This window comes from Pelodiscus sinensis, chromosome 12 (genome assembly GCF_049634645.1).
Source record: "Pelodiscus sinensis isolate JC-2024 chromosome 12, ASM4963464v1, whole genome shotgun sequence".
Lineage (NCBI taxonomy): Eukaryota > Metazoa > Chordata > Testudines > Trionychidae > Pelodiscus > Pelodiscus sinensis.
Genome location: NC_134722.1, coordinates 15,068,027 through 15,140,115, shown reverse-complemented (window position 1 = coordinate 15,140,115; position 72,089 = coordinate 15,068,027).

Sequence of the window (72,089 nt, the reverse complement as noted above, 5' to 3'; positions counted from 1 at the left end):
GTCTTTGCGTGTGCCTCAGAGGCTTGCGGTATCCCTACCTGACAATCTGAAACCTGGACTGCTGAGAAGGCAAGGGTACCCTGCTTCAAGAGCCCTTTTCATCATCAGACAGTCCAGGGTTTTGGAGGCCAGTCTCTCCAATAGGCCTCAGGGTCTCCCCTTTTTCCTTACTGGCAGTCCACTAGCTAGGAGGATGGTTGGGAGGAACCCAGTCCCACCCACTTGCTCTGGGTTCCAACCCAGGGTCCTATGCAGGGATGCTGTAAGGCTTGGCCCTCATCTGTCTCTGCAGTTTTATCTGGTAAAGCAAATGATTAGAGGTCTTGTGGCCAAAGTGGGAGGTTGATTTAGTTGGGATTGGTCCTGCCAAGAGCAGGGGGCTGGACTTGATGACCTCCTGAGGTCTCTTTCAGCTCTATGGTTCTATGATTCTATGAGGCTTGGCCCTTGCTCCACTGAGTAGTGTCCCTTTCCTGGGCCACTTCCCCAACCCTTCTTGGGTACCTCCTCCCTGAAGCAACAGGCTCTGTTGCTGGTTGCCCTGGGATCTTTCTCCTGTGCAGTGTAGCTCAGTCTCTCTTCTTTTCTCCTCCCCCATCCCTTGCCTGAGTGAAGGGTTTAATTGTGTGCCCATAGCCTTAACTGGAGGCAGGTGCTCTAATCAGTCTGCCCTCCAGGCTGACTCCAGATGGGCTTCAGTTGTCCTAATGGCTGGGTTGCAGTCTCTGGAAGCCTACTCTGGGAACATAAACCCACATACCCAACTCCCTGTGTAAGTGCCTTCCACCAAGCTTCTGCAGCCCCCTCCTCTCAGACTGCCACCAAGCTCAATTTAAATCTATGCCCCGCATTAAAACACAGTAAGAGAATAAAAACGTGCCACTGTGGCTTAACAGCCAAGTAAAAGAAGCAGTGAGAGATAAAAAGGCACCATTAAAAATGTGGAAGTTAAATCCTAGTGAGGAAAATAGAAAGGAACATAAACTCTGTCAAATTAAATATAAAAATATAATAAAAAAAAGCCAAGAAGGACAGCTACCCAAAAACTCAAAAAGTAATAGCAAAATGTTTTTAAGTATATCAGAATCAAGAAGCTGGCTAAACAACCTGTGAGGCCCTAGGATGATTGAGATGCCAAAGGAGCACTCAGAGACAAAAAGGTCATTGCAGAGAAAATAAATGATTTTTTTGCTTCAGTCTTCATGGCTGAGAATGTTAGGATGCTTCCCAAATCTGAGCCATTCTTTTTAGGTGACAAATCTGAGGAATTGTCCCAGATTGAGGTGTCACTGGAGAAGATTTTGGAACAAATTGATAAACTTAACAGTAACAAGTCACTGGGACCAGATGGCATTTACCAAAGATTCTGAAAGAAAATGTGAAATTGCTGAACTATTAACTATGGTTTGTAACCTATTCTTTAAATCAGCTTCTGTTCATAATGACTGGAAGATAGGAAATGTGATGCCAATACAAAGGGCTCTAGAGGTGATCCTGGCAATTAAAGACCAGTAAGTCTAACATCAGTACCAGTGAATTTTGTTGAAACTAATAAAAATTGTCAGACACACAGATGAAAATAATTTGTTGTGGAAAAATCAACATGGTTCCTTGTAAAGGGAAATCATGCTTAACTAGTCTACTAGAAGAGTGGCAAGGAGTCCTGTGGCACCTTATAGACCCATGGTCACCAACCAGTAGATCGTGATCTACCAGTAGATCTCAGGGGCTCTAAGAGTAGCTCTTGAGCCCTCTCTGAACTGCGCGCCTGCGCAGTACATTTACATTAGATTTCCTCATTTGAGGAGCAGCTACTCACTGAGCAACAACACAGGTGAGTGGCTGTGAGGAATGGTAGGAGCTGGGAGGTAGGGAGGGCTGAAACACCCCAGCCAGCTGACTGTGGCTTTCAGCTGAAAGAGGCTGCCCCGCGCTCCAGGTGATCGGCGACTTCTCCTCTGCGCCTGCCCACGTGGAGCTTGGTGATTGCTGGCTGAGCGCCATGGCCAGCTGGCCGGGCAGCCGCTTCTCTTCCCTCCAGCCCAGGGAGGCTGCGTCTAGCTCCAGCTGTGCTGGAGCAAGCTTCCCGGGCTGAGTGCAGGGCAGCTGGGCAGGAGCGATGAGAAGTGGCTTCCCTGCCAGCTGGCCATGGTGCTCAGCCAGCGTGCACCAAGCTCCACGTGGGCAGGCGCAGAGGGGAAGCTGCCCGATGAGCTGGAGCGCGGTTCAGCCTCCTCCGGGCTGAAGGCCACAGCCAGCTGGTCAGGCAGCTTCTTCTCTGCACCAGCCCACATGGAGCGTGGTGCAGCCTGGCTGAGCACCACTTCCAAATGTTGAAAAACCTCTTCCAAATGTTGGAAAACCCTTTTTAAAAAAAGCAGCAGTATAAGGATTGGGGATAGCAAGTGAAGGAAAGGAGGAGAATAGAGAGGATGGGGCTTCAAGGAAGGGGCGGGGCTTCAAGGAAGGGGCGGGGCTTCAAGGAAGGGGCGGGGTGGTAGATCTTGGCTTGGTCTGTCATTTAAAAAGTGATCTTGGGTGTAAAAAGGTTGGAGACCACTGGCATAGACTAACGGAAGTGTTGGAGCATAAGCTTTCATGGGCAAAAACCCACTTCATCAGATCTGACAAAGTGTGTCTTTGCCCACGAAAGCTTATGCTCCAACTCTTCTGTTATTCTATAAGGTGCCACAGGACTCCTCACTGCTTTTGCAGATTCTCACTAACATGGCTACCCCTCTGATATTCAACTAGAGTTTTGAGAGGGTGAACAAACATGTGGACAAGGGGGATCCAGAAGATACAGTGTACTTAGATTTCCAGAAAACCTTTGACAATGTTCCTCACCAAAGATTCTTGAGTAAAGTTAGTTGTCATGGGATAAGAGGGAAAGTCCTCTCATGGATTGATAACTAGTTAAAAGACAGGAAACAAAGGGTAGGAATAAATGGTAAGTTTTCAGAAAGGAGAGAGATAACATGTGGTATCCTCCAATGGTCCATCCTCGGACCAATCCTATTCAACCTATTTATAAATGAGCTGGAGAAAATGGCAAACAGTGAGGTAGCAAAATTTGCAGGTGATACTAAATTGCTCAAGATAGTTAAGACCAAAGCAGATTGTGAAGAGCATCAAAAAGATCCCACCAAACTAAGTGACTGGGCAACAAAATGACAAATGAAATGTAATGTTGATAAAGGTAAAGTAATGCACATTGGAAAAAATAATCCCAACTATACATACAATATGATGGGGACTAATTGAGCTGTAACTACTCGAGAGATAGATCTTGGAGTCATTCTGGATAGTTCTCTGAAAACAGCCACTCAATGTGCAGCAACAGACCAAAAAGTAAACAGAATATTAGGAATCAGTAAAAAAGGGATAGGGAATAAGACAGAGAATATCTTATTGCCTCTATATAGATCAATCACATGCCTACATCTTGAATACTGCGCACAGATGTGGTCACCTCATCTCAAAAAAGATATATTGGCATTGGAAAAGGTTCAGAAAAGGGAAACAATAAGAAGAAAGATTAAAAAGACTGGAAGAGTGAACAATAATAAGAACAGGTCCCATAAGAAGAGAGATTAAAAAGACTGGAACTTTTCCGCTTAGAAAAGAGGAGACTAAGGGGTGATATGACAGAGGTCTATAAAATCATGACTGGTGTGGAAAAAGTGAATAAGGAAAAGTTATTTACTTATCTCACAATATAAGAACTAGAGGTCACCAAATTAAATTAGTAGGTAGAAGATTTAAAACAGACAAAAGGAAGGGGTTTTTTTTCTACACCGTTCATGGTCTGCCTGTGGAACTCCTTGCCAAAGGATGTTGTGAATGCCATGACTTTAACTGGGTTCAAGAAAGAACTAGATACATTCTTGGAGGTTAGGTCTGTCATGGCTCCTTCCCTACTCTGGCATGATAAATACAGAAGTAGGGGCCAGCAAAAGTACCCCAAAACCTTATCTACCAGGATTTGGTATAAAACTTCCCCCCAAAATCTTAACCTAGATTTTGGGGATAAAATCTCTGCTGCCACCACCCAAATATTAGTAAAGCAAACAGGGAGAGACTGCTTGGGAAATCTCACCCCTAAAGTACAAACCAGGACACAACCATTAACCAATACCAGGTTTATAAAAAGAGAAAGAACTTTTATTATCACCACAATATTCCTGTTGCAAGCATGATGACTAGATGGAAAAGTAACAAAATAATATTCTCATGGAGGAGAAATCTACCATGGGCCAGGAACTTAGTTACAAAGGAGAGCAAAACCCATTTTTAAATGCACAGACCAGATCTCATTTCCCAGACCATAAAACAATAAAACCTAATGGGTTTATCTAAACTTTATACTACTTACAGACTGTGAAGAGTATTTTCTGTCCACTTCAATAGCTGGAGAGAAACCACCCAGGGACAAAGGATGGAAAAACCCCAAAATTCCTTTGTCCCAGTTTGAAATTCCTACCTGCATTTCTATTGGCTGAATCCACCTGGTTAAGTAAGGGACCTGGTTAACCCCTTAGTCCCCAGGCTGCTGGTTAACCCTCATGAGCATGACAAGGTCCATCAGTGGTTATTAGGCAGGATGGGTAGGAATGGTGTCTCTAGACTCTGTCAGAGACTGGGAATGGGAGATGGGAGAGGGATTGCTTGGTGATTCCCTGTTCTGTTCACTCCCTCTGGGGCACCTGGCATTGGCCACTGTCAGAAGACAGGATACTGGGCTAGACGGACCTTTAGTCTGACCCAGTATGGCCTTTCTTATGTTCTACATAACGTTAAAAGCAATGAGTAGACCTGTAGCACTTTAGAGTACGTCTATACTAGCCCCCTAGATCGATCTAGGGAGGCTAATGAGGGCAACTGGAATTGCAAATCAAGCCCGGGATTTAAATATCCCATGCTTGATTTTCATGTTCCTGGCTGGTCGCCATTTTAGAAATTGACTAGCCCGAAGTAACTGCCCACATCTACACGCGGCAGTGAAACAGGATTCCAGAATAAAGCCCTAAATAAAATTAGGTGGTATTCCTCGTGGACCACTAGGGATGTTAAATTTTGATTAATCAGTTAATTGAGTAATTGATGGAATTTCTATCGACTACTCTATTAGTCAGTAAGAGGCATGCTCGCTATCCCACTGCACTTCTGCCTTTGAAACATACGAGAGCCACCAGTGGCTCTTGTACATTTGAAAGGAAGAGGCGCAGCAGCGAACCCGCATGAGCGGGGCCCGAAGCAGTCCCCAGTCATGTGAGGTCCTGCCGGCTGCGCGTCTCCCTTTAAAATATACAGAAGTCAACTGTTTCAAAGGGAGATGAGCAGCAGTCAGGACTTTGTGCGAGCGGGGACTGAAACAGTTCCTGCTCATGAGAGGCCCTGACTTCTGCGCCTCTTCCTTTGAAATGTACCAAGAGTCATGGGAGGGAGAGGCACAACAGTCAGAAGCCTGTGTGAGCAAGGACTGCTTCAGTCTTGCTCACGCTGTTTCCCCCATTGCCTTCCCTGCCCTCTGCAGAGATGGTGCTGGGAGGAACCCACTTAACTCCCCCCAGCACCGACTCCTGCTTCTCCCCTTGGTACCTCTGATACAGAGGCAGTGGGGGGGGGGGAGGGAGGGGCTAAAGCAACTAGTCGAGTATTAACTCGACTACCCAATAAGCTTCAGCTTATCAGGTAGTTGATTAGTCGACTAGTTGCTTACATCCCTTCCGACCACTGGCCAAATACATGATTTCATTCATACATCTCCATCCTCTTCGAAACAAGGAGATGCCAGAAGGCATGACGCAGAGACAGGGATTACCAATAAACTGATATTTGCGTGAATGAATATGAATTCAATTTGAAAGCACAGGAAGCATTATGGATTAACACTGGCAGAAAAATATGCTTTTCAAGCTAACCCATAAGTCCAAAATTAGTGAAATGTTTGATCCAAGTTTCAAGGGCAGAATTAAAATCCTACTTGCAATAGATGCAGACCAGTTAGGAAGTTACTAAAATATTACAGGTCATACCCAACCACCATTACCTAGTCATTCTCCTCACTTTCAAACACTGTTGAATGCTTGTCAGGAATCCAAATATTTCCAGTTTCACTGAAAACACAAGCAAATGAGGGACCTCTAAAGATGCATCAAGACAGGGAGGAAGCTGTTACTGTGGCATTTATGGGCATCATTAAGCACAAACATTTTGCCATCGATGCAAAGCAGACCATCTCTGTCAAGGCAAAGTCAGTCTGCGTCTCTATCTTTTGAAGAGCATCTTCATAACAATCAGGGCACAAGTGAGTTCCCTTTATCTATGTACTTGGAAAGTTGCCTAGGGGCAAGTTTTATGATAAACGCTGGCTGCTGCATTTCGCGTGCACACAGAGGTATGATGACATGTGACAGACTGAATGACTATTAGTGCAGGCAATGTGCAGTGTCTCATTCCCCTCCAAATAAAAATTGCCCAGATGACCCACATCTATCCTTCTGGCTTGCAGGGAAGGGTAAAAAAATGGAAGGATAAAAAAGATTCCACTCAAACTTCAAATAGATTCCCTCTACAGGAGCAGGTGCTTTGCTTATTTGTCTGACAAACAGGCCCACTATTTCAGTGTGGGGAAGGGGCATTGCTCTTGCATCCCTAGAGAAAGATAGCATTGGTGTCATATTTGTGGGAAGGACATTTTTATATTGAACAACAGTGGTAGTATATTAGAACAGTGTGTGTGCATGTGTGCGTGGGGGGAGTTATTTGAAAAAATCTTTGAGAATCTCACACACTTTCTAGCGATCAGGTGCATCAACCCCACTGCTGTTAAGCTCCTCTGCCATGTGTGACTCGAGAGTCCTTCCTCCCTTCACACATCTCCCACAACAGAATTTCACCAGTTCTGCTTCACAGGCCGGAATAAGAAAGGGTTGGGTTTCACCCTCTGGGAATAAACACAAGGATAAGGTATAATTCATACATCATAAACTGATGATTTATTTTTTCAATTGCAGTTCACTTTTAAGTATTTATGATTATACTGCTCTTCAGAGCATACAAGTAAATGTTCTCCAAAATATTTTAGAAGAAATGATGTCATCTTAGGAAGAAAAAAAAGATTCACTTCTATCCATGTCAATACATCTTTATGCAGAGGTGGAGTTAGACAGTTTTAAAGCAGCAGTTTAGAGAAGTTCCACTGTATTACTAACTAATTAACATACAACTTTCCTTTTTAAAGATGTTAAATTCCCTCTTATACATGCAGACTTGTATGATTAGTTAATTTTCAAAAGACTGGAACTGAATAAAGAAAGATGAAATGTTGAGATAAACAATACATCTAATCTTTACATTAATCACTCAGGCGTCTGTAGTGCAACTCATATTACACCTCCCCAAACTCCATAAGGATAGGAATCTGTAATTAAAAATGATAGGTAACTGGAGAAAACAAATCTAAGCAGAGGAATTCCGAAAGCTTTGTTTTGTAGGCACTCTGGGAGCTAACTCTCTAATAGCAGCTGTGGAAACTCATTGGCTGTTGTGAAAATTATAGATTTGTGAGGAGAAATTGTACAGATAGAAGAACTGAGGAATGGCGAATGAAATAACAATAATAAAAAAAACTAAAATAACTTCCCCATGGAAACTGTGGGAAGTCCAGGCTAAGTTTAAAAGGTCAAGACTGAAGTATAGAAATTGAACTGAAGTTTAGCATGTAGCTAGTTTTTGCAAAGTGAAGATAGAGCTGTGTTTGTAGGGTCAATAATGCCATGTTTATAGGGTAATGGTATAACTTTGGTTAATGGAATAAGAAAAGCAAATGAACAGAAATACAGTAATATAGGAAAAGTTGATAATTGGGAAAAAAAGAGAACCTCAATTGTGTGGTGAATTTGGTAGATATAAGAATAAGGAAAGTTTTTATCTTTGAGAAGAATGGGATGATCCAATTAAACTCAAATGGGGTGGGAAATGTTTTTAGTTGTTTTCCCTGAGCTGAATCTGCTGAAATGTCATAAAGGGCACATCTACACAGCAGTGTTATTTTGAAAAAACTCATGTTATTTTGAAATAACAAAGACAGTGTCTACATAGCAAGCCTGTTATTTCAAAATTATTTTTGAAATAATGGGCGTCATATTCCAAATTCCATAACTCTCATTTTACAAGGAATATTTTGAAATTGAAATTGGGCATGTGTAGATGGGGCAGCTGGAGTTATTCTGAAATAAGTGGCCTCCAGGGCTTCCCACAGGTGCCCTGGTGGCCACTCTGTCCATACTCATTAGAACTCTATAGTTCCCCTTCCCACGCAGCCTCAGTCTAAGCCACAGCCTCAGGGGAAACAGTTTGTGGCACAACACAAGCCCTGTTAACACCATGCCACACAGCAGCATCAAGCTGTGACTTCCCTGCTGCCTTGGCAGACCCCAGCATGCCATGTGAGCCCCCCATGGCTGCAAACACAGTTGCAGGCAGCTCCCAAGCCCCTGTCCAGTGGGGGGTAAGGAGGCAGGCTCTGTCCTGGACTGGTGTGGAGATCCTGGATCTCACTGAGATCTGGGGAGACAAGACTAATATCCAGGATCTTCACATCAGGTGCAGGAACACTGACATCTATGGTCAGATGGCCGACAGCCTGGGCCAGAGAGGGTACATGCACACCCAGGAGCAGGTGCGCATGAAAATCAAGGAGTGCAGGCAGGCTTATACTAAGGTCAGGGAGTGCAGCTCCCTCTCAGGGGTGGCACCCCAGACCTAACCCTACTTTGACCAGCTCCACCTCATCCCGGGTGGGAGGTCAGTCCCTCCCTCCACCTTGTTGTGCACTCTGGATGAGAGACGCTCATTATCACCCTCCTGGAGGGCAGGCCTGTAGCCGAGGAGGAGGACCAGGCCAGTGAATCCACAAATGCCTGGCAGCCAGAAGCTTGGTATTACCCTCCCTGGATGTTTCATGCATCAGATGAAGCCAGAGAAGGACCGTTGAATGAGTTCTGCCACTTTCCCTTGATATGCATGGGTGGGAATGAGGCTGCTTCAGAGATGGTTTCTGCTCACAGGGTTTCTGGAGAGGCCTGCTTTACTCCTGACTCTGTGGTGGGACGCCGTCCCACCACAAGCCACCACAAGGAGGATGGGGGTCAGGGAGACACACACAGCAGTGCCAAATACAGCATATGGATATGCTCACTCTCTCGGGGCATGCCCGCTGTCTCAGGAGGTCCCTGAGCCCAGTCTCCACTTCCCCCACACACCAGGCCCAACCCCAAATTCCCCCATCCCTTGGCAGGGTTTGTGAACTGGTTCCTGATGAAGCAGTAGCTGTCTGGCATGGCGAGCTTCCACAGAGCAATGGTGATGGTGACCCACTTCTAGAAGGGGACGGTGGGTCATATGTGGGTGTCTCATCACCTGAGGGCAGGGACGAGCCACTTACACAGCTCCAGGAAAGTGTCCTTCTGCATGTGGAAATTCTGGTGCCACTGCCAATCGTCCTACTGCTCCATGAAAATCCAGCCCTACCAGTCAGAACTGTCAGAAGCAGCAGTGCACAGTACACAGGGGAGGGTGGGAGCGGCTGTGGCATAGGAGCAGCACATGGAGAGATGTGAGGAGGTGTCCCTCTGGGAGCTGCGGGTCCAGATTCTACAGTGCAACAAGAATAGCCTGCAAAAACTGCATCAGGAGGTCCAAGAGCGGGAGACTGCTTTGCAATAGGTCTGGCTCCATGGCAGACGTGCTGTGGTGTCTTCAAGGGCAACCAGACTAGGTAGTGAGAAGGCTTTGCTGTCACTCAAGGAGGTAGGCAAAGGAGAGGAGACTGAGTCACGACTATTCGGGGGAAGGGGTCCTTTAAGCACAAGACTCAGATAGCCTCAGGAAGCAGCTACAGGAAGTGACTGCTGTCCTGATGCCCTATCCAAAGTGCTTCCAGGGGGCTTTAAACAGCACTGCTGTGTAGACATACCTTAACTTTGCAACTCACAAGCAAACGGGAACATGGGAAAGAAAATGACTGAAATCAGGTTTGAGGTCTTCACATTCAGTTTTTAGATGCCATGTTAATTCAGCTTGGGTATGTCTACACTACCCCGCTAGTTCGAACTAGCGGGGTAATGTAGGCATACCGCACTTGCAAATGAAGCCCGGGATTTGAATTTCCCGGGCTTCATTTGCATAAGCGGGGCTCCGCCATTTTTAAATCCCCGCTCGTTCGAACCCTGTGCCGCACGGCTACACGCGGCACGAACTAGGTAGTTCAAACTAGGCTTCCTAGTTCGAACTACCGTTACTCCTCATGGAATGTGTGACATACCCCTTTAGATCAGATGCAAATTCTGAGAAGTACCTAAGCAATTTTCAGAAAACAAATTATGCAGTTAGGAGTAGAACTGTGTCAATAAGGGGGGGTTGCAATTTTTCAATTCTGAAAAATTGAGGAGAAATTAAACTTCAGATTGAACCATAAACAACATTTTTAGAAATTCCCAGCAGCAGATCAGAATGGAGGAAAGTGTGTCTCGAGGTTAAATGAAATGTTTTGTTCCAATGTAAACTTTTAAAAATGTTTTAAAAAGAAATGTGAAGGAAATATCAAGATAAAAATGGTTTTAAACCCCCAAATTGAGCTGAATAATTTCAACATTTTCTGAAAAAGATAAAATGTTCCATTTAGAAATTTTATGGTTTTTGGAGTTCAGCAAAAGTGACACACATTCCTGAAATGTTTCTGTGATGATGAAAAAAAGTTTTGGCCGAAAATGTTTGCCCAGCTCTATTTAGGAGCTTAAATCCAAAGATTTAGACTTGCAAGGGTCAGATTTACACAGGCATTTAGCCACCTACAGACACACAGTAAAGGTATTTAGGGACTTAATGATAGATGTAGATAGATGCCAAGTGGGATTTACAGAGTATATTAGGTACATAAATACCGCTGAAATCAATGTAAGTTGGGTACCTAATGTGCCTCGGCTCTTTTGTAAATACTGCTAGGTTTCTACCTTTATCTTTATGCACCTAAATACTTTTTAAATCTATCCCAAAGTACCTAGATTGCTTTTGAAAATTGGTCCCAGTTTCCTAAAAAGTGTTAGCAAAGATCACAGAGATAATATGTCTTAATAACTGTTCGTTTTGCAATTAAGCATCCTACTGCATTATCAAAACCTCTGGCTTAGTTTTCTGTAATATGTGACCATACTAATACTCTCAGTGGGATCCATAAGCAATGTTACTCATATTGGGTATGCTAAACAATTCAATAATCACTTGAGGGTGGGGGCAATGGGAATAGCTGCAAGATGAAGGGCACTTCAGGGTAAGATAGCATACTGGGCACGTTTTACTTATTTCCTTAATTGAGTGTGACACTGTATATAATGTCTAGGACTTTCAAAAGTGAAGTGATACAGGCATGCACTTCCCACTGAAACTCACTGGGAATTGAGTGCCTAACTCTCTTAGGCTTCAGTGAAAGTCCCAACCAGTGTAAATAAATGACAGGGATAAAATCCTGGCTCCACTGAAGTCAATGAATATTTTGCTATTGATTCAGTGGTCTCAGGATTGCAGCCCAGGAATATAACATTTTTGACTGTGCTCTTTAAGAAGCCTTAGCATGTCACAATTGCACATCCATTACAGGCATACCTGTTCTTCTCATTCACTGAAACAAACGGAACAGTTCGTGATACTATAGCCAAATCACTTCAAGTGTCTTTGAATTGTAACTTTAAGATAACAGGGAATCTGTACTGCCTGTGTTACAAGTCTGGGCATCAGTTGTCACAAGAAGATGACAACCTGAAAGGAGATGATGTTGAGAGAACTGAGGTAGAGGCCTATGACAATATGCAAGAGTGTAGTGGGACTGGATGTTGAATAAAAGTAGATCTACGTAAAGATCCTGAAAAAAATGTCTACAAATGAAAGAAGGAGGAAGGTTAATTCATCTGAGGCTATGTCTACGCTACAGAGGGGTTTTTTTTTTTTTTTTGAAAAATGGCTGCTTTTCAGGAAAAAAACTTCACTTACGTCCACACTGTAATCGCTTCTTTTGAAAAAAAAAGTTGAAAGAACAGAGGGGCTTTTCTGACATTGGTAAACCTCCTTCTATGAGGAAGAAGCCTTTTCCCAAAAGAGCTCTTTCAGAAAAAGGCATGCGTGGAAAGGGAAGAGGGAGTTCTTTCAAAAGCGGAAAGAGGAAAAAGCACAAGTGCCCTGGTGGCCACCCCATTCATAGTAACCAGAGCTTAAATGCGAGATAGCATCCATTCAGCGTGGATGCTATCTTTCAAAAAAGCAGATCGCTTTTTCGATGTGCTTTGGCAGTGTGGATGCTCTCTTTCGGAAGAAATTTTTTCAGAAGATCTCTTCCAGAAAAACTTCTTTCAAAAGAAGCCTTCTGTCTAGACGTAGCCTGAGTTATGATCCAGAAACAGCTATATACTATTCAACAGCTATATGCTATTCAACCAAATAGCCACATCACTATAAGAAGCTGAAGCATTAATCTGCCAAGTCAACTGTTTGTTACCAAAATCCCTCTAGGCTGCAAAAATGTATATATATACATATTACAAATGCATGATTGTGAATTCAGTACCCAAGTATCTATAATTCATAATTCATTTTTAGTATTTTAACCCATATCCAATTTAATTGCTCTATTTTTATAGCAAACTGCATCTTTTTTTAATGTTTTCCCAAGTTGACTCTGTCACCTGGGTACTATTTAAGGTCAGCAGAAACCTCTTCTATTTAGAGATACTTATATCTCCCAGAGCACATCTCTAATTGAATATTCTTTTTGGTATTCATGGATGAATAATGGTAGGCCCCAGGCCATTATTGCTGAACTGTAGAATTATAAATGAGGGGGTTATGGTATAGGTATTTACAGGATCAAGTTCTGTGTAGTAATCAAAATTTTGTAGGCAAAAAGGATCGTCCCCAAGAGAGATTCAGCAGAGCATATTTAATGACAATAATAGTAATGAATGATTGATTAACAGTCTGTGTAGCAAAATCATTGCAACAAACCGTGGGGACATAATGATATTGATGTGAGAGGGCAAATTTAAATAATACGGGTAAAGCTTGAAAATTATTTCACAGCACTGAAATGAACAAATCTTCAGCATTCAAAGATGGCACCGCATTCTGATAAACCCAATCAAAGCTTCAGTAAAAAGGCACTGGTAGAAGATTACAGAATACAGAGGGGATGAAGGAAATATTTGTCAACCTCTATATGTCCTTGAGGTCTCCCCCCTTTTTTATGACTGGCCCACAGACAGAGAGAACAGTTTATGAGAGAGCACTATATAATGTGTAGTTTTCCTCTGACCTGAGCAGTATTAATACCCTCTGCTTATGCCCACAATATGCCAGCTCCCTATGGTTTGTGCCTGTGAGTGTGTGCTGGAAGTGAGCAGTAGAAGCAGCATTCTGATCATTCAGGCATCAGTCAGCTCCCCAGAAGATGGGGGTTGGGGATGTGCAAGCTGTTTGGATGATCTGGCTGGGAGGGCATAAGGAGGAAATGGAAACGAGGGAGTCACCAGGGATAGCTGAGCTCAGTGTGTGCAGAGAGCTAAAGATGGGAGGCCACTATTCCTCCCCAGCCTTGGGGAAAAGGTCTAAAGAAAGAGAAGCAGTGCTTATAATATTGTTGCACAAGGACCGTATTAGAGTTGGTCCCAAGAATAAATCACACAAAGTTGCCACTAAATGGATAGAGTCTGAGAGGTTCCTGGGCCATCTGTGGGCAAAGCCAGTGGTCTCAAGGTGCATCTACACAGCACCCTTACCTCGAAATAGGTTAGGCAAATTGCATAGCTTATTTTGAGATAATTTCGAAATAAAGTGCTATTCCGATAAATCTCTTAACCCTCGTGGAAGGAGGGTTACAGGGATACCGGAATAGCATGCCCGTTATTTCAAAATATATTATGTTATGAAACAACAGGTGCATTTAAAGACGTGGAATTGCTATTTCGGGATACTTTCGGTATCCTGAAATAGTACCGCTGTCTAAACATAGCCATATAGTGCATAGAAGATAAACAGTTCCCAGCACATATTATATGCTTTACTTGTTTCTCAAGCATAGCTCAAATGTGGCTTTTCGGTTGCATTTGGGCCTCATGCAAGAATAAATGTTCCTTCTGAATTTGGCCCTTTATGCCCTTATTGTTTTGTTTCACTCTTACTTTCATACTGCCAGCTCCAGCAGATATTAAGAGAGGAAAATGTATAATAGTCTTTCTGCAGTTTGCAGCTTTCTAGAGGACCCTCCTTCAGAAGAAGGGCTCAACAAATCTAATTCTATTTGACCTTTGGATCTTGCTCAGGTGGGATATTCATATCTTTTCCCCCTTCCCCTCCATAAAAGTATATCAACGCAACTCTGTCATGCAAAAAGAATTAGCAATAAAAGAACTATCAAGGTAGATGGATAATAAGGATGTGTGCACAGAAGAATTTTAATACCTAATAACACTGGTCTACAAATCAGTTAAAGCAGCTGATTTTGATGTATTTCAATAACTAGAGCTTAGGAAAGGATTCCAAAGATATTCAGAAATGACATTATTATGGATGTATTTTACATACTTGAAAGGTTACATGGTAAGAACCCCTCCAAGAGTGCCAAGCTCTACAAATTGTTAGCCTCTGTGCCTAATTGCTTTAGTGGCATAGGATTTGCATTTTAACTGCTGCTCTATCTTGCTTGTCATATGCCACATGGACATTTTATTCTCTGATGTTTTATGCCACTGAAGGAAAAAGGAATAATTCCTGATTTACACCGGTGCCTGTGTGACGAAAAAAAATGGTCCTTTTTATTTTGAGGCCCCTAAGTAAGGACAGTTAAAGTCAAGAGTGTGTGAGATTTTCTGACTGGGCTGATGAACAGTGATCACCAACCCCCAAAATGTTGAGATATTAATTTGCAGTGTCTCCACTGATTTCAGTTTAGTTCCAGCAAATTACGTTAGCCAGGAAGCTGCTCTTTAGTGTGCATAAACACCATAGATGCTATTCCACACAAATTCTGGTCTGGTTGCTTTCTTACTTGGATGTCTGGCACTTCATAGCTCTACCTGTGCTGGAGCTACCATGAGCACATCCTTGCTGTTTGAGATCCTATCTTTGCAGACATGTAGACAATCTGTGCCTTTTGCTGTTGCAAGTTCGTTGGTGCTTACGCACTATTTTGATTGTGTTCTCTTTCTAGTAAGAATAGAAAAGAGAAGAGCAAAAAACAGCCGTGTAATGCTTTGTGCAGACTAAGGTTATGTGACAAGGTCTTTTGCTGTTGTCAGCTCACTGGTAAAATGCAGAATATGAAAATTGCGGAGGGACAAAGCTGGGGAGCCATCTAGAGACCAGAAGAAACTGCAGGCAATTTTGTAGAAAAATCTTCTCTCTCTTTACAGCATGAGTCCTAACGCAACTGCCACACTCCCACCTGCATCTGCTCTTTCTCCAGCCAACGTACAGCAGGCATGCTTAGTATGATTTATAAATAATCCTGTTAGTGTGAACTCTGGAAAATATTTAATCAAATCTAATTTCAAAACAATATTAGCTGTAATGTAGTAGCAAATTCTTAATGCTAATCCGTTTTCAAGACCAATTTTAACCAAGGCAGTGCTTAAAAAGACGCAGATTAAAAAAATCAAGCATTGCAGGAGTACTTGGGAATCTTATTTTAGTTTAGATGCCTATTTGTTCCATTTCACTGTTTTTGATTGTGAATAGAATGGTCATATAAATGCAATAAAAGGTGTATTTCATCTTGTTAAGATCAGGGAATAAGTGTGCCTCTATGTGTGTTTGAAAGACACAGAGAGAATTGTCTTTATCCCCTTAGGCTAAAGTACATACTGCGGCCCTAGCATTTATTAGGCCTTTATAATGTACTTTGCTAGATTTATTATCTCCATCTCCATCTACTTCAGCTTGAAGAGAACAGTCCTGAAATTGCCCTTAAAAGAAGACAATCATGTTTCTTAAAATAGAGAATCCTTTCACAGCAAATCAAAAGTGGAGAACAATAGCAAGGGGGCTGCCTTTCCAGCCACACTATGTGAAGTTTTCCTGCTGGAAGCTTTAAATTAAATAAAGTCAGCCTTTGACTACATTGAACCCTCACAGATAATAGCTTTGGAGGAGGACTTTGTGGGGTAACCTCTTTTCAACTTGACTAATATTATGTTAGAAATTACTGAGTATAGGAGACCCAACTCCTATCTGTGATAAGAGCTGGAACCCTCGCTGAATATCACAGCAGATGCCGGAACAGACATATTGCCTGACTTATTCTCTCAACCCCATAAAGCAAGGGTCTCCTCATCAGGTCAGGCAGGTTGACCTGGTGGTATAGGAGAGGTTGAACTCTGGCTTGTCCCTGTTGCATCCTTTCTGGACAAAGGAATATAAGGAAGAGAGGAAAAAGTGGCTGCAAAATGATTTGTCTTACTCTTTACTCTCTCTGCTATATTTTGATAGACTCTCTGCCCTTTTTCATATGCTGCATTCTGATACTCTTACACTGAATGGTACCTCACACCATGAATCATTCTATTTAAATCAATGGGGCTACTTGTGGGGCAAGTTGTTGCTCAGCATGAATCAATGTTTCGGAATCTATTGCTATTTTTATAAGACATTACTATATAAGCATTTTTGGTTAAGGAGGTGCTATAGATCCTCTGGTGAATCCCACCCAAATGCATCTTCAAGGTGATCTGCAAAATGATTAGGGTTTGATTCTAGGTCTCACCATGTGTCATCAGGACTTCCAAGCTTTGTCTTTGGGGCATCCTTAGAAAATCCAGCCTCCTTAAAGGTGTTGAAAAATGGGCAGCCAAAATCACTAGTCATTTTTTAAAAAAATCTATGCCCACAAGCAATACAACCAGCATCTCCTATATTGTCATTACTACATACATCAACATTAGTTACTCCTGTGCCACTTTTCTAATTCCAAGAAGAGCTCCACACGGGAATATTTACATCCTTTTCATTTTATTCTCAGAACAGTAAAAGAGGGGTTCTCAAAAAAGAAGAAAGATTGCTTTAGATGCTCTCTATTTTCTGTCTTTCCATTGGTGACAACATTTTAAAGAGCTGAATTTCCTTCCTTGTGATGTAATTCTATCGTAGTAATGTTAACGCCATCATTTTGAGATACTGATCTTTAAATGGTTTCTTCTGAGGCTTCTCAAAGTATCAGCTATGTCCAGTATTGTGTTCTATAAAATGCTGGACCTGTGTGAGTGTGCATGTGCGTGTGTGTGTGTGTTAGTTTTATTGGTATCACTGAGAAGTACTCGTGTTGGAGTGACTGGATCAGATTCTGATCTCACAACATGTTTGCACTGATTTAACACCAATTACTTTGGTGGATTTTTTCCCATTTTACTGGTATAGGCATCATAAGGACGAGATTAAGAAGCAGGGCTAAAATGGTGCCCCTTGACTTCAACTCCTGGGCACCCAGGGATCTGCTTCTCTTTGGGGATGCAGCAGCAGCCCCTCTGGGACCAAGTGAGTGAAGCTTCTGAGCCAGGAGAGCGGGGAGGTCTGAGCCAGGAGAGCGGAGAGGTCTGAGCCAGGAGAGCGGAGAGGTCAGGGCTTTCAGCTTCTGATGGGGGAACACAATTCAAAGGTTTCCCCCAACAACTCAAGTGTCATCCCTCCAGCCATTAGTTCAGCACCCCCCCCCCCCCCTTGCCCTCAGTTCCCTTATGGGAAAGCAGCTGTTCCTTCTTCCCCTTCTTAACCTCTCCCCGCAGAGCTGAAGATGCAGCAGCAGATCTTCCTTCCTCCCTACTACTACCAGCTATTTGTTCACTTCTCCTGTCCTGGTCCCAGGCTACCTCCAGCAAGCAGGAGAGGGCAGGGGAGAGAGCTGGGCAGGCAGACCCTGGCAGAAAATTGGGTGGGGATAATGTGACCCAGTGCAATGCATGCCCCCCTATGTGTCCCCTCTCTGCAGGGGAGGGATGGGATGGGAGCAGGCAGGATGCAGGGTTGGTCTGGTGCTGCTCACTTTGCGTTTTGCAGAGCTAAATGTGTGAAAGAGTGCACCAGTCCTGCTGGAAGAGCCAGGGGAAAGAGCAAACCCTTTCCTGGACAAGTGGGGCTCTTGAGGGGAGAAAAAGGGAGGGAGGATCTAGACTTGCTCTAAATTAACACACACACAGATAGCAGGGCTGCTCCAAACTGCCCTGAACCTAGCTGAGCTGGCTGCTGTGTTTCCCCTCCTGCTTAGCTGGCTGGCCACAGGTAAGGTCACTAGAAGGATACAAGTGCACCCCCACCAGCACATTGCCCTGAGTGGCAGCTCTCCTCACCCATGTCAAAGGCTGGCACTGCCAAGAGGCACCAGATCAACTTGGCTTTCTTCTCATAGAATACTAGAACTGGAAGGGACCTTGAGAGATCATCAAGTTCAGTCCCCTGCCCTCACAGCAGGACAAAGCACCATATAAACCATCCCTGATAGATGTCTATCCAACCTGCTCTTAAATATCTCCAGTGATGGAGATTTCGCAACCTCCCTAGGCAATTTATTCTAGTGTTTAACCACCCTGACAGTTAGGAAGTTTTTACTAATATCCAAACTAAACCTCCCTTACTGCAATTTAAGCCCATTGCTTCTTGTCCTATCATGAGAGGCAAAGGGGAACAATTTTTCTTCCTAGTCTTTGTAACACCCTTTTAGATACTTGAAAACCGCTATCATGTCCCCTCTCAGTCTTCTCTTTTCTAAAATAAACAAGCTCAGTTCTTTCAGTCTTCCCTCATAGCTCATATTTTCTAGACCTTTAATCATTTTTGTTGCTTTTCTCTGGACCCCCTCCAATTTCTCCACATCTTTCTTGAAATGTGGTGCCCAGAACTGAATATAATAATCCAAATGAGTCCTAATCAGCGTAGAGTAGAGCGGAAGAATGACTTCTTGTGTCTTGCTCACAATACTCCTATTAATGAATCCCCAAATCATGTCTGATTTTTTTGCCAAGGTGTCACGCTGTTGACTCATATTTAACTTGTGGTTCACTATAACCTCCAGATCCCTTTTTGCAGTACTCTTTCCTAGACAGTCACTTCCCATTCTGCATGTGTAAAACTGATTGTTCTTTTCTAAGTGGAGTACTTTACATTTGTCCTTATTCAACTTCATCCTATTTACCTCAGATCCTTTCTCTAGTTTGTCCAGATCATTTTGAATTATGACTCTACCCCTAAAGCACTTGCAATGCCTCCCACCTTGGTATCATCTGCAATCTTAATAAACGTACTCTCTATGCAATTATCTAAATTGTTGATGAAGGTATTGATCTTCAATACACTGGGTGGGGCCCATTAAAGAAAAGGGTGCCCTGCATTGTTGCAAAGTTCTGCTCAAACAAATCGAATTGCTACATCACAGCCTTAAATTTGCATACACAATTACCAGTGTTTTTGTTTCTGGAAAGCAAGTACTCACATGCTCACATGTGCACAATTAGTTATTTGAGTGTGCTGATACTCAGTTTGCACACACAGAAACAGTAACTGCTTGCACAGATGAGATTACAATTACATTTTCCAACAATTAGACATTCATCTCACAGTTGTCAACCTTGTTAGTTTTAGCTTAGATCCAAAGACTGAAGGGGCATGGATACATAATAATTGTCCTTCCATGTTAGGCATTGTCATTCTCTTTCTTTTCTTCATTAAGTAGATCAAGAAAAGAGTAATCACAGTTGGAAATGGAAGAAACAGTGAGGTCAAAATATAAACAGAGATGGTAACTATCACACAGCACTTCAAGTGTTAAGTATCATTATTTCTATAAAACACTTGATATGTTTTATGTAATAATACAATCTAAATGGGAAAAGAGTTATAAAGCTTTGAGTAGCATGTTGAAAAAAATACTTGTGTACTCTTGAGGTTTTTAAAAGAGTTATGTTAAATGATGTCTAGATCCATAAAAAACTGGTTGTCAGTGATTCAACTATTGGCAAATTAGCCTCTTCATAATATTAAAATTATACCACCGTTTGCCTCTTAACATCCAGATAAAGTGACAATCTGGAAACTGTTCACCTTTCTGTTCAGCAAGTCAAATGTGTTCAGTCAGGCTGAGACTGGAAGAGAATAAGATCTATAAACCAGGGAGGATTTTCTGGGTTAGGATGATAGGTGGGGAAAAAGCGAGAGGAGGACTGGATTCATCTCTTCAGAGGATCAGCCCAATTCATGCCATGCTAGCACTACTGAAATCAAAGTCAGTTTTGTCACTGACTTCAGTGTGGTAAGGATTTCACCCAGGGCCTATGTTTCACTTAAATGGCTGTTACGGTCTCAAAATGATTGAGCTTTGTCTTGGTTCTCTGAACAGGGGTGGATTCCATTCAGAAAGAGAGAGGCTGTAACAGAACAGCAATGGAGAAGGGACTTGTTTCATTACAAAAGGAAATTTCTAGGGCTTTACTGCTTGACTTCTCTCCAGTACGTTTTTCATATTTACTACAATGGCTGAATTTGCATCCCAAACAAGTCTGAATATTCTTGAATTCTCCACCCTTCTTCGGTGTCACTGTATCCCACAGGGGATTCATCTTGCTCTACAACATTTATTGCCAGATGATAATTGAAAACTAGAAGACATGGCTTGAAGAGTAAATGGAAGAGAGGCAGATAAATTTAGGATTCAATTTTCTCTGCATTTTTTACTGGTAGGCACACCATAATACTGTAATAGAATTCAATCAGAATTTTCTTCTGTGCTTTTGCTAAGCTAGCAGTGGCATGCTAAAACAGTTACAAGTCTGGAAAACTTTTGTTTGCTAGAACGCACGGTCACCTAAACTCTGGGACTGTGTCTACACTGGCATCCCTTTCTGGAAAAGGGATGCTAATGAGACACTTCAGAATTGCAAATCCACGGGGGATTTAAATATCCCCCGCGGCATTTGCATTTACATGGCTGCCGCTTTTTTCCGGCTCGAGGTTTCTGCCGGAGAAAAGCGCCAGTCTAGACGCGATTCTCCGGAAAATAAGCCCTTTTCCGGAAGATCCCTTATTCCTACTTTCAAGGGATCTTCCAGAAAAGGGCTTATTTTCCGGAGAATCGCGTCTAGACTGGCGCTTTTCTCTGGCAAAAACCCCGAGCCGGAAAAAAGTGGCAGCCATGTAAATGCAAATGCCGCGGGGGATATTTAAATCCCCCGTGGATTTGCAATTCCGAAGTGTCTCATTAGCATCCCTTTTCCGGAAAGGGATGCCAGTGTAGACACAGCCTTATAGTTAAAGAGAATATGACAAGCAATTGTTAAATAAATAAAGGATTTCATATGAATATATGCCAGCTAAATTTCCTTTTTCTCCCACACAGTATTCATAGTCTTACTGTTCGTAATTTGTTCGGGTATTGTTAAGCAAATTAAACACATTCACCTCATTTAAATTCTGACAGACTGTTGTGATGCTGTTCTTGTTTATGGTTGGTCAAGTTATTTATGGAGGATGCCTAACTCTGAATCCAATGAATCAAAGCTGAATATTTGTGACATTAAATATGGTTCATAACTACAGCTGTCCAAGTAGAAAGGGGCTCAGGTGTGGGTTTCTCTTTTTTTGGAGATCCCAGAGATGAATCTCCAACCAAACCAGTGTAGTAGGATTCATTTCCATCCCATATGAACACAGCTACAAGATTTGACTTGTGAGGCCCACCTTAATGACAAGAAGGGTGGGAAAAGGCACTGCATAGGCATGCAGAGAGCCATGTAGGATACGTACTCACAGGGTTCAGTCTCTTTATTCTATCCATCCAAGCTATGCCCCACTGACCATGCTGCTATGAATAGCCATGCTAAGGAGGCAAGCAGTGTGTGTACTATACATGACACTGGGAGGTGCATGCCATGTAAATGTACCCAAAGTGAGATTTGCTGCCAAGGAGAAGGCTTCCAGGGCTAAATTTCATCAGCATCCGTAGGCTGCCCTTTGGATCATCATGCTGCCTAGAAGTTCAATAGTGGTTCATGCTGTGATCCCATTCCCAACATTCTCCTCCCTCTCCCAGCATGTCAAGACTTGGGGAATGTCTACACTACCATACTTTGTCAATAAAACTTATGTTGGCACCCAAAACCTGACAAAACAAAAATTGCCAGAGGGTGTTCACACTTGCTCCTTCAGTCAACAAATCATGTCCACGCTGTGAGGCACCACAAGCAGCAGTATGAGCAATGTACTGTGGGCATGTATCCTGCAGTGCTGTGTTGTGGGAAGGCAGAGCTGAGCCCTGCACATTTTGGAGTTCCTTCTGAGTTCTCCTGAAAGCCTCCCCAGGTTCTGGGAGTGGCCCCTTGAGCAGCTCTGTGAGCTCTCCCTGCTGAGGAATATCAAAGCAGCAAGCATCTGTCCCCCTCCTCCGGTAGCATATGAGGAGAGGTCCCATATGAGGAGAGGTTAAAGTGTTTCCCACTTGGAATTCTTGCGGATAAGTTGCCTGAAAATAGCTCTTCAATTTGCAGTGGCAGTTCATAAATTAAAAAGCTATTAGAATAATGGAAATAATTAAGAAAGGAATAGATAATAAGACAAAATACCATATTGCCTCTATATGCCATTGTATCTTGAATATTGTATGAAGATCTGGTCACCCCATCCAATAAAAGATATGTTTATTTGGAAAAAAGGTACAGAAAGGACAACAGAAATGATTAGGAGTAAGGAACAGCTTTCATATGAGGAGAGATTAACAAGACTGGGACTTTTCAACTTGGAAAAGAAATGTCTGAAGGGTGGGAGGATATGTTAGATGTCTAGAAAATCATGAAAGGTGTGGAAAAATAAAATAAGAAAATGTTATTAATTCATTCACTAACATAACACAAGAAGCTGACCCAATTGAATTTATAGGTGGCAGATTTTAAACAAATACATTAGGCAACAGGGGATGAACCATGATGTTTGCCTCTTCTGTTTATTCCTTGTGAAGCACCTGGAATAGGTAACTGTTGGAAAACAGGATACAGGTCTAGAAGGACTCTTGATCTAACCCAGGATGGCCATTCTGATATTCTTATATAAAGCTGAAATGCATATGTCCCCGTACTGTAATCCACTAGCGTATGTCTACACCGCCACCCTAGTTCAAACTAGAGTGGCTAATGTAAGCATTCGAAGTTGCAAATGAAGCCCAGGATTTAAATATCCTGGGCTTCATTTGCATCTTGCCGGGCGCTGCCACTTTAAAATCCCCCTTAGTGCGGACTCCGTGCCCACGGCTACACGTGGCACGGAGTAGGTAGTTCGAATTAGGCTCTCTAATTCGAACTACCGGTACACTTCATTCCACGAGGTGCCTAATTCGAACTACCTACTCCGTGCCGCGTGTAGCCGTGGGCACGGAGTCCGCACTAAGGGGGATTTAAAAATGTCGGCGCCCGGCAAGATGCAAATGAAGCCCAGGATATTTAAATCCTGGGCTTCATTTGCAACTTCGAATGCCTACATTAGCCACACTAGTTCGAATTAGGGTTGGTTTCCCCCTCCCCATTTGGTGCTTGGCTTGTACTGAGTATGCTCAGTTACAGAGCTGAAGCCTCAGTCCGCCCCCCCACCTCATGCTCTCACTCTCTTCCCCTCCCAACAAGTCAGCCCCCTTACCAAAATCTGAAATGGCACCTCTGAAAGGGTACGTCTACACTACAGCGCTAATTCGAACTAACTTAGTTCGAAGTAGTTAATTCGAACACAGCTAATTCGAACTAACGCGTCTAGAACTAAAAACTAGTTTGAATTAACATTTTGCTAATTCGAACTAGCATGTCCACACTAAGTGGACCCTGAACAGGGCTTAAGGATGGCCGGAAGCAGTGCCGGCAGCGCATCAGAGGAGGACTTAGAGCGTGGAGATGCTGTCTCAGGGTAGCCGAGGGCTGTGCTTAAAGGGTCCCGACCCCCACCCTGGACAGACAGTTCTCAGGGGTGCCCCGCTTGAAAACCAGTCCTGGCTTGGAGTGCCCGGAGTGCCCACACTGGGCACATCACACCACTCAGCCATCAGCCCGGCTGCACTTGCCGCAGGCTGCCATCTGGGGAGAGGGGGCATTTGGGGGGCTGCAGGAAAGCTTCCACCCCCAGAAGCCCTCAGAGCCAGCCCAGTCCTCCCCATCGGAGGCTCGTGCCCCATTCCTCCCTCACCTCCTTCCACTTACCCTTCCCTAGCCCCTTTTCTTGATGTACAAAATAAAGGACAATTGTGTTCAAAAATGGAATCTGTCTTTATTGAACAAAACTGGGGGAGACTGGGAAAAGGAGGTGGGAGAGGGGAAGAGAGAGGCTGGGAGAGGGGAGGGCAACTACAATGATGAGGGGTTGGTAACAGGTCCCATATGAAGAGAGGCTAAAGAGACTGGGACTTCTCAGCTTAGAAAAGAGGAGATGGGAGGGGGGGACAGGATAGAGGTCTCTAAAAGCAGGAGTTGGGTGGAGAGGGTGCATTCAGAAAAGTTCTTCATGAGTTCCCATAAAGAAGGACTAGAGGACACCAAAGGAAAGGAATGGGTAGCAGGCTTCAAACTAGTAACAGAAAGTTGTTCTTCCCAAAGCAAAGAGTCAACCTGTGGAACTCCTTGCTGCAGGAGGCTGTGAAGGCTACAACTAGAACAGAGTTTAAAGGGAAGTGAGATCAAGTGAGGGAGGTTGGGTCCATGGAGTGGTATTAGCCAGGGGGTAGGAGTGGTGTCCCTGCCCAAAGTTTGTGGAAGGCTGGAGAGGGATGGCACGAGACAAATGGCTTGGTCACTGTCTCCGGTCCATCCCCTCCAGGGTCCCTAGGGTTGGCCGCTGTCAGCAGACAGGCTACTGGGCTAGATGGACCTTTGGTCTGACTCAGGACGGCCATTGTAAGCTCAGGGCTCAGGGTCGGGGGTCTCAGTGGACCACCTTGATTTTCATGCACTCCTGCTCCTGGGTGGCCAGGCTGGCAGCTCTCCTGCCTTAGACGGCCACCTTCCTGTGCCTAGTGCGGAGATCGTAGACGAGGTCCACGATGTCCGCACTAGCCCAGGCGGGTGCCCGCCTCTTGCGGTCCCGGGCAAGCTCCCGGGAGCCGCCAGCCTGGTCCCGGGAAGAGGGGGTGGGCTGGGGGGCATCGGGTGGATGGCTCGATCCGTGCCAGGTGCAGGGTCTGCTGGCTGGGTGCTGGCAGGCTTGCACCTGGCACGGGCACTGTAGCCAGCCCGTGCCCCTTTAAGAGGTCCAGGGGCCGGGAGGGGGGCATAGAGTTTCCCTGGTGTTGGCCAGAGTGGCCACCAGGGAAACCTGGGAAGCCTTAGCCTCCCACTAGTTCGAATTAAGGGTCTACACAGCCCTTAATTCGAACTAGCTAGTTCGAACTAGGCTTAATCCTCGTAAAATGAGGTTTACCTAGTTCGAACTAAGCGCTCCACTAGTGTAGCTAGTGTAGCGCCTATTAAAGTTAGTTCGAACTAACGTCCGTTAGTTCAAACTAACTCTGTAGTGTAGACATACCCAAAGTGACTAATGTTATCAGCCTGCTGTAAACCCTTTCCCCAGGCTTTGGGGAGTATGTGCGGTAGAGAATGTTAGATTGTCACTGTATCACTCAAGAATCCTGTATGTTAGTGGATCTTCTGACAGACCATGTGGCAACTACACTGCAACAGAGAATTTAACTCTCTGTTGATGTAAAACTTGCAAAGTAAAGTAGAATTATAGATTCATAGAATACTAGAAATGAAAGGGACCTTTAGAAGTCATCTAGTCCAGTCTCCTGCCCTCTCAGCAGGACCAAGCACTGTCTGGATCATCCCTGATAGATGTCTATCCAACCTGCTCTTAAATATCTCCAGTGATGAAGATTCCACAACTTCCCTTGGCAATTTATTCCAGTGCTTAAAAACCCCAACAGGTAGGAAGTTTTTCCTAATGTCCAGCCTAAACCCTCCCCTGCTGAAGTTTAAGCCCATTGCTTCTTGTCCTATCATCAAAGGCCAAGGAGAATGATTTTTCTCCCTCCTCCTTGTTGCACCCTTTTAGATACTTGAAAACCGCTATCCTGTCCCCTCTCACTCTCCTTTTTTTATAAACTAAACAAGCTCACTTCTTTCAGTCTTCCCTCATAGGTCATGTTTTCTAGACCTTTAATCATTTTTGTTGCTCTTCTCTGGACCTTTCTCCAATTTCTTCACATCTTTCTTGAAATGTGGTGCCCAGAACTGGACACAATACTCCAACTGAGGCTTAATCAACACAGAGTAGAGCAGAAGAATGACTTCTCATGAGTTGTTCACAACTCTCCTATTAATGCATCCCAGAATCATGTTGGCTTTTTTTGTCACATTGTTGACTCATATTTAGCTTGTCGTCCAATGCATGTGGCATTTAAGTACTAGAGATTTCCCAGGCTAACAGCGCTGCAACTGGTGGACTGGTCCCCATTAGACTCCAGTGACAGAAGCCATTTTCACAGATTCATTTTAGTCCTTTCTAATTTTTCCTCTTCCTTAGACTTACATGCTGCATAGTCATTAAATTTTTATATGTGCTTTTGCTCACCAAAATCATTATCAGTTATTTATTCCACACCAAAGAATTGGCTGTAAAGGAGCAGTATCTATTCCCTGAGATATTCCAAGGCATTCCAGAGACATGATGCACATGTAATACTTTAACATGCTCTGTTCCAGATTTGCCTCTTTCATGGTCAGTAGCAACTTTCTCCAGTACTTCATTTTGATACTTCTATCAGAGATGGGGGATTGGGAGAAACCAGTATACTAAACCTTTCTTCAGGAGGGACTGAATTCTAGTAGGTGCTAAGGCACTGAGCAAAACTCCAATGGACTTCAAATGGAATTGCAGGCATGTAGTCCCTGTAGGAATGCCTATGGACCTGGCATGACTGAGCCCTAGCCTCCTAGAACTGTCTATGTTTTTTCTTTGCTTAGTTTTTAAAAATAACTTTTTCTTTTCATTTCCCTTAGGCTCCAGTGGGATCACTAAAACACAATTTACAGTTACTGCAAACCCAAGGCAGTTTCTTCCACTCTTACTCGGCTGCTTTGGGATTTGCAACTTATTGCCTCTTTTTTTTTTTTTCTTTCTTACAGGAGGCAATGTGTCCCCCTAGATCACTGCCTACATAAAACATATTTTTGTTTAGACCTAAGGTCACTATGCAGCTCTATCAGAAGGTGTTTAGATTTGGATTAGCAACAGCAGTGGGTCTTTTAGTGTATACTTGATTAAAAAATAGGAAAAAATTGATCAAATTGCACTTAGAAATCAGGCCAAATCACAAACTTGTATCCAAACAGCTCTGAAAGGATGTGCTATATCTGATTTCTAATGTGCTGAACAAAGACCTTGCATCCAAACATGTATGAAACTTTTTAGCTAGTGAGCACAGAAATATAGATTCCCCCCTCCCAGAATGTTACTTACAGTTATTTATATTACAGTCAAATTATAAGAGCCTCAATTAAGATAAGATCCCCTTTTCATAAGCACTGAAAGAGACTTACAGTGTCAGTGGGCAAGACAGACTAATGGTGGGAGGTGCTACAGGAGTACAAAGAGGTGAAATGGTTTGCACAGTCATGCAGAAAGTTAGTGACGGAGCTTAAAATAAAAACAACTTAGATCTCTTTGATCCCAGACTTTTACCGTGTCCATTTGACAAACTAACTCTGATGCTGCTTTTTCCAGGAATGATTCAATAGCTTTAGCATAGCCTTAGATAGAGTTTGTAAACGGATATGGTAACATCCACATTGACTCTTCCATGAGGTGCATGGAAAGGAAGGAACGCGGCTGTATCATCACTATATCACCATCATTCTTCATGAAGTGTCCCCCGTAAGTGGGAGTGGAATTAATTGCCATTTGATAGCAATAAGAGGTGACAAACTTACTGAGATTCCAAGATGCAGGCACGTTCTATGTACCATCTGCATTAAAATATAATTATGTGCAATCATGCAAAGAGTGATGACACAGGGATAAGAGAAGTGATGCTTAGTAAAAGCCAAGTCAAGGTATATTTGACTAAGTGAGCATGACACACGCAAATTTATGGATTCAGCTGACATATCCTGTATTTTTCGTCCTTACCCAAGGAGTAACATTATTTCCTGAATGTTGCACGTTCGTTGGACGCTTTATTTTATTTATATTTGTTTATTTATTTGCTAGAGGATTTACCTGGCATTGCTTGGGTTCTTGTGGGGGCCCATGGCAGAGGGTGATGGGGGGGGGTGCAGGATTCAGCGCTGGGGGCTTGGAGGTCTGGGGGGATACCCATGGCAATGAGAATGTTGCTGCTCTGGCAAAGGTGGCTCCCCGTGGTACCCTAGGCCAGGCTGCCTGGACACCTCCTCCTCCTCCTCCTCCTCCTCCTCCTCCTCCTCAGGGATCATAGCTGCACTGCCCAGCCCTAGCTGGTGGGTCCAGGGGGAAGGGGAGCTGGGCTAGTCAGGGTGTGCATGTGTGGCCTGCATGGCTTCTCTGCAGGGGTGGGGGCCAGCCTGTGTTGCTCTTCTGTGAGCAAGGAGCCTGGAGATGACTGACCTGCCCCAACTCACATCTCCTCCAGGTGGGGGACTGAGGTTGTGCTGGTCTTTAGGGAGGAGGGAACAGGGATATGCTGCCTGGCCCCAGCCCGTGTGGCTCCTCTCCAAGTGTAGCGGGGGCAGCCTCAGAGGCTCCTCCTTGTGTTTGTGTATGGGGGGGTCACTGTTCCTTGGGGAGGGTGGTGAGCCTTGCTGGCTGGCCCCACCTGTGATGCCTGGGGGGGAGGGGCAGGCAGGACCATGCTTCTTGGCCCTGGGGTGTGGCTTGTTGAGATTGAGGATAGGGCTGCTGGCTGGTGAGGCTCCCCCCCCCCCCAGCCATCCAGTGTTATAACCAAGGACCATAGGGGAGGGGTTTCCAACAAGGGGGACATTTGCCCTTGTTCAGTGGCCATCAATATGGAGAGCCCTGGCTCCAGCTGATCACTCTCTTCCTGGTGGGGCCACCCTGCTATGGTCACTCTGCAATGTAACTGTCCCCCATGCTTGCTGTCCTCAGTGGTAATTGCAGAGCATAACTGTCCCTGCTTTCCGTGTTATGGAAAACAATTCTCTTCCAGGCACTTTCCATTTTTCTGACATAACCAAACCCTGAAGCTGAATACCAAATTTGGTGGTCCTAGCTTTTATCGTTTAGGAGGAGTTCTTGAACAGACTCACAGACAGATGGATGGATTCACAGACCAACAGATAGATTCACAAACTCTCTAAAATATATAGCTGGATTTTTATAAAAACAGCAGTGCCTGAAAGGACCAATCAACATCAGAACCTCACTGCATCAGACACTGTAGAGGCACATAGCAAGAGACAGCCTCTGCTCAGACGATATTACAGTCGAAATAGACTAGTCAGACAAAGGCTGGGGAAAAGGAGGTGCCATCATCTCCATTTTACAGACATGAAACTGAAGAACAGACAGATAAAGTGATGAGCCTAGTGCATAGCTGGGAAATGAATTCCAGATGCCTGAGTTCCAAACCACTGTCTTAATCACAAGAATATCCTTCCTCCCTGTAGCTGAGGCCTCCCTCCTTGAGTCACCGAGGCCCCGCTCCTAGTCCCACTCGAGTGTCCCTGGGGCCTTCTGCCGAAGCCCCCTTGCTCACACGCTCCACTGACCCGTCACACGGACGCTCCTCGTCGTGGCATCCGCGCCGTCACTGTTCGGGGTCTGGCCCGTCCTGGCCTTCTTGCTGCTGCGGGGTGTTCTCTGGGCTCCCTCCGAAGCGCCTTGCCGCCATCCGCACCCTCGTGCTGGGCTCCCCTGGCATCCGGTGCCCCTCCCTTGCTCCCAGCAGGGTCACCTGTGGGGGTGGAGAACACAGCCAGCTCCTGCCCTCTCCCCCCAGTCTCCTCCCTGCCTCTATCCTTATGGGTGCCCTGGTCAGCATCCTGCCCCCACATGCCCCACGTGCTGTCCGCTTTCCCCGGAGCCCTACCGCCTGCTGTTCGCAGGTCGATCCTGCCGGTGCCTGCACTGCCGGCGTGCAGCTGGCCTGCCGCAGTGGCCGCCGCCGCTTTCCTGGTGCTGCCGGCGCCTGTCGGCTCACTGGCGTTAGTGCGGGGGGTAGTCCCCACCATCACACTCCCTCACTACTTAGGACCCAGGAGAAAAATCTGGAAGGCAATCAGTTGTCAAAATGATACTCATTTTGCCTGGTCTCAGGTTTCAGCACTGAAATGTCTCTTTCATCATCATAGTTGGTTATCCTCCATGGCATATTTCACCTATCTTTGTTAGCTAATGCATGTGCTGGCCTGTGAAATGGGATAAAGAGGAAAATGCATTGTTCATCAGTGGTTTTAAGGAATATCCTTTCCATATTTCACTCAGCAATCTGATTTTGATTAGACCAAATAGTTGTAATTTATGGGATAGAACAGAATAAGAAAAGCCTGAGAATGGGAGATTGGAAAGGAGCACGAAACAATAGAGAAATACAAGAGAGGAGCTGGGAATGGACAGCAAACATGATTTCTTAATGATCCTACCATATTCATGACATCTCTTTGAACATTTAAAGAAAGACAGATTACAGCATTCTGTGGAGCGTCAACTCATACGGCATTAATCTCCTACAATAAAGACTTCTCCTCCGTTTTTTTAAATGCCAGGCCAAAGTGATTTCAAGCATTGATTTGTGATAGGAAAGCTTTCAAAGTAATAGGAAAATGAATTAGATTTAGAGCAGTGAAAGAAATGATTAGTTCCCCTTTGCCTACATTCAGAAATCCAGCTCCATCATTTCCTAAAAGATCTAAAAGCTGCCCCAACCACAAGACTTCTAGGATGCAAAGCTTATGGGATGCAAAAAGGAAAGGACTAATGATAACTAGAGCTTTGTGCATTGGCATCTGAATGCACAAAAATGAGCCATGGATCTCCACATCCACATCCACATCTGTGGATACGCACGGATATAACATAAAAACATAAGAATGGCCATACTGGGTCAGACTAAAGGTCCATCTAGCCTAGTAGCCTGTCTGCTTACAGTGGCCAGCACCAGGTGCCCCAGAGGGGGTGGACCAAAGACAATGATCAAGCAATATGTCTCCTGCCATCCTTCTCCAGCCTCTGACAAACAGAGGCCAGGGACACCATTTCTATCCCCTGGCTAATAGCCTTTTATGGACCTAACCTCCATGAAAATATCTAGCTTCTCTTTAAACTCTGTTATAGTCCTAGCCTTCACAGCCTCCTCTGGCAAGGAGTTCCACAGGTTGACTATGCACTGTGTGAAGAAGAACTTTCTTTTATTAGTTTTAAAACTGGTACCCATTAACTTCATTTGGTGTCCTCTGGTTCTTCTATTATGGGAACTAACGAATAACTTCTCTTTATTCACCCTCTCCACACCACTCATGATTTTATATACCTCTATCATATCCCCCCTAAGTTTCCTCTTTTCTAAACTGAAAAGCCCCAGTTGCTTTAACTTCTCTTCAGATGGGACCCATTCCAAACCCTTAATCATTTCAGTTGCCCTTTTCTAAACTCTTTCTAAGGCCAAAATATCTTTTTGAGGTGAGGAGACCACATCTGTACACAGTATTCAAGATGTGGGCGTACCATAGTTTTATATAGGGGCAGTAAGATATTTTGTGTCTTATTTTCTATCCCTTTCTTAATAATTCCTAACATCCTATTTGCCTTTTTGATCGCCGCTGCACACTGTGTGGAAGTTTTCAGAGAACTATCTACAATAACTCCAAGATCTCTTTCCTGATTCGTTGTAGCCAAATTAGCCCCCATCATACTGTACGTATAGTTGGGGTTATTTTTTCCAACGTGCATTACTTTACGCTTATCCACATTACATTTCATTTGCCATTTTGTTGCCCAATCACACAGTTTGGTGAGATCTTTTTGAAGTTCTTCACAGTCTGCTTCTGTCTTGACTATCTTAAACAGGTTAGTATCATCCGCACAGTTTAGTATCATCCGCAGATATAAGGCAGATATCTGCAAATTTGCAGGGTTCTAGATACAAAATTTGTATCCACATCCACATCTGCAAACATGAGCTGTGCTTATCTGCATCCATATTCACGGATGCAGATAATGATGGATATAAAGCGGATATCCACAGATTTGCAGGGCTCTCATGATAACTTCCTTGCTCCCTTTTTTTTGCAGGGGAGGGGCAAGGTGATTAGATCAGGGGAGAGGTATTTATAAGCAAGGCTCAAAAAAATCATCTTATCTACTCGCCCTTGGCGAGTAAATTTTAGCCGGTCACCCCGTTCACCGGTGGTGCGCGCATGCACAGTGCAGGTCTGGCACATATGCAGAGCAGGGCTGGTGAGTGGGTTTTTACCACGGTCATCGAGCCCTGTTTATAAGGGTACATCTATGCCACCTGCAACAGCAAGACTCCAACCCTAGGTCAATACACTGATGCTCGTGTTATCAAGCAACAGTAGTTATGTGGCTAGTGTTGTGGCTCAGACTGGGGGTAGACAGAACCCAAGTTCCAACCTTAGCCACAATTGAAAATCTCTGTCTACAAAACTGTATTTAGCACAGCCCTGGAGGCTCATGGCCACAGGCTGAGTAGATTGACATAAACAGGTCTGTATATCTACATATTTATTTTAAATGGTCTGATGCTACGTGTGCAAGGTGCTGAGTGCCCCTCAGATCAGTGGCAGTGCCCTGACTTGGAGTGGAAGCTGAAATAAGCGCTTCCAGAAGTTTGAAGAATGTTCAGTGATGATTGGGTGAATGGCTGTGCTAACTAGCAATGCTTCATAGACAATGGCTCTCAGAGTGGCCAATACATACCTGAGGAATGCGTCTGGAAATCCACAAAGTAGCCAGTGCATAATGGCTACTTGCATGTGAAACACAGACAGGTCACTTGATCATGTGACCAACTCCAATTGGGGAGACCCCAGAAATATAAAAGTGTCATGAGGCCATCTCCATCTTGTCTTCAGTCCTGCTTCTGATACCAGATGCATCCTTGCTAGGGACAGAGAGCCGGGAAGGATTTGCTGACTTGAACTGATACAGGATGTACACCAGAGACTTTTAAGCTAGCAATTTGTAACATCTCTACTAAGAGCCTGCATCAAGAACTTGGTGACTGATGTATATAATCTCACTCTCAACTCTTTCTTTCTTTTATAAATAAAGCTTTAGATTTTAGATTCTAAAGGTTTGGCCCAGCGTGCTCTTGTGGGTAACATCTGAGGCATAAATTGGCCTGGAACTACGGCTGGTCCTTTGAGATTGGAGGATCAGTTTGGAGTTGGCGAGATGGGATTTTATAACCTCCCACCTGCGTGTACGGTCTGGATCCAATTGTGGCACAGGGAAAGCTAGCGTGCCTGAGGGGTTTTGCTAATAAGGTTTTCTGCTGGCCCAATTGGCAGCTGAAGTGCTCTGTGTGACTGGTTTGTTGCCTATATGGGAAAGGTCTCCAGTCAAGGGCTGTAAGTAGCCCTGGTTTTCAGCAATTCACCCTGATCTGATGCTCTTAATGGTGCCCAGACTCAGCCTGTCCTATTACAGTTCCTCACCCACAAATCGGGGGCCAGTTTTTCAAAAGCACTCAGCACATTTGGCAATTTGCAGCACACTCTAGCTATCCTCTGGCCCACTCCCAATAGAACCCTGGTGCTGAAGGCTGTGAGTGATATTGTGTCGTGACTGCTTACATGGGAATCTCCAGCAAGGGACTTAAAGAAGATTTCCGCTCCCATTATGCCATCTGAGTGACAAATAAAGAGCAGATCAGGAGAGGGAATCTGTCCTGAAACACTGATTGTAGCCCCTTAATCTTTTTAAAGTAATAGATTTGGCTCTTGGTCTGGAAAGGTTGGACACCACTGGTGTGCTTCCTATCAATATGTTCTTAATAGAACTGACTAAATCAACAGCTGAGCCCATCCTTAGTATCATGGCAAAGCACAACAGCACAACAGCAAGAGACAAATGATTCAAAACCCAGTAAGGCTCTTTCGCAAAACACATTGTAAATTACAGGTTTAATGCCAGTGATCAGATTACTTCTTGCATAAATTTGTTGGTCTTTAAATGTATGTCATTGCAATCACAAAAGTGTAATTAAAAACCATGTAAATCATTGTTTCCATTTTCTGCATAAAGGCAGTTTTGAAACAATGCATCAATATGGAACACCACGCAGAAATTGGCTGTTGTCAAAAGAGTGGAGAAGAGATTTCATTCTATGATACATGTGTGTGTCCCAGCATGAATTATTTTATGTTTCTAATGGCTCCTCATATCAAACTAGTCCAGTCTGCTTACTGATCATGTTAAGCTGTTGCCATGGTAATTTGAAGTCCCTATTACACTCAGGCGTTAACTCTTAAAGCACAGCATGTTACTACTATGAGTTATTGGCTAACAAATTACGGATTAAAAGAGCAGTGCATAGAAGAGTGGACTTTAGGCCTGGTCTACTTTAGAAAAATGATGTCAGTTTAACTACATCAGTCAAGAGTGTGAAAAAGCTAAACCCTCAAGTGGCAGTTAAGCTGACCCCAGCCCCAAGATAGACAGCACTAGGCTGACAGAACAATTCTTCTCTATCAAGCTTGCAGAGGTGTGGCAAAGACAATGTCATGCAACCATAAGATAATGCTTCCCTATATGTAGATTGTGAGAAAATTGGCAGACAGCTCCACAGATAAAAGAATTAATGATTAATTAGCTCTTGTCTTTTTGTGGGCACCATGCCAAATTCATTAGTAAGCAGGGCAAATGAAGGGAAGGGAGCCATGCAGCTTCCATGGCACGCTATTGTAGCCATTAGATTGAGAATGGGTGTTACACAGAAACTATCTGCCTCTGTAGATTATTTTAAAGAGACAGAGATGGAAGAATTTTTTGAAACAATCATCAACAAGCTTCCTTTAATGCAGAGGTGGGAAGCCTCCGGCCAGCAAGCCACACACTGTTCAACAGAGTTTGCCTGTCAGGCCACTAGAAGGCTTGCTTACCTCAACATCTGCAGGCATGGATCCCGTTGCTCCCAGTGGCTGAGGTTTGCTGTGACTGGCCAATGGGAATGGATGGAAGCAGTGATTCACCCTGTGCTGCTTCCTGCAGATCCCATTTGTCCTTAAACAGTGAACCACAGCCACTGGGAGTTGTGGGACTCCATATCTGTGAATCCTTGGGTAAATAAACCATCTCACAATGCACCAGCAGCTAACCCTGACAGACTACATGTGGCCAGCATGCCAGAGGTTTTCCGCTCTGCTTTACTGTAACAAATGATTCTGAAAGGGTTCATGAAGAAATACCTCAGTTGAGACAGACTTTCTATATGAAGCCAAATTATTCAAGTGAGTAGTTATTTTATTTACATACTTGTTAATATGCTATCCAGGAACCTTAGCTGCATTAATGAATTTATGCTCATACCACTACTGGGAGGTAGGGAAGTCTTATTTTACAGATAAGAAATTCATAGAATCATAGAATACTAGGACTGAAAGGGACCTCGAGAGGTCATCGAGTCCAGTCCCCTGCCCTCCTGGCAGGACCAAATACTGTCTAGATGATCCCTGATAGACATTTATCTAACCTACTCTGAAATATCTCCACAGATGGGGATTCCACAACCTCCCTGGGCAATTTATTCCAGTGTTTGACTACCCTGACAGTTAGGAACTTTTTCCTAATGTCCAACCTAAACCACCCTTGCTGCAGTTTAAGCCCATTGATTCTTGTTCTATCCCCAGAGGCAAGATGAACAAGTTTTCTCCCTCCTCATGATACCCTTTTATATACCTGAAAACTGCTATCATGTCCCCCCTCAGTCTTCTCTTTTCTAAACTAAACAAACCCAATTGTTTCAGTCTTCCTTCATAGGTCATGTTCTCTAGACCTTTAATCATTCTTGTTGCTCTTCTCTGGATCCTCTCCAATATCTCCACATCTTTCTTGAAATGTGGAGCCCAGTACTCCAACTGAGGCCTAACCAGTGCAGAGTAGAGCAGAAGAATGACTTCTCGTGTCTTGCTCACAACACACCTGTTAATGCATCCCAGAATTATGTTTGCTTTTTTTGCAACAGCATCACACTGCTGACTCATATTCAGCTTGTGGTCCACTATACCCCCTAGATTCCTTTCTGCCATACTCCTTCTTAGACAGTCACTTCCCATTCTGCATGTGTGAAACTGATGGTTCCTTCCTAAGTGGAGCACTTTACATTTGTCTTTATGAAACTTCATCCTGTGTACCTCAGGCCATTTCTCCAATTTGTCCAGATCATTTTGAATTATGACCCTATCCTCCAGAACAGTCGCAACCCCTCCCAGCTTGGTATCATCTGAAAACTTAATAAGCGTACTTTCTATGCCAATATCTAAATTGTTGATGAAGATATTGAAGAGAGCCGGTCTCAAACAGACCCCTGAGGAACCCCACTAGTTATACCTTTCCAGCACGATTGTGAACCATTAATAACTACTTTCTGAGTACAGTTATCCAGCCAGTTATGCACCCACCTTATAGTAGCCCCATCTAAGTTGTATTTGCCTAGTTTATTGATAAGAATATCATGCGAGACCATATCAAACACTTTACTAAAGTCTAGGTATATCATTGAAGCAGAGATTGAGGTCTAGATTCTGGAACTTATCTGGAGACCTAAATCCCACTGAAGTCTACCAACCTTGCTGAAGTGACGTGGCCAAGCTCACACAGGAAGTCTGAGTTCCTGAGTCAAGAAATGAACCTAGATATTCACAATTCCATCTTCCCCTATCTAATGGGATCAATTGCATGACTCACATGTAAAGCAAAGAGCATTTTGCCTTTGTCTGGAAGAGGAAAGCATCTCTCTTCAAAGCCAGCTGGCACAAGAAAACAGAGGTAGCAATCACTGCAGATGAAGACTATAGAGATAGATGCATGTGCTTACACAGTGTTTGCAAAATATCCACCCATTCTTTTCAGGACAATTCATGATGACTTGTTTGTCTCTCATCTCACCCTTTGGGGAAGAGGGTAGGAACTGTGCTTGCTTGTCTTACGCATGAGAATGCTATAAATCAACGAACAAACAAAAAACAATCTGAGGAGTGCTAACACAACCAAAGATTTGCTAGAAAATTCACACAAAAGGTGCTGCCATAGTCATCTGTACAGATGTCTGCTTTTCAAACACAGCCTTCAAAAGGGGGAGCAATGTACTCAATTTTCAGCAAGTTCTCCTGGTCTATACAAGTAATGTTAGTGGCATAAACAATGTTTCAGTGGGCTATTCCAGGCAGACATCTCACTTTTTAAACATTGACAATATAAAGAAAAAATGTCCTGTGTGTTCTTGGTACATTTAATCATTTTTAATATTTCCTGTCTGTTGTTCTTGTATTGCATACGATAAACACATGCTCATATTACTTCATTAGAATTTGCATAAAGCAATTACAGAGACAGTTCTGAAGACAGAAATCACCTTGATGATTTACAAGTGAGTTGTATACTTACTGTATGTAGGAAGCATAAATCAACATGGTAGGTCTCTTGATGCTGAGATAATTTGTTTTACAGTCTTTATCGTCCTAAACCTAAAGAAGCTGATTTAGATGGCCCTAAAAGCTTAAAAGAAATACAGCCTTGGAGAGTGCTCTCTCACAACATATATCAACTCTCTTTATATGTGGTGAAAAGCCTAAATCTTAAAAGTCCACATTTTTTTCTTGAGATAAATGCACGACAGTTTTTTTCCGTCACAACAGAAGTTTGGCCTGCATTCTTTCTGGGGCGGAAACTCTAGCATTTATTAATCAGTTTTGCCCATCTATATGCATAGCCATGTCTGGAAGCATGAACAATGAACCCTAATTGCACAGGAATTTACAGTGACCTCTTTCTATGATTCATGTCACCTAAATTCTAAATGCAAAATTAAGAGCCAGGAATCCTCTCACACATTCTAAATCTGGATTTGCCAGTTATTCTGTTTAAGGCTTTGGGCAAGGAAGTGATGTAATTTTTATGAGTCAGTTTCTTCTATAAAATGAGGGTAAATATATTTCCTTACATTAAACACAATGTGGTGATTTAAAAAGTTTTGTATCATAACATCACTCTTGCAGTGTTTAAAATTGCACATTAAAGCAAACCATGGAACTTTTAGTGTGTAAGGTCTACACAGATCAATTAGTGCTCAGCACTTTACTGAACTAAAAAAAAAACAAAAACCATGCAGTGCACATTGCTGCAGTTATCCCCTAAATAACTAACCATATACATTTACAATTTTCTATGGTGAATAGCATTGGATTTTGTCTGGGTTTCACTCAAGGATTAGTAAATAACACACAAAGAGGCATAATTAGCATGATTGGAAATTCAGGATGCAGCAACAAGAATATTTCTAGTAGTATTTACAACATGGTCAAGATTTTCAAAGTTGGGTGCCTAAAGTTATGCTTCCAAATGTACATTTAGGGTACGTCTACACTAGCTCGTTAGTTTGAGCTAGGTAGGATAATTAGGGCAAGCGGAGCTGCAAATGAAGCCCGGGATTTAAATATCCTGGGCTTCATTTGCATGTTCCCAGGCGCCGTCATTTTTAAATACCCCTTAGTCCGAACTCCATGCCCGCGGCTACACGCAGCACGGAGTAGGTAGTTCGAATTAAAGATCCTAATTTGAACTACCGTTACCCCTCATTCCACGATGCCTTGCCCCCCTCCTCCACCCCCGCTTGCAGGCCAGAGGCTGGATTTCCCCAACTGGCCCGTCGCCGGTGACTGCACAGGGCTTCCCCCGCCTCCCTGCAAAGTGGCAGAGGGTTTGCCACTCGCCACACCATTCCCTGGCGACTGCCCTCGCTGGACACAGTTCGGGTCCCTGCGGACCCGTCATGGGGAATACTCCCAACCCAATCCCCTTCCTCTCTCCTCCCCTTCCCTTCCCCAGAGCCAAACACCTCCCCTCCCTGCTGTAACCCAGTCCCCTTTCTCCCCCAACCTTATGTCCCGGTTCTAACAGACACCACCGCTTGAAACGCAACCCCTACCTTTTCCATTATTTTCAATGGGAAAACTGACTCTGCATAACACATTTTCACTTAACACGATCATTTTCTGAAACACATCTATAGTGTTAAATGAGGAATTCTTGTATTCTAATCCCAGTTATTGACCTAAAACTTTGAAAGTAAAAGATAAAAATGTGAAAAATAAGGATTAAGTAGAATCCTATATAATCATGCCGGGGGGGTTACTTATAGCACAAGAATTTTTCTGATTCACCTTGAGTCAGTAGCTTGAAAATGCTGAGCTTATATGAACAGATTAATTAAATACATTTGAAAGGTTTTATTAAAAATAAAATAAAACACAGCTACATGGAAGCTAAATCTCATTTTAAGAAGAAACCTTGGGGCAGCCCCAGCACATTGATTATCTCCTATATCATTCCTTTATACTTTTCCTAAGTTCCAAATGAAAATCAATTTGATCATTTGTCTTTATAATAGCAAAATAACAGCATGACACCAACTTTGTCAAGTTCATAGTCAAATATACTCATCTTAAATCGTGGTATTACAATAATTTGCACAGATTCAGAATAAACAGAAGCAATATGTTTTAAGAGAATCAATTCTGACTAAAATAGAAATCAAACACACTACTAATAATTTTCATTAATCAGGACTGATCCCACAAATTGCTACAAATACAAGTAATCTAGCTGAAATAAAGAAGAGTATATGAGTAAGGGAAGACAGAATTGGGCCTATCACGTATACTCCATCAGGGATGGTGTAAGGTTTTCTTGTCACCCTATGGCTTTATTTACACCACCACCAGGTCCCCACCCTGCAAGTCCTGAGGTTCAACCCACCTGTGTCCTTACAATATCAGTCTTTCTCTCTCAGTATCAATTTGGAGTTAGTCCACCCATCCTGGGACGTAGACTGACAACGCCGCCTTGGGCGGCGGGGAGAGAGGGGTCCAGGCCGCCCCCACTCATGGACCCCAGCCCAGTGCCCTAAGGTCGTGGACCTGGCTTGGTCTGATCCCACTGGCAGGGCTTCCCGCCGAAACACACCAGCCCGCGGGCGCTCTGCAAGTGTCCTATCCCGGGCTGTTTCCTCTCCCCTTACCTAACTCACTGGCCTCTCGTGCCACATCTGCCTCTCCACCCCGTCTGTTCTTTGACACCATTTTCAAATCACCCGCATTCGGGGTAGGCTTCCTGCGCCCTCCCCAATTGACATCTCCCTCTTCTGTCCTCCACCAGATGCCAACTTCTCCTCTCCCATCCTGCTCCCTCCGCCCTCTTACGTTCCTCCCCAGGGCACCACCTCGTACCATTGTTTGGTAGTGCAGGGGGTGAGCTGCGCCCACACTCGCCCCTGTTCGCTGCATCCTTCACCCCATGCGGAGTCGCTGAAGGCGGTTTTGAAGTGTGGGGACATAGTGTCCTGTCATGCCCGGGCACCTCCCTCCCAACTGTTTGGTGGCGTTCGAACACGCCACACATTGCACTCACCCCAGCTTGCTGTGCCCCATATAGAGCAGCCGCGGGGGGGTATAAAGTGAGGTGTCGTGGCACCCCATCACAGATAACAACAAATTAATACACTGAAAGGTCTGATTAGAAATAGACTCTCCCCAAACTTTCGTGTACAGTTTGTTGCGCTGCCTCCTGCATGCACATTTGAGATTCTAACATTCTGCATGTGCAGGTGACAGAATTTTCAGGAACAAATGGGGATTTGCATATGCACATTTTACCTCTTTCTACTCACCACTAGTAATGCACTAAAATGTTCATAGAAAATCATAAACAGTGATTGGAACCTGAAGGGGGGAAAAAAGCCTTAGGGGTCAACATTTCAGGACGTGGAAGTTGGAATGGATGAGAAGGGGGACAAAGATGTGAAAAGGTAGGTTACAGATGCATTATCTTACAAAATAGCCTAACTATCCTGTTCATTGGCCCAGAAGAAAACAACATTTTAAAATGTAAATAGACGTCTCAGACTGCATTTCGTTGGTAGTCTGAAATAGACACAAGGCTGGGGGAGATGAGGCAGGAGGAACATATTTGTAATGAATATTTAAGCTGAAGATTTTGCAAGCAGGGTATAATTGAACACACTAGGGGTGAGAGATTGTGGAGAGGTGACTAAGTCTGCAGGATTCTCCAACAAAAAGAAATTTTCAAAATGTTATTTGAGTGAATGAGGGAGACATTCATTTAGCCTCACCTGCACTTATCAGCTGCCAACATTTCAAATTGCATTGCTTTTACTGGAGAGAAACTTCCACTGTCCCTACACTGACTGAAGCTTATCTACAATATTAAAGCACAATGGGACTACTTTAAAGACGCAGATTCTCCTTCAGTTTTCCTTCGTTTTGTTGGATTTAAGTCAAACCCTTAGGGGTATCTTACCCCCCTACTGCATGCACCTGCTCTTGATGGACTCATCAAGGATAAAATGTACCCCTTTATCATCAACAACATGATACGGGGACATCATGAACAGCTAATATCAATCACTGTATTCAAGCAAAAAGGAAATATTTCCAAATAGTTTTTAAGGGGGATTGACCACAATAGCTAATTCCTGAATGCAGAGCGAACGTGCTCTGCACATTAAGGGAGTGTAATGTAGACTTTCAGCTATCAATACCTCAGCCACAAATAGGAGAAAAAATAGCATCGGGAGGGCAGGGAGATATTGTCTCTCCATCAGGAAGAGACCCACTCCAAAGTCCATACTCCTTAATCATCTCCTGAGTCAAAAGAGCAAGCAGAAGGTTAAGAAGCAGCTCCTTGTTGCCCAGACTACACTTAAACCCAGAAAGCATTGTGTCAGTTATCATGCTGCAACCACTGAGAGGCCGCAAAAGATGACAATATCTCTGTTTAAAATATCAGGCCATTACTTGCAATGCCTAGGCTCTGTCCTGCAGGTAGGTCCACAGGGGGCATAGATTGTGGTGGCACTCATCTTACACAAAGAAAAATGCTGGAAAGGAATTTATTGCTTCCTCTGGATATCACATCTGATCACAGAAAAAGCTGTTTTGAATTTGCAGCCAGTGGTTTAGCTATTCTAGTTACACTGACAACAAGGGAGAGTTTCCAATTCATACAGGGGGATATAGAGTCCCGACAGTTCTCCTCCCCACAATCCATGAATTGAAGGGATGGGAGGAGTTTCTGTATATATTTTGCACTCATGAATCTGACTTATGTGTAGATTTCAGAGAGTTAGTATAAAAATGAAGCATCTTTATGTGCCGTCTTCACAGGCTGATAAAGTGATATTAACAGTACATAAAACATTTTAACACATTGGATAAAAGACCTCCTTTAAATACAAATGATTACTACTAAAAAATGATGAAATGCAATACATTTTCCTCAGTGCTTTTCTTAATTCAGCACACAGTTGTCCACCTGAACCCTGCAACACATAAAACACAACTCTGCGCCACTAAGAAAAGACAGCCCAGCCATTTGAGTGAACACAGAACCCTCTCAACATGAAAATGTTATAATTAACCTCATGTTTTATAGAGCACCCTTATTATGGATCTAATGGCCTAATTTATTCCTTACTTTTGACCTGGTGAGATATTGTATCTGTAGAATCAATCGGTATTTTGCTTACATAAACCACTGCTTTAATGAAACTTTCACTCTCAGGGCAAAGTTTCACTGAGGTCACTAGGACAATGGCCAAAATTGAAAGAAAAGAAAAGAAAAGAAAAGAAAAGAAAAGAAAAGAAAAGAAAAGAAAAGAAAAGAAAAGAAAAGAAAAGAAACATTGAGCATGATGCACTTTCACTCATTCAGAGCAGGCTTTTTGTTCTGTTTTGTTTTTTAAAAAGTCTTCCTGGCCACATCACATTTGAATTCACTCTACAGGCAAATCCCAAGGTCTTGCAAAAACAAACCCATGCCTGAATTTTCAAGTGAAATTGTTCACTTACTCTATTAGGGAGAAATTCATCCAGTGCGGATGGTGAGCACAATGATCTCTGCACCATTTAAGTACCACACTGGGTAGATAAGGAGGGAATTGTGCAGGTATCTCTGCCATTCCCAGAAGCTTTCTACATAGCTCTAACCAGAGAACCCTTCTGCCTGTATGCCTGGAGCACAAATAGTGGCAATATTATATAGCAGAAATGGTCACCCCAAGAGGAGCTCTGCTGACCACATGGTCAGTACCTTGTATTAGTATAGAGAAGCCTGTGCTGGGCCTGACCCTGTGGGAATACTGGCAGCACTTCCAGAACTGTGGTAAGAGATCTTCTCCGGAGCACACTCTCCCACGGCCCTCAACATATTCTGCCTGTCTCAGCAATTCACAGACAGTGCCCCTCCAAACATTTTTTTTTAAATCTCTTGAAAAGTTTGATGAAGAAAAAACACGGGAGTTTTTCACATGTTCGCTCTGAAAATTCCTATTTGAACAATCAGCTCAAATAGTCACAATGTAGCCCTGAATGCAGACTTGCTGCATCAGCATGGCAGAAAATGAGCAATGACATGTCATCAAAACTTTCCAAGACGAGCAGCAATATCCTTTGCATACATCTATGCAAAACTGTCAACTACTCATATCAGAGTGGACTGACCAAGACTTGAATAACTTGGGCCTTAATCCCCTCTCCATTATACCAATGTTAACAGCTCCATGAAGCCAGTGGAATTCCACTAGCATCAGACTAGTTCAACAGAGATGAGAATTAGGCCCTTAGTTATTCTAGACTGAATTTCACTCTAAGTGAACCTTTGTAGAAGATGGAAAGTGGATATGACAACTGCTAACGCTCTTGTAAAACTGTTTGAACATCAACATTATTATTTCTCAGACTTTGTCATTTTCTCTCAGATATGGTTGCCATGATATTCCCTGAAGCTATTGACCAAATGTTACAATATTAGATTCTAGGAAAAAAACACTGTGGTAAGGAGAGAGGAAGTCTCCATGAGATCAGATAGATCAGCTGTTACAATTTATTGGATGGAACAAGCAGATGGTTCTAATATAATGTACAGGGATTTCATCTATGCATTTCTGTGAATCTGTGTCCACAGCAAATCTGGTAAATTTTCACACTCGAATGAAATTATTTTGATATAGCAAAACTGATTAAATGCTATCTAACATTATTAAACATACAATGGTTGTGTTTTAATTATAAATTATCAAGCACTAATCTGCAGTCACTTGCAAGTATGCAAGGGTACTTCTGAAAAAAAAACCTGTAAAAATGATGACCAGATTTAAAATTATATGTTAAAATCCACAAACCTCAATCTATGCCACTATCTCGGATTATAAGAAGCTAAACAATTTGAAAATAATATATATTAAGACTGTTTATGCTCTTTTATTCATGGCATTTTTCTTGTTTTTATTTTGTCTTACATGAGGTAAGGACATAGGGGTATTTTTACACTACAAGACGAAGTCGAATTAAGAAACACAACTTCAGCTACATTAATTGTGCAGCTGAAGTTGAAGTAGTTTAACTCTACTTTTGGTGCTGTCCACACTGCAGGAAGTCAAAGGGAGAACACTCGTCCTTTGAATTCCCTTATTCCTCATGGAAGCAGGACTACCGGCATCAACCACAGTACCTCTCAGTTTGAATTAGCGTGTCTGCTCTAGACTTGTTAATTCGAATCCTGCAAGATTGACAGGAGGAACTTTGATCTTCTCTGTAGTGTAGATATACTGAGAGCAGAGTAAAAGAATAAAGACAATGGACTTCAAATAAGCAGACTTACTAGATATGGACCCAGATATGTAAAGGAATAAGGATTTCAAGAAAGCTGATAGTTACTAAAAAAAAATAATTAAAGGCTCAACATATAAAAACCCCTATCCCAATACAGATTAAAGATAGAAAGGCTAATAGGGCTGCATCGGATGCTCTGTTTTGACTTGAAAATCCAAAAGAATCACACAAAGTAAAAACAAGGACAAGTTCTAAAGACTGAATATAAAATAACAGTACAACATGTAAGCACAAAAATCAGAAAAGCTGAGGCACAAAATGAATTACGAGAAAAGCACATAAATGGACATAAGAGATCCTTTAAATACATTAGAAGTCATAAATAAAAAGACAAAAGGAAGTACAAGTCTGTTAACAATAAAAGAGAACAAGCTTCAGATGACATAGAGAAAGTTATGTTTAATGCCCCTTCTGTCTTTCCTAAAAAGGTTAATTGTGACCCAATGCTTAACAGAACATTAACAATCAGGGGAAAGAATATTCAAACACTGATGAATTTTAAGGTTGTCTGAGTTTCTTTCAAACTCTGCATTCACATGCACTCCATTATCATGAAGTAAATAACTTAACTGGAAATTAACAATAACCAAAAGCAGTGGGGGAAATCAGAGATATCTGGAAAGATTTTACTAAAGCTCTAACTCAGAATGTTTCCAAGCAGCAGTCTAGATTTTGATTAATATTATAACACAGTTTGCTAAAACAGCATCTTATAAATATCCATGAAGCATTTTATTAGAGCTGATTGTAAATACTTAAAATCTTGTCATGCAACCCATCAAACTGTAGGAAAAAAGGCAGCTGAAAGCAATGATGAATAAGGTTCATTTTTAGTGTTTTTTCTTTAATATTACAGTAGACTGTTCCAAATATATTATAAAGGGATGCATAGACCATCAGACACAATTGAAAAGTTTATTGATTTGCTTTATAACTGCAACAGTAGGTCATAGCAGAGAGATGGACAGCTACAAAGAAAAGTTGAGAGAATAAGGATGATGAAAATGGGACAATTATCCAATATCACTTTACTACAAAAAATAAATAATTAGAACCCTCCAAGTGAGAGGCAGGGATGGGAAGATTGAGGGCATGAAAAGGGCTATCCCAGCAATTTATGTTTAGTTTCCACATCTTGTATGTCTTAATGGCATTACTGCAGCTAAACATCCTGTGATTTGTAGAGCCCCGGAACTTTAATTTAACGTCTATTGATTTGAAATATTTGTCATCTATCCTCCAAGCTCTTGTCCTGTATCAAATATTTATGTGGCCATTGATAATGCTATTCTGAGTAGCACTTCTATTGTTTTCTCTCCATTTTTCTTCCCTACAATGCCAATTTAGAGTTCATGAAAGGTGTCAGGTAGAAAATCTAGAAAACTGAAGTCATAACTTCTTAAAACTGCAGCACTTACAGTATGCCTTATCTCTGATCAACAAACCATTTCCAACGGTAAGAGACACTATGATCTAGTCAAGACCTCAACATCATTTCTGAGACTGACAAACATTTATGATAAAACCAACACTGTTAGAAATGAATTGTAATGGTCTCATTTTATAAATTATTGAATGGTTGCCAGAAGATAGTTACTGGAGCTAGCCAAATAATACAAACAGGATCAGGCTGTGCCTGGTCTGTGTGGCAACCGCAGGAATTAAAGGAATTTCTAGTAATTTTTTCTTCAGATGTACCGTCCCTCCCTAAGGTCTACAGGAAAAGTAGTTACTGATTCTCTGCTGTTTGTTTCAGACCAGTGGCATCAGATAGAGTGCTGGAGAAAAGGGGAATGGAGTGTCCTACTGAAGAAGATGTTGATCCTGTGGTGTACAGCCATCTTCTCCTAATTTCTTATGTCCTTTGCCAAAGGTAGTACAGTCAGAGCTGATAATAAGAGCTACTCTCTTGGGGTATGTCTACATTACCACCCTAGTTCCAACTAGGGTGGTTAATGTAGGCATTCGAAGTTGCAAATGAAGCCCAAGATTTAAATATCCCGGGCTTCATTGGCATCTTGCCGGGCGCCGCCATTTTTAAATCCCCGTTTGTGCAGACTCCGTGCCCGCGGCTACACACGGCACGGAGTAGGTGGTTCGAATTAGGCTTTCTAATTCGAACTACCGGTACACCTTGTTCTACGAGGAGTAACGGTAGTTCGAATTAGAAAGCCTAATTCGAACTACCTACTCCATGCCGCGTATAGCCGCGGGCACGGAGTCCGCATGAACGGGGATTTAAAAATGGCGGTGCCTGGCAAGATGCAAATGAAGCCCGGGATATTTAAATCCCAGGCTTCATTTGCAACTTCAAATGCCTACATTAACCACCCTAGTTCGAACTAGAGTGGTAGTGTAGACATTCCCTTGGGATAGATGTGTTTCATGCCAGTCTCAGTAGCATACTTTCTATGGCTTATAAATACATGTAAAAATAGCAGTTAATTTTCGTAAATATCTACCAAAGCTGTAGGTTGGATGATAACATTAGTGGTTACGAGTTTCAGTCAAGTCCTAAAACAAAAATTCTCCCTCACTGCAAAAACTATAGACTCAGATTCACAAAGGTACTGAGGCTAGATACAGTCAAACTGTTCAGTGCTGGAAAATGCAAAGTAATGCACATTGGAAAACATAATCCCAACTATGCATATCAAATGAGGGGCCAAAATTAGCTGCTACCATTCAAGAAAGAGACCTTAGTTCTCTGAAAACATCCACTTAATGCAGCTACAGTCAAAAAAGTGAACCGAATGTTGGTAATCATTAAGAAAAAGGGAGGAAAATATTGCCTCTATATAAATCCATGGTACGCCCACATCTTGAATACTGTGTGCAGATGTGGTTGCCTCATTTAAAAAAAAAAGATATACAGGTTGAACCTCCTAAATCTAGAACTCTCTGGTCTGGCAATATCTCTGGTCTGGCAGGAACATGGATGTTGCTGGTCCAGAGAGCACCGGTGCCCGGGAGTGCAAACCAGCTGGGAGACCTGGCTGCAGGAAGCCGGGCAGCAGCAAGATAGCAAGTCCCCTTCCCAGGGAGCCCTGTCTGGGTGGGAACAGCATTGGGGCAGCCAGCAGCAAATGCAGGGATGTCTGCAAGCCCCATCCCAGAGGAGCCCCGTCCGGGCAGGGCAACAGCTAGACCTATGAGCCCCATCCTCACGGAGTCCTGGCTGGGTGGGGCAACAGCAGAGAAACCAGTGGCAGAAGTAGGGCAGCTGGCAAGCCCTGTCCCTGGGGATCCCTGACTGGGTGAGGAAAAAGCATGTCCGTAGCAGCTGGGGAGCTCCATCCTCTGGGAGCCCCAGAAGGCCAGAGTCTAAGTCTAAGCCCTGCAGGCTGGAGCGTCGTGGCAGTGGGGCTGAGTGGAGCTAGCTGCAGGGAGGGGAGCATCTTGGGAGGCCAGTGGCAGGGGACTTCCCCTGATCTGGCAATTTCCCTCTTTTGGAACAGGTCAGATCCCAAAGATGCTGGACCAGGAAGGTCCAACCTGTATTAAAATTGGAAAAGGTTCAGGAAACGGCAACAAAAATTATTAGGGGGTATAAAATGGCTTCTGTATGGGGAGAGATTAAGAAGACTGGGACTTCTCAGCTTAGAAAAGAGATGACTAAGGGGGCAGGGGTATCTGATAGAGGTTTATAAAACCATGACTGGCATGAAGAAAGTAGAAAAGGAAGTGTTATTTACTTCTCATAACACAAAAAATGAGGAATTATCCAATAAAAGAACTAGGAAGCAAGTTTAAAACAAACTATTTCTTCACACAACACACAGCCAATCGGTGGAACTCTTTTCCAGAGGATGTTGTGAAGACCAATACTATAACAGCAGAGTTAAAAAATGACCTAGATAAATTCATGGAGGTTAGATTTATCTATGGCTGTTAGCCAGATAGTATCCCTAGATTCCGTTTCCAGAAGCTGAAGAATAGGCAACAGGGAATAGACCACTTAATGACTGGCCACTGTTGGCAGACCAGATGGGCCTTTGGTTTGATCCAATATGGCCATTCTTATGTTCAAACAGTTCCCATATTCACACACATCTGTGAACAGAATTTGACCCAAAGGTGAGTTTTGCTAAAACCAGTCCATGAAAAATGCAATTTTCCTAGTCTTTGAAGCTTCCTACCATCAGGTTTGTCTCATCCTTGACTTCACTGTATGTTACAATCAAACCCTGGAAGATCAACAGTGACAGCTTCAATCTTCCTCTGTAGTGTAGACGTACCCTGAGTGACCTGATGGTAGATAACGGGTTCCTGTCTTCAGGTCATCATTCATTGTTCAGGGAGCCTAAATGCCCAAGTTGGCTCTGTGAATTTTCTGGCTTCTAGAGGTTAGGCATCACAATGCTGCCTAAGTTCTTAGGCATGTCTTAACTTGTGTACTCAATGGTAGGCTCCCAAAACCATTACTGTTAGAATAAACATCTAAACACAGATACGGAAAGGTATTTGGACACCTAAGTTCCACTGATACTAGTAAAAGTTAGGTGCCTAAATACCTGTCAGAATTCCTGCCCTAGGGACCAAGTACATGGTTCCCTTCACATTCTCTATACTTAGATGCCTAAATAAAGGAGTTGTGAGGTTTTGCCTTACGTCATGTCCATCTACTTATAAGGGCTTAAAAATCTACTTATATTTTATTTTCCCTAAATAGGAGTTTGGTAGCTTTTAGAACCACTAGCTTCCAAACCCAAAAGTGAGAACTGGGATTTTCTAGACAGACCTCCTGTGTAGTATAGGTCATAGAACCTCTACTCAATAATTCCTACAGCATTTCTGTTTTAGAAAACCATCCAATCTTGATTTACAAAATGGAAATTGCTGGAGAATCACTGGTTCTGATGTTTAATTACTCTGACTATTAAAAATGCACACCTTATTCCAGACTTAATTAGTCTAGCTTCAATTTAGAAACACTGAATCATGTTATACCTTTATCGGTTAAACTGAAGAGTTTATTATTAAATATTTATTCCCCTCACAGGTGCATATAAACTATAATCAAATTACTCCTTAACCTTCTCTTTGTTAAGCTAAATAGACGGAGTTCCTTGAATCTATTGCTAGAAAGTATTTCAAATACTGCTGCATTTGGCTGCTGACTATGCCTGAACACTGAGTATCAGTATTCTCAGGGCTAGCTTTAAGGTTCTAAAGAGAGCAAACTCCACCTGGAATCTTGGCTGGCAAAAAAAATCAGCTCAATAAAGAATTTCAATTGATTGGATCATCAGTTTCCCTGATATGAACCAAGTACTCCTGGGGTGAGAAGTGAGAAACCCCCTTACAGCCCCCATATCTGCTGAAAGTATCAAAAGACCCCAAATGAGAAGCAGGTCAGATGAGAAGTTCATGGTGATTGCTTCTGTTCCTTTGTGAACTGACACTTGACAACTCATAGGGCTGTTCATGGTCACTGAGTTAGAATTCAAGTGATATTAAGAGCAGCATTGCTGCTGGCTGTAATAATATATCATCAGAGTTCTTGAAACATCTCAGGATTTGTGCCCATCAGTAGCTCACTCTTCTCTTTGTGTGAATGGTTAATATAGAATGACCTCCAAAGACACATTCCAAAGGCATTGCTCTCCTGAAACATCTCCAACATCTCTGGTGCCTGTGCTATTCATGCTGCTGGTGTTTCCCCAAAAGTGGAGTCAATATTCAACATCAAGTAAATAAGCTTTCAGAGAGGTTAGAGCACAAGTGCTAATTTTGATGGTATTCATCTAAAATAGTTTTCAAAAACCATCTGAAGACAGGAATCTTATCTGTCAGGTTTAGTATGGCACACTGAGCTTTTTAGGTATATCTAAACAGGCTTCTGGGGCTGTAAAATTGACTGATGGGCTGTAAAATTACTATGTGTATGCTGGGCCTCCGACTGGAATTGAGACTCTAGAACTTCTCTTCTGGCAGGGAAGGGGCATCCAAAGCCCAAATACCCACACAGCAGTTAGCTTGTGGAAAAGACAAACCAAGACTTTGTCTGGCCACAGATGTTATCCAACCAACACACAAACAGCTTTCTGCTAATCCGGTACCTCGAGTTCACATACACAGATGGCTGTGCTTAGATTCCTAAGCAAAGGTTATTCCTAGGAGTGGAAGATGCCCTGACTTTATTAAGATGGCCAAATGCTGAAGTTGGTGGCATCTGCAACCAAGCATGTTCAAGACAGTTTCAAATGTGTTTCATCTCTGCAATGCTAAACCAGTTCAAGAACTAATTATGTTTCTCAGTGTATATTACTTTAAATATGAATCATGCCCAGACTACCTCTGAGTAACCATAGATAGGTCTCACACATATCTTAATCAGCTGAGGAAAACTGTGGCTAAGATGGGGTCATGTAAACAAATTGGTTGGAACTTCGTGGGGAGCAAAGGCTCAAACCCTCCCATTAACTGGTTTAGCCTTCTGTACCCGTGCTATGATCTCCATTAGTTCCACATCAACATGCCAGAGGCTGGGGCAGTTCTGATCATGCTGCCTTCCCAGTGTGGGGGCTGGTGACTCAGCTGCATCAGGGGAGGGGGAAGGACCCAAAAAATGTTCCTCACCCTGCCACAGGAGGAGGCTGGGGGCAATGGCCTCTGATGGATGTAGAAGGGGCAGGCTCTTGGCTGAAAGGAACAGGGCTAGCTGCCCATGTCTGACTTCTACATTACTAAGCACCCATCCAATTTGTAGGTCATCTGCAGTGATGCTATTAAGCTTTCTTCCACATTATTGATAAACTAAGTGTTAAATGATGTAGGACCAAGAACCAGTCCCTAATGAGATCAACTTAAAACATACCTGTTTGTTGGTTTCATATTTACAACTACACTTTGAAACCTACCAGTTAGCCAGCTTTTAATCTATTTAATGTGTGCCATGTTAATTTCATATTATTCTGGTTTTGGGTGGCTTTTTTAAAAAAATAAGTGTCATGTGGCACTAAGTAAAACATCTTACACAAGTCTAAGTATCTTCATCAGCAGAAAGTAGATTTTTTGAGGTTGACACAAATTCACATATTTAAAATATATCCATAGAAGACATTTTCTGTCTGAAATTTGTGCCAAGCATATGAATATAATGCCTGTGTAATAAGGTTTATTACTTGAGAAGTCTTCACATTGTACAGTATAATTTTAATCTCTTTTGTGAATTAATGTATCCCATCTCTTATAAAATACAACCCCATCTGCTGAACAATCTTACAATTGAGCAGTAGCTTTATGTAAAAGCCAGCATCTTTTCTTTTACATAATACAAAGAAAGCTAAATCTCCACACAGAACTGTTGCAAGATTGCTGGACTATTCCTTGAAAAGAATGGAAAGAACTGAAAGAACAAAAGTCTCAGTAGAATACAGAGGGGCAGGTGACTGGCAATAGGATACAAACCTCTAGATCAATGGTAATTCAAATTCAGATTAACAGTGAGAAGGGGGGACAGCGTATTTCATGTTTTGGGCAGCTGTATTAATTATGAATATCAATACTGTGTGATGACTCCAAGATTGCCTCTGGGATGCTCAGTGGGTGATCTCAATTTGTTTCTTGTGTACCATATCACAGTAACTGCCATTACAACTGGGCTAATTATAATTAATCCTTTTCAGCCTTAGTAGGCAATCCACCACTGAAGTTATGGGCATGGAGGCTGACCTACCTATCTGATCACAACCTCTGCTATTTATAGGTAGTGTCTCCAGACGAAGATCAAGCTATATTAGTGGGGAACACTGGGGGTGGGAGGAAATGCCAGTGGAATTCACAAAACATAGAGAGAGGATGTCACTTTTCAGTGCTGTCAGTCATTATTGTTTTGTATTTGTTTTAAGGAATCAGAGTGAGGAATGGTGGATTAACAAGTTTAAAAAATATAAATTCAAGGACTTTTACATGGATAGTGCATTCCTCAATACAATTCTAAAATGATGCTTCAAACAATACTTCAAGCACATTTATAAGAAAATAGAAATATCTCAGCAAAAATGTAGCACAAGAGGGGTTAATTCATGATTTTAGAGTATTCTAATCTAACAGACTGTTAAACAGTGTGAGAGAATTAAGTGACCTGAAAATGGCATAACTAATGGCAGAATCTTGAAAAATATAATGGTAACGCAGAGGTTCATGAAATGTGTATGAACTGTATCACATATTCATGCCCTATTACTGTGAATTCTGAAGTGTCTTCCTGTTCAAGATAATAGACCTTGATTCAATTCAGTCTGATGTAGAATGAATTTCATGCGTTAATTAGTAAAGCATTTCTTAATGATTAGGGGAAAAAAAGTAGATAACATCTGATTGAAAACCTAACTGTCAGAGATAAAACAATGATACAACTCAGGGTGGAAGGAATGCCAGTCATGCTGAATTCAGGTGTCTTAATTATGATAATTAATGATTGTATTCCCTATATAAATGAACTCAACCAACATGAAAAGCATATTGTAATTAAAGTGCTTTTGAAAAGTAACATTTAAACAAATGTCACTAGTAATATTAATTACTTTTCTCATTTCAGTTTCTCATTTAATTGCCTCAGTTCACTAAGGAGCTGATATGGAAAGACTTTGAGCTACCAGAGCTTCTGTTGAAATCCCAGGATTTGAACTAATAACTGAAGAGTATTAGGATACTCCAGTTTTACTCTAGTTCTGATAACAACCTGCTCCTATATCACTGCCCATAATGACTGGATTTCCTGGAGTATAATGAAAACATTCCACCATTAAAAGACTAAAGTATGACACATTCTATTCCAATGTTCTGTTATAATAGGTTTCCTCTCTTGTCACTAGTCAAGCTGCATGCAGGTGTGATTTCAGAAAGGCAGAAAGAAATGTGAACTGACAGAAAAAGTATTTTGGGGGTTTGGAGGTCTGGGTCTGTCTATAGCCAGTCCTATGGGAACAGGTACTTTTGTGCAAGAGCTCTGGCTGCAATGAAATGAACTCACAGACTTTTAGTCAGTGTGGTATTGCCATTTTCCTTGGTTTCTCCTGTGCAACAGTTTAATCATGAGGCTGTCTCTACATTGACACAATCTTGCATAAAAGCAGACGCTTTTGCGCAAAAACTGGCCGCGAGTTCTTGAGCAAGTACACTGATGTTCTAATGTATTAAATCAGGGCTTCTTGTGCAAGAACTCTGATGCTTCCACTCAGGAATAAGCCCTCTTGCACAACTTTTATTGCATAAGAGGCCAGTGTAGACAAGAAACATGAATTTCTTGCGCAAGAAAGCCCTATGGTTAAAATGGCCAGCAGAGCGTTCTTGCGCAAGAGAGCATCTACACAAGCATGGATGCTCTTGCGCAAAAGCACATCTCTTGCACAAACACCCATGCCAGTGTAGACTCTCTCTTCTGGAAGAGCTTTTGCACAAGAACTCTTCCGTAAAAGAGTATTTGCACAAGATCATGCCAGTGTAGATGTAGCCTTATTGTGACGTTAACACAGAGTGCTCATCAAATTTTCACGGGATCAAATTTTTTAAACAGATGGCTAAAAATGATTTTTTAATATTAGAAATCAGAAAAGGGAGATCACCACTGACTTTCTAACAAAGTCACTGCTCATGTAAATCACATACTTTGTGGCAACAAGAGTAAATCTCAAACTCATGCCAAATCAGTTAAATAAATACAATTTTAATGATAGTTACATAATACAAAGAAAATAGCTTCAGTGAAAACAAGTCCATCATGGGTGACTTTTCCCCCCGAACAGGTGAGAGAGCCATACAAAAGTTTCAAAGCTGCAGACTAAGGTGGCCAAGAGTGGGTTCCACAAAAAGACTTAGGGTATGTCTACACTACCCCGCTAGTTCGAACTAGCGGGGTAATGTATGCATACCGCACTTGCTAATGAAGCCCGGGATTTGAATTTCCCGGGCTTCATTAGCATAAGCGGGGAGCCGCCATTTTTAAATCCCCGCTGCTTCGAACCCCGTGTAGCGCGGCTACACGGGGCTCGAACTAGGTAGTTCGGACTAGGGTGCCTATTCCGAACTACCGGTACACCTCGTTTCACGAGGTGTACCGGTAGTTCGGAATAGGCACCCTAGTCCGAACTACCTAGTTCGAGCCCCGTGTAGCCGCGCTACACGGGGTTCGAAGCAGCGGGGATTTAAAAATGGCGGCTCCCCGCTTATGCTAATGAAGCCCGGGAAATTCAAATCCCGGGCTTCATTAGCAAGTGCGGTATGCATACATTACCCCGCTAGTTCGAACTAGCGGGGTAGTGTAGACATACCCTTAGAGACTTAGACAATGCAACGCTAAGCAGCACAGTGCCTAACCTTTTAGGCACCTAGAAAAAACCCTGAGTTAGGCACCTATGAACATATAAAATGCATGGGGAGAGACAGATGCATAAAAATGTGATCCTCAAAAGCCAGTAAAGAAAGTTGGCTTACCTATCCAGTGGGGAATGTTAATGATAAGGGTGCATGCTAATTCCTGTCCTCTCTCAGAGACAGGTACATAAATTCAGTCTGTAGGGAGGCACCCCTCTCTAGCAATCCATGAACAGGAAACAATCCCATGGACTCTAGTTTAGGTTGCTAAATAGCTTCTTGAAGGAAATGAGCTGGTGCCTGGATCAGTCAGGCGGAACAGGAAGGACACAACCTTTGCTCTCTAGCCCAGTAGTGAAAGCTTTTACTTGGATGTGAGGGAGTCATATTTACTTCTCTCTTCTCTGCCAGAGAGGTGGGAAGGAATGCCCCTGTTCAATCATCTCTCTTTAGAGAGGGGCTCTGGCCATTGTGCTAATGGAATATTCTGATGTAGGGCTCTCCCAAACTCTCCTGCTGAAGCTGTTTCACTCTAGATAAACAAAAGTGTCACCGGACCTTGGGTCTCCCATTTCCCAGCTGGATTCTATGACACTACAGAGCCGCTCTCACACTCTATTTTTCTAGTTCTACAGCCTTTGAGTTTTGAAGGGGACACAATCTGGTAAGCAGCCTTTGAGCACACTTACAAGATCCAGCCACCTGTTGTGGGCAGGGCCCCACTCCTCTTATGCCCTTGCTCATGAGACGTTAAACCCCAGCAAGAGACATTCATCCGGACTTCTAGAGTGAGCTCTGCATATGCCCAGCTTAGGTCTCTAGGGCACTTTTACTCTGAAAACCTAGGCAACCCACAGGGTTGGCAGAAACTGTGGATTTTGGTTGTGCTATACCAGAAGAACCTAAATCTGGGTTTTTTCTACTCAAGGAACTTCATGGATTGAAGACAAAATATATATAGCAGAAGAGAGGAAAGGGGAACAGAAATGGGTAAGGTATTTGCCCTATGGACTTTAAAGGAGACAATATTAAATCTAATATTCGGGATTTAAAATGTATTTATTTGTTGCCTTCAAAGCAGTACACAACATTAACTACTCTAATAAGGAGGGTCCTTGCAGATGCCAACCTTTCTCCCCAAACAGCACTAATGGCATGTTCAAGTCTCCTTCATGGCACAGTTTTTTATTGTGAATAATAAAAATCTCACAAATTAATACAAAGTTATTTCCCTGCCCAAAAGAGGACTCAGGAACCTCTTCCCTTGTATCATATCCCCTGCTTCAGGTCCACTGCCAGAAGCCTCTTCACTTCCTCTGCTAGCCATCCATAAGAATCATCTGAGCCTTTTCCAGCAGGGTCTGATAATTGAACCTGGCCATTAAAGGTGTAGGCCATTCCATTAGTCTATCAGTGAACATGATATCTGTACATCCCTTTCATTTTATGACTTCAGAATTGATATCCAAATGTTTACCAGTAGACTATAGATGCAAAGTCTGAAGTGGTTTGTTGCTATTAAAAAGTGGCTTGTTCATTGTCCATTTATAATTTTTTCCACAAAAGAAGTTTTTTACTCTAAAGGATAAATCCTTCCACTCTGAGAAACAGTTCCCAGTAATAGAAAAAAAAGTATTGTTACAGAAAAAGCTAGAAATACCTCCCATTTACTCTTTTCCATATAAATACTGCTTGTTAATAGTATTCAAACCTTTTTCCCTACTTGAGCTCCTTAGTTCACCTCCTAAATTCCTTTCAAACCCAGCTGCCCTATCAGCAGAAAATATTACACCCATTTTGGAATCGCTCCCCATTAAACTATTATAAAATTGAGATAGAAATGGCTGAAATAGTCACAGATAGCTACCTTGACCTGGAAGAAAGGAACAGTTTAAAATGGACACATTCTTTTACGCCATCCATCCACCTTCCCCATGCTAATTTCTCTTTTCACATACCCTCCACTCCTCACCTGATCACTACAGTGTGAGTTATCATCATCAACCAATTAGTATCTCCTACTAGTTTAAAATAAAGGCATGAGTGAAGTCAATGGCAAAATTTCCATTGATCTCAGTGAAGCCAGGGTTTCACCAAAATGGCACAACAATATTGGGATTGTTTTTCACTGATGACATCTAAATTGTGAGTTGGTGTCAAGCTATGTCATGAAAAAGGCCCACCCTGTTAATAAAAGTATAAGAAATGTGGGCTGTGGGTTTAGCCCCCAGGTGCAAACTTGCTCAGCTGGCTGGGAACGAAAGAAAGTGTATAGGAGTAAGACACCTCGTAGATAAATCCACTGTGGTAACTTCCACTGCAATAGGCGTGACCTTGAAGCACCCAGGAAGAATTTTGACAAAGTCAACACTGTTCCTCCCAGGTGCTTTTACTGTAACACAGTCCTTCTGTATCTCCTCCAGGAGCCCAAAGTGGCCACCTTTATGTTTACTGTAGAAACAAAACAGTTCCATATCACTAGTCAACAGTCAAAGCATGGAGGAACACATGTATTGCGCACCAAGGTTTACATGACACTTTCAACCTCCTCCCAGGCTGAAAATTTATTTTTTATTCCTGACCAGATTTAGTCCTCTGGTGGCCCTGTCTAAATCTGGTTTTTCATTTGAAACAATGCTGGTTTTCCAATCTGTTCTTAATCCAACATTTACCAATTAATCCCATCCAAGAGTCAACATTTAGTCAACCTTTGACTTTGTCATTAATCCTATCAAAGCGTATATATTCACTGCAGATCTACATTTTAGAAGTGCTTCAGTTTCAGCAAAGAAACAAAGCCACCATTCTAATCGTTCACCCCAAGTCCAGACTGAGACACAGTTGGAAAGATTGATATTCACACCAAAAGGGCATTTTCAGGTTATTGTCTTGATTTACAAGATGTCAGATACTGATCTTTCAGAGAGGTAGCCTCGTTAATCTGTTTCAACAAATACAGCAAGGAGTCCAGTGGCACTTCAAAGACTAACAAATTTATAAGGGTATCATAGAATCATTGAATCATAGGACTGGAAGGGACCTCGAGAGGTCATCGAGTCCAGACCCCGCCCTCAAGGCAAGACCAAGCTCCGTCTACACCATCCCTGACAGATGTCTATCTAACCTGTTCTTAAATATCTCCAGAGAGGGAGATTCCACCACCTCCCTTGGCAATTTATTCCAATATTTGACCACCCTGACAGTTAGGAATTTTTTCCTAATGTCCAATCTAAACCTCCCTTACTGCACTTTAAGCCCATTACTCTTTGTCCTGTCCTCAGAAACCAAAAGGAACAAATTTTCTCCTTCCTCCTTGTGACACCCTTTTAGATATTTGAAAACCACTATCATGTCCCCCCTTAATCTTCTTTTTTCCAAACTAAACAAGCCCAGTTCATGAAGCCTGGCTTCATAGGTCATGTTCTCTAGACCTTTAATCATTCTTGTCGCTCTTCTCTGTACCCTTTCCAGTTTCTCCACATCTTTCTTGAAATGTGGCGCCCAGAACTGGACACAGTACTGCAGCTGAGGCCTAACTAGTGCAGAGTAGAGCGTCAGAATGACTTCACGAGTTTTGCTTACAACACACCTGTTGATACAACCTAGAATCATATTTGCTTTTTTTGCAACAGCATCACACTGTTGACTCATATTCAACTTGTGGTCCACTATGACCCATAGATCCCTTTCCGCCATGCTTCTTCCTAGACAGTCGCTTCCCATCTTGTATGTATGGAACTGATTGTTCCTTCCTAAGTGGAGCACTTTGCATTTCTCTTTATTAAACTTCATCCTGTTTACCTCTGACCATTTCTCTAACTTGCTAAGGTCATTTTGAATTATGTCCCTATCCTCCAAAGAAGTTGCAACCCCACCCAGTTTGGTATCATCTGCAAACTTAATAAGCATACTCTCTATCCCAATATCTACATCATTGATGAAGATATTGAACAGTACGGGTCCCAAAACAGACCCTTGCGGAACTCCATTTGTTATCCCTTTCCAGCAGGATTTAGCACCGTTAACAACAACTCTCTGACTACAAAATCTCTGACTACAGTTATCCAGCCAATTATGCACCCACCTTATCGTGGCCCTATATAAGTTATATTTGCCTAGTTTTTCAATAAGAATATCATGCAAGACCGTATCAAATGCCTTACTAAAGTCTAGGTATATGACATCCACCACTTCTCCCTTATCCACAAGGCTCGTTATTCTATCAAAGAAAGTTATCAGATTAGTTTGGCATGACTTGTTCTTCACAAACCCATGCTGGCTATTCCCTATCACTTTATTACCTTCCAAGTATTTGCATAGGATTTCCTTAATTACCTGCTCCATTATCTTCCCTGGGACAGACGTTAAACTGACCAGTCTGTAGTTTCCTGGGTTGTTCTTATTCCCCTTTTTATAGATGGGCACAATATTTGCCCTTTTCCAGTCTTCTGGAATCTCCCCTGTCTTCCATGATTTTTCAAAGATCATAGCTAAAGGCTCAGATAACTCCTCTTTCAGCTCCTTGAGTATCCTGGGATGCATTTCATCAGGACCTGGTGACTTGCTGACATCTAACTTTCCTAAGTGATTTTTAACTTGGTCTTTGTGTATCCTATCTTCTAAACTTACCCTCTCTCTGCTTGTATTCACTACGTTAGGCACACCTCCAGACTTCTCGGTGAAGACCGAAACAAAGGAGTCATTGAGCATCTCCACCATTTCCAAGTTTCCTGTTACTGCTTCTCCCTCCTCACTGAGCAGTGGGCCTACCCTGTCGTTGGTCTTCCTCTTGCTTCTAATGTATTTATAAAAGGTCTTCTTGTTTCCCTTTATGCCTGTAGCTAGTTTGATCTCATTTTGTGCCTTTGCCTTTCTAATCTTGCCCCTGCATTTCTGTGTTGCTTGCCTATATTCATCCTTTGTTATTTGTCCTAGTTTCCATTTTTTATAGGACTCCTTTTTTATTTTGAGATCATGCAAGATCTCCTTGTTAAGCCAAGCTGGTCTTTTGCCATATTTTCTATCTTTCCTACACAGCGGAATTGTTTGCTTTTGGGCCCTTAACAACGTCCCTTTGAAATACTTCCAACTCTCCTCAGTTGTTTTTCCCTTCAGTCTTGCTTCCCATGGGACCTTACCTACAAGTTCTCTGAGCTTATCAAAATCTGCCTTCCTGAAATTCATTACCTCAATTGTGCTGGTCTCCCTTCTACCTTTCCTTAAGATCATGAACTCTATTATTTCATAATCACTGTACCCCATTCTGTCTTCCACTTTCAAGTTCTCAACTAGTTCCTCCCTATTTGTTAAAATCAAATACAGAACAGCTTCTCCTCTGGTAGCTTTTTCAACCTTCTGAAACAGAAAGTTGTCTCCAATGCAGTCCAGAAACTTATTGGATAGCCTGTGCCCCGCTGTGTTAGTTTCCCAACATATGTCTGGATAGTTGAAGTCCCCCAACATCACCAAATCTTGGGCTTTGGATAGTTTTGTTAATTGTTTAAAAAAGGCCTCATCCACCTCTTCCACCTGGCTAGGTGGCCTATAGTAGACTCCTAGCATGACATCACCCTCATTTTTTACCCCTTTTAGCTTAACCCAGAGACTCTCTACACAGCTATCTCCTACGTTCATCTCCACTTCAGTCCAAGTGTGTACATTTTTTCCCTGTCTGTCCTTCCTGAGCAAGCCGTACCCTTCCATACCAACATTGCAATCGTGCGTTGAGCTTTTGTGAGCTTCAACTCACTTTACCAGATGCTGAAAAAGAAAGAGGTGAGGGGAGGGGGGAAAGAGAGATAATACAGAGGATACACTGTCTATATAGAAAACTATATAGGCCTTGGTCACCCTCTAAGTAAATATATTGGGTGGGGGAAGGAGGGTCCGATTGGTGGATAGAAAAGATCAGTTAGAGGCGGTGGTCACTCCAGCAAGAAAATCCATTCCTTTATTACCAGTAAATAGGGATGGATCTTCATCCTGAACATTTTGCTTAAAACAAAAGCACAGACAAACTCAGTTTACAATTCAAGCTCAACATCATTCAGGTAGCATTAATCTTTCAGAGGTTTTAGCCTAGAAGGTGCTGCATAGCTTCAGTGGAGTGGAAGGCTCAGAGCATCACCCTATCTGCCCCTTAGTAAAATTTCAATGTCACTAATTAGAAGCAGTATTCTCTTCCTCAACATTATCACTGTCACCTTAAGCTAATGATCCCATTTGCTTGAACAATGCCTTTGGCAAAGCTCTTGAGCCTCCAGCTAGGATACCACAGAGTTAACATTGATTCAGCAGCAGTTTTCTTCAGTACAGATGAGGTACTAGTAGCTAGATGTTCTTTCTTCATAGATGATTGTTGGTGGATTACTTAATGCATGTGTGTGAAAGTAACTTTTCACATCACTGTGCTAAAAGATAATTTCTATATTTGAGAAATGTGCACATTCACTAAAAGCCATTTGAGAAGGAGGATGTAGAAAACTGACTGAAACAGCTGAATGGACTCATTGTTCTTTTAAACAACATGTGTATATTTGTGTGTGAACAATAATATTACTTATTTGTTGCATATTTCACTCACAGAGAAAATATAAGAGCCCAAGAGCTTGTCAGTAGAAATCAGGGATGTATTTGGAAGTAACTTAAAAAATGCAGAGTCCCATTGGGTTCTCTGTTCTAAGGTGCTTTTCAGTACAAATCTTGATAAAGAAACAAAGCACACATTTGTTATACAATAAAACCTGTGTTATCTGGCACGCTCAAGAATTAGGGCATTCTGGTTATCTAAAAATTCCAGTTATCTGAGAGTCCCATCAGCCTAGGAGAAACCAATGGACAATAATAGTAAAACTGAAGTTTTTAATATTGGTAGTTTTGTAGTGTGAGGCAGTTGGTCTCACATTTCTATTTTGAGTTAAAGATGCTTAGTACTTCTTAAATAAAAAATTGTTAAGCTAATCAGGGTAAACCAAGTCAGGCCTATGTGCCTGAAGATGTGAGAGCATTGTGGCTGGGGGCAATGCCAGTTAACAAAGTTTTCTGGTTAACAGAGTGCCAGATAACAAGGGTTTCACTGTATTATATCCAGGGGAACCAAAAGAATGCCAGACCCCTGGGCAAGTTGGGGGGGGGGGGGGGGGGGGGAGAATGGCTCCATGCTTCCAGAAAGTGCAATGCCTCAGGCAGAAGTTGGGGAGGTGTAGAGGAGCGTGTCCCACTCTTACCCCTGTCCTTGGCATCCCTTCAGCATCACCCACAGGTCTGGCAGCAATTTAAAGGGACAATAGCTCCAGAAGAGGATGCGCTAGCAGCAGTGGTGTCTGGGAGCCATGGGTCCTTTTGAATCGCCAGATCCCATGGCAATTGTCCCCTTTACTTTGCCCCCTATTGCTGGGCCTGACTATATCCATAACCACAAGCTGCTGACAACCTAGACATGCATATATTGATATATCGAGAAAATGCATCTGTTTGTGGGTTGCATATTGAACTTTATGTTCAAAAAAGGCAATGGCCCAGACTCTCATCTGATCCATGAATTCCAAGTTTCTGAAGACATAACAGGAAGAAAACCAAGAGCCTCTCTTTATATTGATTTGATTGGCTTTTTTAAAATCTGTCCCTATTGTTGTTTTTTTTCTAAGGGTATGTCTATACTAAAGCACTAGTTCGAACTACGCTAATTTGAATTAGTGCATCTAGACCTAAAAACTAATTCGAATTAGCGTTTTGCTAATTCGAAATAGCATGTCCACATTGAGTGGACCCTGAACTGAAGCTAAGGCTGGCCGGAACCAGTGCCAGCAGGGCATCAGGTTAGGGTGTAGAGTGTGGAGCTGCTGCCTCAGGCTAGCCGAGAGCTATGCTTAAAGGGACCCGACTCCCACCCCGGACAGACTGTTCTCAGGGTTCCCCGCTTGCTTGTCTACCTCGATGAGGGACAGTAACACAGTCCTGACTTAGCGTGCCCTGAATGCCCACACTTGACACATCACAGCACTCGGCCATCAGCTCAGCTGCAATTGCCGCAGGCTGCCATCAGGGGGGTCAATCGGGGGGCTGTCAGGATCCAGAAGTCCCTGCAGGAGAGCTTCCACCCTGAGGAGTCCGCAGAGCCACCCCAGTCCTCCCCATCGGGGGCTCGTGCCCCATTCCTCCCATACATCCTTCCACTTACCCCTCCCTAGCCTCCCTTCCTGATGTAAAAAATAAAGGACACGTGTTCAAAAATAGAAACTCACTTTATTTAACAAAACTGGGGTGAGGGGGTGGTTTAACCTCTGGGGAGACTGGGAAAAGCAGAGGAAGAGAGAGGGTGGAAGAGGGGAGGGGGAACCTGGGATGAGGGAGCTGGAAGGGGGAAGCCAGGTGAAGAAGGAGGAGGGGACGTATAAAACTATGGTACGCCATATCTTCCGTATTGTGTACAGATGTGGTCTCCTCACCTCAAAAAAGATATTTTGGCCTTGGAAAGGGTTCAGAAAAGGGCAACTAAAATGCTTAGGGGTTTGGAACGGGTCCCATATGAAGAGAGGCTAAAGAGACTGAGACTTTTCAGCTTAGAAAAGAGGAGACTGAGGGGGGATATGATAGAGGTCTATAAAGGCATGAATGGTGCGGATAGGGTGAATAAAGAAAAGTTCTTCATTAGTTCCCATAATAGAAGAACTAGAGGACACCAAAGGAAAGGAATGGACAGCAGGTTTAAAACTAATAAGTGAAAGTTCTTTTTCACACAGCACATAGTCAACCTGTGGAACTCCTTGCCACAGGAGGCTGTGAAGACTAGAACTATAACAGAGTTTAAAGAGAAGTTAGATAAATTCATGGAGGTTGGGTTCTTGGAGTGCTATTAGCCAGGGGGTTGGAACGGTGTCCCTGGCCTCTCTATGTGGAAGGCTGGAGATGGATGGCACAAGACAAATCGCTTGGTCATTGTCTTCGGTCCATCCCCTCCGGGGTACCTGGTGTTGGTTGCTGTTGGCAGACAGGCTACTGGGCTAGATGGACCTTTGGTCTGACCCAGTATGGCCATTCTTATGTTCTTATGTTCTAAGCTCAGGGTCGGGGGTTTCACTGGACCAACTTGATTTTCATGCAAACCTGATCCTGGGTTCACATGTGGCCTTTAGTGGCCAGGCTGGCAGCTATCCTGCCCTAGATGGCCGCATTCCTGTGCCTAGTGCGGAGGTCGTGGACGTTGAAGGCCTCCCCCCCAAACCTCGATGAGGTCCATGATCTCTGCACTAGACCAGGCGGGTGCCCCCCTATTGTGGCCCCGGGCAGGCTCCTGGGAGCCACCAGCATGGTTCTGGAAAGAGGCGGAAGGCTGGGTGGCAGCAGGTGGCTGGCTCATGCCGTGCCAGGTGCAGGGTCTGCTGGCTGGGTGCTGGCAAGCTTGCAACTGGCACGAGCACCGTAGCCAGCCCGTGCCCCTTTAAGGGCTCCGGGACCAGGAGGGAGGCAGAAAAGTTTCCCTGTTTTGGCCCAGAGTGGCCACCAGGGCAACCTGGGAAGGTCTAGCCTCCAACTAGTTCGAATTAAGTGGCTACACAGCTCTTAATTGGAACTACTTAATTAGAACTAGGCATTAGTCCTCATAGAATGAGGTTTACCTAGTTCGAATTAAGCGCTCCGCTAGTTAGAATTAAGTTTGAACTAGCGGTTTGTATAGACGCTATGAAAGTTAATTCGAACTAACAGCTGTTAGTTCGAATTAACTTTGTAGTGTAGACATACCCTAAAACAAGTTTGTTAAGCTATAAGACACTGTCTCTTTTTAAACTTCTCAATGCTTTAGTCTTTGCAAAGGTGGAAAGTTTAAAATTGGTCCCTTTCTCATACCAACATTTCTCCCTCTGTCGTTGGTGGATGCTGATGCTTTCATTATGGGTTCACTTACTACACAAGTGCTTTTAGCTATTGTCTTTTATAATTAAAAAATGTGTTCATATACTCCCCTACCCCCAATTTAACTTTTGCTAATAGAAAACAGAAGCAGAAAATGGTCTATTCACTAGTACAACTTCATTGAATGGGAGGGCAGAGCTAGCAACACAGCAGGAGGGAAATTACTTTGGTGTCCATGTTTGCAATCTGAGGCTTCTAGCTTGCATACATTTAGGCTTGTGAGTAACTTTACACAAGTGAATAATCCCATTCAGTTCAAAGGGATTCCTCACACGTGTAATGTTACTAACCTGCTTAAATGTTTGCAGGCTTGAGGCCTAAATTATCACAGGGTTGTCACTTGCAGCGTAGGCAGCTTCACTTGTGGGAACTCCATTTTTATCATTTGTTCTTAATTGTAGCCAGAGCAGCACTATTGAACTCCCCTGATCAGCATAAGAGACAAAAGAAAAGTCTGCATTATCAGAAAGTACAGGAAGCCAAACTGAAAATAGTAGTTGGTCTTAACTTCGAGAAGATGGAAATGTGATTGCAAAGAAAGTTAAAATAAGTAGGCTAGGTAGGAGCACACGTCCATAGCAGCACAGATGTCATTTCAGATTTTGGTAAAGGTAAGGGGGCCGGGGGGGGGGGGGAAGGGAGAAAGGGACAACTACCCTGGGGTCCAGTGATACACAAGGGCCTTGAGCTCCTGGCCGCCACCATACTACCATGACAGCGGCAGTGCCTGGAGCTTATCACTGCCATAATGCTGTACTGCATGCTCCAGGTACTACCAAGGGCTGCCTAGCCCCATTTCCAGTCCCACCCTTCTGCAACTATCACCATGAATCCTGAGACTATTCTCTACTGTTTCAATAGTTCACAGTCACTTAAAAACTAGCCCAAAGGTATTCCAAACTATTTATTTAAACATTTTTAATTAATACTATGGTCTTTATACCTGTAAAATGAATCACTAGCTAGAGGAACATTAAATGATAGGTGTTAGCACCAAAGATGTATAACCATCCAATATTGGCAGCCAAATCATACACATTGTTCAAATTGGCTTAGGTTTAGATTCATGGATGGGTTTATACAAAACTATGCTGTATACAAAGGATAAAGTTGGAAGGGGGTTTCTAGTGTATTGCTGTAAGGATGTGATAGGGTAAACATGACCTTCATGAAGTTCCCTGATTGTACTGAAGTTTGTGAGTTTGCCGCCCTCAGAAATGTTAAATGGTGAGTACAAGAAGAAATAATAAGAGTTACCAGCTGGAAGAGGAAATATAGCAGAAAGCTGCAAAATGGCTGCTCAAGGGTAACAGTTGAGGGACAGCAGTTCCTCAAAAGGTATTTGGGCAAAATGTACTAGAAAAGTGCAACCCCACTCTCGGGTGACTTGGTATAATCCAAGCATCGATTGGGGAACCAGTGTTTCTGTGTCACAGCCTATGGAACTGACCCAATGCCAAGGTTCCCTCTAAGCTATGTGGTAGTACAGCCCTGCAGCTGGTTAATGAACCCCACCCAGCCAGGGGCTCCGTGCATGGAGCTGCCTGACTGGGTTAGAGGCCCTCCCTATCGGCTGGAAGAGACTCACTGCTCTGTCCTCAGCAGGGAGCTGTTGCTGTAGCTGAGGGAGAAGTTCTCCTCCCCCAACCAGGCAAGCTCCATCTGTGAGTCCTGAGCCCCTGGCTGGCAGGGCTCATGAAGCAGTTGCGTGGCTGTGCTACTGGACAGCTTAGAGGAAACCTTGCCCAATGCCCAATGTTGGCAAAGGAAAGATGCCTCCAGGCAAGCGGACTAAATGGTTGAATAAATGGCCATATGGGGTGTGATGGGTTGGATCACAAAGGTCCTGTTGGGCTGTCACCTGGTGTGCTGATCATGTCATTGAGCCTCCCTAACTGCCCTGAGAGTCATTGTCCTCAGCCTGTCCTGCTGGACCAAAAGCTCTGCTCTCCCCTAGACATGGCATAGATTTGGGGTCACAGCCCCCAGAAGAACAACACAGTTCAGCTCTGGGAAGGCTCGCTATAGGGTCTTGACAGCATCCAGGAACACAAGCCCCCAAAGGGACCAAAACCCCAAATAAAACTGTCTGACTGTATAAAAGGTTTGCACAGAGAAATCTCATAAGGCTCACTCTCTTTCTCAATGAAAAAGAGATATGCACAGCTGTGGCTCTCCGCCCCTCCCCTCTGCCCCCCCTTGCCCCAAAGTAACAATTATTTACACTGGGCTTCATAATAAACCACAGAACACAGTTCTAAAATGGTTGTAGCAATCTGCAAGGGAGCAACTGCTTGTATTTTTCTGCACACGGGGAGGAGCAGCACCTCCTCAAAAAGTGTTCTAGGAAAAAGGTCCTAGAAAAGGGCAACCCTGAGTGGGGAGATTTGGTAAGATCAAGGCATTCACTGAGGAGTCAACATTTGTGTCTAAGGGTACGGCTACACTAGCTCATTAGTTCGAGCTAGGTAAGGTAATGAGGGCAAGCGGAGTTGCAAATGAAGCCCAGGATTTAAATATCCCGGGCTTCATTTGCACGTTCCCGGGCACCGCCATTTTTAAATCCCCCTTAGTCCGAACTCCATGCCTGCGGCTACACGCGGCACAGACTAGGTAGTTCGATTTAAAGATCCTAATTCGAACTACCGTTACTCCTCGTTCCTCATGGAAGCAGCAGCTTCCCACCCCTGCCAGAGCAGCCCTGCGTGTACAGGTATCACAAGGAGCTTGCTCCTCACTTTGTAAAATGTGAAGGCGAACGGCAGACCATGATGAAATCTTCACTGAATATCTTCTTCTACTGTAAGTCCAGGACTTCCTTCCCTTTATTACTCCCTGACAACTCTGAAGTTTGTTTCAGGAAAATGAGTATGAAAGAAGTGCTGAAGAGACTTCCAACTTTTCTGTTGGCTCTGCCAGATACACATATATACAAAAAATAGCCAGCCCGGGAACTGGAGAAGGAAAAAAGAGTTGAGTCACATTGTTCCCGGCTGATGAAGGCAAAAGAGTAAGTGATGCTTTTCATGGGGAGGAGGAAAAAGGGCAAGTAGGGTTGCTCCCGTCTAGATGTATGAAACTTGGAGGGTGGGAGGTGGCCTGCAGCCCCATCTGCCCTCCCTAAATAGTGCCCTTGAGCAGCACCGCTGTGATTAAGTTTGCATCATGATGTCAGTTTAAAGACTGACTTTTCTGGATTATTTACAATTCACATGCTTATTCAGATTCCTTTGAAATTTAGTATACCCCAACAGCATGCACTTAGGGTCAGTGACCTAAAATTTGCAGTTATTTGACCTAGAAATTGCAAAAATATAGATCCTGGGAAAACAGAAAGAAAATTCAAATTTGTCCAGGTGTTTTTTGCAGAGCATGAGATGAAGCTATTGATATGCTTCCAAGATAGTCTAAATGTGTTGAGGTTTGCCCAAAATAGCAAGTGTCACCCACTAAATCTTTAGGAGACCCACAATAAAAAGCAACAATAATATTTAAGAAAGTGTGCATTTTTACAGTGGGTATGGCCATGGAAAAAGGGCTAGGTGGTTCCATTCTCCCAAAGTTATGCATTTTCATGTTTTACTCATGCAATATCTTTAAAAGCTGAATTATTATTTGGCTGGCTTTGAAATTCAGCATGCTTGTGGTGGCATGAAATAGTTTTAGTGATGCCAGTCTGAGGTCATTTGATGAAGGGATTCCCAGCTCCCAAGTTACAGTCCTTCCCAAAACAATTGCCTTTAACTGCCTTCTATTGTTAAACTGAGAAGGACTAAAGCAGGTGTGGCTCGTAAAGCCTTCTTCGCGGTCCCCGGCCCCCAGCCAGAGCAGTAAGTCAAAATGGCTCTTCTGTCCCCCCCCCCCCCCCCCTCAACAAAAATTGCTCAAAAAAATTCTGGTGAGGCTCTTGGCAGTTTTTCCGCCGCTGTTTTAGTTCTCTTCATTTAATGGGTTGTCTACCCCGGACTGAATGATTGATGGATCAAACACCTTGGTCAGGCTGATGGCAGTGAACTCACCCTTCAGTTAACTAACATGACTAAGAGTAAATTGCTCGCAAACTCTTCCCCCTCCCCTTAAGATGGAAGAAATTTTGGACTACAGGCTGACTGGTAGTTTCTACAATGGGTGGCAATTTTATTTTAATGAGAGTGGGGAATGCAATCAAAATATCGGGGGGAGGAAAAGTAGACATGAGAATTTTTTCTAGGAGGAGAGGGTTATTAGAGCAGGGATTCTCAAACTGTGGTCTGTGAGCTCCATTCATGTAGTCTGCAGATAGTACCCTCCAAGATGTGCTCCTAGGCAGCAACAAGTGGAATAAAGAAGGGCAGCCCACCTAATTAGTGGCTCATAGACATGGCTCCATTAATTAGGTACGTAGACCCATGTAATGTGAGGTAGTGACCTCGGGAAGAAGGAGGCAAAGAGATGAGGTGCGGGAAATAAAAAGTAGGTGGGAATGCAGTGGCATGAGAAGAGAGGGTGGAGGAAATTTGGAACATGCAAGGCTGCAGAGGCCAGAGAAAAGATAACTTTCCCCAGCTCCAGAGCTTCAGCTGCTGGGAAGAGGCAGCCCTCCTTCCCCAGCCTCAGCTCTGTTGCTCCTGTGGTGGGGGAGGGACCTAACTGGTGATATTAAATGTGAGTTGTACACTTTTATTGTAGCACAAAAGATGTTAATGTTAATTATGATTCAGGGGTTTTTTTAGATATAGTGCTTTTATCCAAAGTCCTTTGCAATAGTTAGCTAATGGGACAAACAACATTTGGAAAGATCATTAAGTGGTCCACAGAGGCCCTCAGCAATTTTCAAGTGGTATGCAAAAAATAAAGTTTAAGAACCATTGTATTAGAGGATGGAGAAGTGGGAGAATACAAAGGGAGTTGGAGAGCTTGGGGACTCCTATGAGGGATGTGGGAGGAAGTGGCACAGGGACTAGAAACAGAACAGGAACAGGAGTACTTGTCAGCCCAGCCTTCTCCTTTCTTGTGCGAGTCCTTCAGATCAGAGAAGTTTCTCCTCTAGGATATCTGAGCACTCCCTCCTGCTCTGTTATGTAACTTGGAATATGAAGAGCTTGCCCCTCTAGGAATGTTTGAACCCCTCTTGTGCCCCCTACGTGTATGTGACTGGATATGGGAGTACAGGCATCTGTGGGGTTGCTAACCCCTATCTACTATTTCATGTGAGTTGGATTCTACAGCAAGCCCTTTCAATAGAGTCTGAGGGTCTCTCTTTATCCTCTACCCCAGGACCCAGGATCTGGGATAGTCCTGCCCCTTTGGCTGAGACACTGAGAACAGAAAGCACTTGGAAAGGGGAATTGGAGCACCCATTGTTCGTGCAACTCAGGACAATTGTTTCAGCCTTTTTTAATCTCCAAAGGCTGTTCTTATTCAATGGAGAACAAATAGGCCACTTCACTCCTTTCCAAGGCCCCCCACTATCTTGCAGATGGATGTGTAGAGAGTCCTTTTGCCCCCAGCATCATCCCGCTATCCCTCCTGCTTAAAGGGGAATGATTCTAAGTATTCGAATCCCTGCTTGCTTCTTACACAGATTTTCTTGAAGTTTGCTGTACCTGGTGGGAGTATGAAGTGGATTTAGTGACCCACATTTGGGAACAGCCGAGCTAGTGGTTCTGGAGATGTAAGCCTTGAAACACAAGCAATTTTTTCAAAAAATTCCTTGTTTTATTTATGTATTATTTTGCTGCAGCACTAGAGATCTAACTATTGCTGCAATGAAGGTTAAAGTGGTCTCAGTAAGTGTTCCCTCTAAGATGTGGGGTAGCACAGCTTCACAGGTGATTAAACAGCCCTGCCCAGTCAGAAGCTCAAGGCTCCCTGCAGGGGGCCGACTGACTGGGCAGGGCTGATTAATCGCCTATAAAGCTGTGTTGCGGTGCATCTTAGAAGGAACGTACTCAATGAGTCAACTTCAACCTAACCAAGTTCATGGCACCCACCACGGCTACGCCTAGACTGGCATGATTTTCTGCAAATGCTTTTAACGGAAAAGTTTTTCCATTAAAAGCATTTGCGGAAAAGAGCATCTAGATTGGCACGGATGCTTTTGCGCAAAAGAACTTTTTCCGGAAAAGCGTCCGTGCCAATCTAGATGCGGTTTTGCGCAAGAAAGCCCCGATCGCCATTTTCACCATCAGGGCTTTTTTGCGCAAAACAGTTTTTAGCTGTTTACACTGGCCCTCTTGCACAAAAGCATTTGCGCAAGAGGGCTTTTTCCCGAGCAGAAGCAGCATAGTATTTGCGCAAGAACACAGACAATCTTACATTAGATTGTCAGTGTTCTTGCGCAAATTCAAGTAGCCAGTGTAGACAGCTGGCAAGTTTTTCCACAAAAGCGGCCACTTTAGCAGAAAAACTTGCCAGTATAGATGCAGCCCAAATATTTGAGGGACCCAACTTGTGAATGATAGTTCAGAGAACAGTCACTTTACTTGCACAGAGGTGCAGTTGAGAAGGGTTCCACTGTATTTGCACTGCTAAAGAAGAGAGCAGTGAGAGGATTTCAATGCTTACCTAGGTCATTCAAGGGACTGTACTGACCTTAATTTTGTAGTGCAAAGGTCCAGTGAAAGTATGTGTGCATTGAGGCACTGTTGAAGAGGGTGGAAGGAAAACACACATACTTTCACTGGACCTTTACACTACAAAATTAAGGTAGTTCCAGATCCTGGTGTTCATTTATATACTGCTTTGAAGGTTGTCGTACTCACGGCTTCTTGCGCAAGTAATATGCAAATGAGGCTAAGCGTGGAATATCGCCGAGCCTCATTTGCATACCTAACGAGCCACCATTTTTTTCAGAAGAGGCTTTTGCACAAGAAGGAGCATCTACACTGCCCCTTCTTGTGCAAGAAAAACCCTCTTGGGCAACGCCGTTACACCTATTACTTTTTAGGAAGAACG